Below are 63,442 nucleotides of genomic sequence, written 5' to 3' on the forward strand. Positions count from 1 at the left end.
AAAGTGTTCTACATAACCTTGCTGTTTGTAACTCTCTGATTAAGAGGCATACAAGCAATAGAAACACATTTGTTCTGCACACCACAAGGTTCCATTAGTGAGCTTTGGTTGCTCTCAGATACCTCAGACGATGTCTGGTTTGATGCCGCAGGCATCAGAGAACTGCATCTGATTTCTGTGACCAAAGGGTGTGGGAAAATTACAACACAGTCAATTAAACTAAACCTTGCTCTGTAACCTGAGCATAACTTTGCTTCTTGGAGCATGGCAAGGCAATTTAATTTTCTAGAACCTGGATTTGCTGAAGCTGCTTTCAACTTTCTTCCTCTTATAATTTAGCTTCTGCTCATCTGTTTTGGAGTATGTATATCGGATTGCATTAATATTGACCCTATAAATGAACCAAAAGTAAAACTTTCCATGTAAAAATAAAGAAATAAATATCAAGGATTTCGACTCCTACAATGAAATGCTATTGAGGAAATTTTAGGATATTAGGAAAAGCCCTGAACACCTGGAATTCTGTCAGGTCCTTAGGTTGCTAATATAACTCAAGCACAACAAAATAAGAGAGTTTACTTCTAAGGTTTCGGACAGCAGTTGCCACATGTTTTTGAAAAGTGTACTGTGCATTTAATTATGGCCCTGTTCCCTTTCATGTGTGATCAGGTCACACTCTCAGCCCTCCATCCCAACAAAAAGTCTATTGTTAATCTCCATGGACATGCCCACTATACAGGCCACACTTTCTTCTCCTTTCATGGCATTCATTCTACATCTCTAGCTTCCTATGCTGCCTAGAAAATCAGGTATGTAGATATTCTGCCTCGGTGGCCCAAAACCCTGTGAACCAGAGAAGTCGGTTTCTTTTTGTGAGGTTAAATTTCACTGGATTTTTGTGCCATGAGGGGAGAGCCTGTTACTGACTAGAGAACCTGAAGTAAATGTGCTCAGCAGAAGGTAATTTCTTTATTGAGCAGGTTTTGGCCAAAGCCTTCCCTGAAGCCCTAAGACACACTCCTATAAAAATAAACTGAACCCCCAGAAACATATTTTGATATTTCTTCATCCATGTTCGAGTCACAACCATCACACAGTCTCCTTTGGAGGATTATGGAAATACTGTTCTAAAGCCCCAGCTGGTCAAGGTACTTGTCAGGGATGTGAAAAAGATGAGAACTTGGACACAGGATTCCTCCATCACAGGGAGAGCTTGGAGCTGTCAATCACATCTGGGAGGAGAAGGTTTCGTAGAAGAAATAGCAGAGGGTTTAGAGCAAAATAGAAAACTAAAGTTGAAAGTTGGACACTTTGCATAAAGAATGGAAAAAATTCTCACATTACTGCACTAACCTTCTTGCAGAAGGCAGGCTGCATGCTTTCAGGTGCCAAATTTCTACCACTACATCTTTTTCTCCACCATGGAGATCATCTCTGGCCCCAGTCCAGGACTGAGACAACGCTCCAGTTTATTGCAAAGATGAGTAAAAGTTGATTTTTTGTTTTTTGTTTTTTAATGGAGAAAATGCAGAGGAGACATAACACCATGAGGCTGCAGTTTGAACTATAGAGGACACAAACCAAAAGGCAGCATCTCTCTTCAAAAATTGCTGAAACTCAGACTAAGATTTTAAAGGTATGTCAATTATCCAGCTTATATATACGTCCAAATTACATTAACCTTAGGCCACAGGCAAATATATTGCAAACAGCAACTGGTATTAAGAAAACAAAACCATTCCAAAGGAAGATTTAAAAACATCAATAAAACAGGCTTCTGATCTGAGAAATGCCTTAACCTCAAAGAAATGCTTCTGAGGCAATTCTTATGAATGATAAGCAATTTCATGGGCACCATTTAAAGATAAAAATATAGTGGTGTAGTGTGAAAATGACAAGAGCACTTAAAAGCCCTATTACCTAAGAAAAGAAGAACAAAAATTAGAATTTTCCACAGGTTACAGCAAGAACAGCTTAAGCCAAATACAATGTATTTTTGTACAGAAAAGAGCTAATGTTTCACTTTGATGGCTAGAATGAGGTAGCTGCATTTATTAGAAGAAAGAGTCATGGAAGGAAGGAACTTCAGTGTTCAGGGCCAAGAAGCAGCTTCATCCTGTGTATGTAATAAAAGACACTTCATGGTTAAGTTATTTACTTCTCAGACATTCTGAGTTAATGGTTACTTTGAAGGTCACTATTATGAATGTGAAAAATTACTTAAAATTATAACTTTAAATGATGCAGAACTAAGTTAAATGGTCAAGCATCTCAGTTCAGCATGGACATTGGCACAAAATAAAACCCTGGATCGAAACAAGAATGTTTTCCTTAAGTCACTTAATGTCAAAGAAGCATTTCTGATTCTATCACACCTCCTGTATTAAGAGCAAGGCATTTTGACAAGTATCTTTGACCAGGTAAAGTGCTCGTATAAATGTTTCAAGGCAATCAGTAGGGTGTGAAGTCTGGGATTATGCAGAGTCATCGGCTCAGAAGGACTTAGTGCTGGTTTCAAGTTTCATAGATACTGATGCATTACTTAGCGCCCCACTTCCTGATACTAGGAATGTCAAGTTCAGTCGTATGACAAGAAAACCTGTAGTCTTTCTAACTTAAAGGGATAAGTCTGCAATTTCACCAAGTACACCTAGAAGTTTCCAAAACTAAACTGAGCCGAGCATGTATCTTCTAAGCCAGACCCATGTTGGCTGGAACCTCAACCCTAATATTTGAATGTTTGCCTCTTCAAGCTAATTCTTGTAATTTAGTTTCTTTTTGCAGTTACAGAGTACATGGTTTTCCTTTTGCATCTAGCAGGACAAGATGACTGTTGCAGCGATCCACTCTTCCGACCGGTAGGGAGCCAAGTTCTCTTTTTTCTCCCATGCGGTTAACACAAGAGCACAGGCCAATGACACTGAATTTCTCTCCAAAAGACCAGCTGAGAGCCAGCATGGCCGGCTCCAACCCACATGTACCAAATCAATCTGGACTTGTTCTGACTTCTGAAGAGCCTTGTGGGATTAGCTCCATCATGTTCTCTCAGGTCTGAGGTTATGGTCCCTCAAAGCCAGATTTGGACAAATTAAGTGCTGCTTCATTTGATCTCTATAGAGGCTAAGCTAATAAACCTAACTAGATCTGACCTGCTTTGCATAGAGTCTGACTGCAGGTTTGCATCCAGTTTTTCAGTCAGGGGTTTAACAGCTGCAAGGGAGAGCTGAGTCTCCTGATTCTAAAACCTCTTGGGTACTCAGCACCTCCTCTCTCAGACACTGTTTCTGAGGCCTTTAAAGAACAGGGCAATGTCCCATTTATTTTATTCTTCTAGTTTTAAAACCTGTATTAATGCTGTACTTGTTACTTGGTCAGCCAAATGAGACTGTGACTAGTATAAATCAATGGCTCAGAAGCCTGGGGTTTAATACTTCATATAAATTCTGGCACCACTCAATTTCCTCAACAGCATGTTCTCAGAGTTGACTGAAATTCCAGGGTGTAAAGAAATGTTTCCACATGTTAATAGGATACGGGAAATGCCAGCTCTGCCTCTGCAAAGTTTCTTTAACCAGATGTATAATTTTTCTCATTAGTAAACTGAAGAGGTATGCATTTTCTGTTACAGATGCAAATGTAACATTTGTATGGATCAGTAAATAATTTTCCACTGCAATGTAAACAGGCTTGACAGTTTGAATCTGCCATGAATTTCAGTGATAATTATGCAAATGCCATACAATACCAAAGGAAAGCAATTTCTTATATATTCATGTGGAAATATTTATATTATAATTATTACAGCAAGAGTCAAAGTGTACCGACTATAAATATTTATGACAGCTCTATTCTGCATGAGCAGTAAGTAAAAACTAACTGCTGTCCTTCATAGTTTTGGCCAAAATAATTCCTACAAATCGTCCTCATTAATCTACCTCCAGAGGTATGGTTGTGTACTCTATCCACAAGAGCTCCAACAGCTGAGTACGTACTTCCATGTTGACTGCCAGAATATGTCACTACCACCATGCAGGGTTGCTTGGAGACATACTTGCTCACATAATCTGAAGAAAAAGGCATCATCTGTGGTAACAGCATCTTGATTTTTCTAGGCTTTTCAGAGTTACCAGGAAAATTCTTCTCTCATCTGTATGGCTGCAGATGAACAAGATTTATTGTCTTCAAGGGAATTTCATATTTAAAGGCCAATTCACTATGGAGGGTGATGAACTCACAATGCAAGTGTTAAAAATGTAACAGTTCTGTTTTTGTCGTAGTAGACCTTTTAGATGGTCACATCTTACATGACCACCAGGTGTAGATTAGCATTGGTCACATTAACCATTTCTGCCTCTGCACTTCTTGGAAACCCAGTGTCAGACCATTTTCAACCAATGATATGTGGGGATACACTGGGGAACTCTGCTCAGCTGCTTGTGACAAGGAACCCTTTTTTGAGGAAGGCCTGTCTCCAAGTAGTAAAGTATTCCCCGTGTCATAGTAAGAAATCAAGCACATGAGCAGTCATCTTCACTATCCTGAGAAGGTGCTCTGAGGTAGCTATGAACCTCTTTCTTCTAAAATAAACAAACTGTGTCATCATTATTAGTAAGAATGAGAAGAATTATGGATCCTGCCCCCAGACTGAAGGCTAAGAGAACTCATTAAGAATCCACCAAAGTTAGCTGGCCTGCAACTAACACTTACTGAAGTTTTCTGGTTAGGAGTGTATTATAAAAGACCTGTTTGTAAATTTATTGCAAAGAATGGAATGTTTTGATAATTATTCAAACCTTTGAATCAAAGCCTCATTAGACTTCAATAAAATCTACTGGTTTATGGGACAGAGGTTAAGAGATATAATAAGGAAAAGATCTCACCAAGATAATATTCATTGGAATCACAGAAAAAGATAAAATAAGGTAAAAAAGGAGGGATGAAGTTAAAACAGAACCTTCATCCCAGTTTCTGGAAACTTTACAGAGCCTCACAGATAAAACACCTTTTGTTGTCCAGATCACAGTATCACAGTATGCTGGAGATTAGAAGGGACCTCAAGAGATCATCTAGTCCAATCCCCCTGCCGGAGCAGGAACACCTAGATAAGGTTACACAGGAATGTGTCCAGGCGGGTTTTGAATGTCTCCAGAGAAGGAGACTCCACAACCTCCCTGCACAGCCTGTTCCAGTGTTCCGTCACCCTCACTGAGAAGAAGTTTCTTCTCAAGTTTAAGTGGAACCTCTTGTGTTCCAGTTTGTACCCATTACCCCTTGTCCTATCATTGTTTGCCACTGAGTAGAGCCTGGCTCCATCCTCATGACACTCCCCCTTTGTATATTTATAGACACTAATAAGGTTACCCCTCAGTCTCCTCTTCTCTAAACTATAGAGACCCAGCTCCCTCAGTCTTTCCTCATAAGGGAGATGCTCCACTCCCTTAATCATCTTCGTTGCCCTGCGCTGGACTCTCTCCAGCAGCTCCCTGTCCTTCTTGAACTGAGGGGCCCAGAACTGGACACAATATTCCAGATGGGGTCTCACCAGGGCAGAGTAGAGGGGAAGGAGGACCTCTCTCGACCTACTAACCACCCCTCTTCTAATACACCCCAGGATGCCATTGGCCTTCTTGGCCACAAGGGCACAGTGTTGGCTCATGGTCATCCTGTCGTCCACTAGGACCCCCAGGTCCCTCTCCCCTACACTGCTCTCTAACAGGTCGTTTCCCAACCTATACTGGAACCTGGGATTGTTCCTGCCCAGATGCAGGACTCTACACTTTCCCTTGTTATATTTCATCAAGTTATTCCCTGCCCAAATCTCCAGCCTGTCCAGGTCTCGCTGGATGGCAGCACAGCCTTCTGGCGTGTCAGCCACTCCTCCCAGCTTAGTGTCATCAGCAAACTTGCTGATAGTACACTCAATTCCCTCATCTAAATCGTTGATGAATATATTAAATAATACTGGTCCCAGTACTGACCCTTGAAGCACTCCACTAGTTACAGGCCTCCAACTAGACTCCGCCCCATAGACTACAACTCTCTGGCTTCCCTCCTTCAGCCAGTTCGCAGTCCACCTCACTACCTGATCATCCAGTCCACACTTCCTCAATTTAGCTGTGAGGATGCTGTGGGAGACTGTGTCAAATGCTTTGCTGAAGTCAAGGTAGACCACATCCACCGCTCTGCCATCATCCATCCACCATGTTATTTCCTCATAAAAGGCTAAGAGATCGGTCAAGCATGATTTCCCCTTGGTGAAGCCATGTTGACTGCCCCTCATAACCCTCTTATCCTTGATATGCCTTAAGATGGCACCAAGGATAAGGTGTTCCATCACTTTCCAGGGATGGAGGTGAGGCTGACCGGTCTATAGTTACCCAGGTCCTCCTCCTTGCCCTTTTTGAAGACTGGAGTGACATTTGCTTTCCTCCAGTCCTCAGGCACCTCTCCCGTTTCCCAAGACTTGGTAAAGATGATGGAGATTGGTCTAGCAACGACTTCCGCCAGTTCCCTCAGCACCTGCGGGTGCATCCCATCTGGACCCATGGATTTATGGATGTTCAGATTGCTCAACTGGTCTCTAACCCATTCCTCACGGACTAAGGCAAACCGCTCCGTTGACCTGACTTCATCTGAGGTCTCAGGGGTACAGGGCTCTTCAGGACTGCCTGCAGCAGAGTAGACAGAGACAAAGAAGGCATTCAGTAACTCTGCCATCTCTGTATCTTCTGTCACCAGGGCACCCATCCCATTCATCAGTGGGCCTACATTGCCTCTGGTGTTAGTTTTATCTGCCATGTATTTGAAAAAGCTCTTTTTGCTGTCCTTGACCCTTCTCGCCAGGTTTAATTCTAAGGAGGCCTTAGTCATCCTAGCTGCCTTCCTACATCCTCTAGCAGCAGCCTTATATTCCTCCCAAGTGGCCAGCCCCTCCTTCCATGACCTGTAAACTCTCCTCTTCCACTTGAGCATACCCAGCAATTCCCTATTTAGCCACGCAGGTCTCCTGGCCCTCTTCCTTGACTTCCTACGTGTCAGGATGCTCCGATCTTGAGCTCGGAAAAAGCAATCCTTGAATGCCAACCAACTATCTTGGGCCCCTTTACCTTCAAGCAGCCTTGCCCATGGGATTTCCCCTAGCAATTGCTTGAAAAGGCCAAAGTTTGCCCTGCTAAAGCCCAGGGTTGCAATCCTACTTGCTATTCTACTGGTCCTACCACACAAGATCCTGAATTCCACCATCTCGTGGTCGCTGCAACCAAGGCAGCCCTCAACCCTTGCTGCTTCAACCAGATCCTCCTTGTTAGTGAGGATGAGATCCAGCAGCGCTCCTCTCCTGGTCGGCTCATCCACCATTTGCAGGAGGAAGTTATCATCCATACACTGGAGGAACCTCCTGGACTGTGGCTGGGTTGCCGAGTGGTCCTTCCAGCAAACATCAGGGAAGTTAAAATCCCCCATGACGACCACGGCCTGTGACTGTGAGGCCGCTCTCAGCTGCCTGTAGAAGGCCTCGTCAACTTCCTCACCCTGATCTGGTGGTCTGTAACAGACACCCACAACAGTATCACCCCTGCCAGCCTGCCCCTTAATTCTCACCCACAGACTCTCAACTCGCTCGTCACCTGTCCCTGGGCAGAACTCGGTGCATTGTAGTTGCTCCCGTACATAAAGAACAACCCCACCACCCCTCCTGGCTGGCCTGTCTTTCCTGAAGAGGACATAGCCCTCCATGACTATATTCCAGTCATGCGAGCTGTCCCACCACGTCTCTGTAATTGCCACCAGATCATAGTCTCCTGACTTAACACAGGTTTCCAACTCCTCCTGCTTATTTCCCATGCTGTGTGCATCAGTGTACAGACATTCCAGGGAGCGAGCTGAGCACACCGATTTCACCCTAGGATTGTAGGAGGCCTCCCAGTCTTCATCAGTTCTGGAGTGCTGCCCCACTGGGGCAAGCCCAGCTACAACCCCATCCCCCTTCAAATCTAGTTTAAAGCTCTCCAAATGAGCCCTGCTAATTCGTGCCCCAGCATCCTTTTGCCTCTGTGAGATAAACCTTGCCCACTTGTCATTGTCCAGACTGGTGCCCCATAAAACCAGCTTTTATCAAAGAATCCAAAGCCCTGCCTGCAGCACCAGTCTCGAAGCCAATCGTTTATGTACTGAATCTTCCCATTCCTTCCCACATCATCAGTGGAAGATGGAAGGAGTGAGGAGAAGATCACTCGAGCCCCAGACTCTTCCACCATCCGCCCCAAGGCCCTGTAGTCTTTCTTCATCCCCCTCAGACTGCGGGAAGCAGCTTCCCCCTCACCTGTCTGGAAGATCAGCAGCGGGTAGTAGTCTGTCGGGTGCACCAGGTTGGGGAGCGCCCTGGTGATATCCCTGATTCCTGCTCCAGGCAGACTACACACTTCCCTATGATGAGGGTCAACTCTGCATATCGGGCCCTCTGTTCCTCTCAGAAGGGAATCCCCTACTACAATGACCCTTCTTTCTTTCTTATCAGAGGCAGTCTTGAGGTGCAAAGTTGACCCCCTTTTCCTATGTGGCCTTGTGGGCTGGCCTTGCCCCACATTCTCACCTACCTCTCCTTCAAGATCCAGGGCCTCGAACCTATTACGGAGGGACACCTGGGGAAGCAGGGCAGGAAGGGGGGAGGGTTTCCCACAACGCCGAACCGGAACTCGCTTCCAACCCTCATCGTCTTTTTGGTCCCCTACCTCTGCGCAACAGCTGCAGGGCAAGGGCTGTCTCCGGCCATCCCCCTCTGTGTGAGAAGGCAGGGGGTCCTTCCCCTTTTGGGGGGTATCTCCCTGGAACCGTTCCGACTGGCACGCCAGGGAGTTACTCCACCAGTCGATCTCCCTTTCACACTCCCTGATGGTCCTCAGCGTCTCAACCTCCTCCTTAAGTTTTGCCACCAGATCCTTGTTTGTTTCAGTTTTGTGATGAGATGTTAAGGTAATATTAGATATTGCTTCCTAGTGTCTTTTTCCACATACATGACAAGAACAAAATTCCTTACAATGTATCCAAATTTAAGACTAGTGATATTAGGAAAAGAACTAAGTCTTTAAATGGTGTTTAAGTTCCTCTTTGTAAGATGACTTTGCAAATTTCAGACACACAACTCCCCCAGTTGAAGTAGCTTTAGTACTTTTGATACAGACCTCTCAGAACAAGGATTTCTTGACTCTCTTAAATCCAATGTGATTGTTGTCACTGAATTTTTGTCCATATCTGAAAAAAGATGTTGTGCAGCTAGTTGTTGGCTTCTCTTAAATGTGTAAAGGACCTGGTTCTTTCCTAGTAAGGCCACAGTGCTACTTGTTTCAATGAGATCCCCCTGAGTCCATTACTTCTGGAGTGCCTACAGAACACATGGAAGCTGCACAGCCATTGATAACCCTTTTGAAGATAAGAATGTTTTTCACTGAGGTCCCTAGAAGAGCAAACAAGAATATTTACCTGTACTTGTTCTCTGACCCTTTCACATTGCTATGAACAGGATTCCAGCTTTTTATATTAACTCACTATTGACAATAAGAAGCCTTGCCTCTATACCAGGCCATTAGCACAAGGAAATGGCTGTATACCATGAGTGATGTGCAAGCCCTTAGACTGCAAAATCAGAGATCAAGAAATGGATTGACAAGGAAATAGACCCTTGCCTCAGAATACTTCCTGCGATCCTCCTTTTATCTAAATTGGTCTTCACCAGGTAAAGTTAAAGTTTGTCACACGAAGCAAAGAGTAAAAAACTATCGCATAGATGGTACAATCTTTACTGTATTAATCCTGTTAATGATTATCTCCCTGCCAACTGGTGTCAGCAGTACAGAACAGATAACATCTCTGATTTCTGATCTGATCTCACCATTCCCTCTATAGTCCTTAGTGTTGCAACAGTAGAGGCTATTCCTGAGCTGAACTTATGTTAAAGTTTTTATGGCTGCCTTCAAGGTTTGTAGGACTAAACTGTATTAGCAATAACACTGATCTTTAGCACAAGCATATCTAAGGAGCAGAACATACTCTGACTACACGAAACATTATTGCATCTTTTAAACCTAGATTACATCTCTTTAAAGTATGAAAAGAGTATATGGAATTTTCTGATATCAGTCTGCACTGTATGAATAATACTTGGTTTACCCAGTACAGAAAATTCAGTTCGATGCACTGAGTATATATCTTACTTTGGAACATGCAGGAAATCATAGAATCATAGAATAGTTAGGGTTGGAAAGGACCTTAAGATCATCTAGTTCCAACCCCCCTGCCATGGGCAGGGACACCTCACACTAAACCATATCACCCAAGGCCTCGTCCAACCTGGTCTTGAACACTGCCAGGGATGGAGCATTCACAACCTCCTTGGGCAACCCATTCCAGTGCCTCACCACCCTAACAGGAAAGAATTCCCTTTTTATATTCAATCTAAGCTTCCTCTGTTTAAGTTTTAACCCATTACCCCTTGTCCTGTCACTACAGTCCCTAATGAAGAGTCCCTCCCCAGCATCCCTATAGGCCCCCTTCAGATACTGGAAGGCTGCTATGAGGTCTCCATGCAGCCTTCTCTTCTCCAGGCTGAACAGCCCCAACTTTCTCAGCCTGTTTTCATACAGGAGGTGCTCCAGTCCCCTGATCATCCTCGTGGCCCTTCTCTGGACTTGTTCCAACAGTTCCATGTCCTTTTTATGTTGAGGACACCAGAACTGCACACAATACTCCAAGTGAGGTCTCCCAAGAGCAGAGTAGAGGGGCAGGATCACCGCCTTCTACCTGCTGGTCACACTCCTTTTGATGCAGCCCAGGATACGGTTGGCTTTCTGGTCTGCAAGCGCACAATGCCTGCTCATGTTCATTTTTGCATCTGCAAATATCTCTGTATTTAATGTGCTGTAAAAGTGTCTAAAGAATCTAACATAAGCATCTGAGTTTTAGCATGGAAACTGTGCAAATTCAAACCTCTGCCTCCAGAAGATTTTCTTGCTACCCTTGCATTTAGATTCAGAGTTAACATGTCCCTCAGCTAGTCAACACCTTAGGAAAAGGGAGAGTGTTCAAGAGGAACATAAAATGCAGACAGAAGGAATGGGGTGCTCTGGTCTCTTGAAGGAGCACCCCTTTCACCTTTTGAAAAGGAGCACATTCTAGTTAGTCCACAGCAGTACGAACAATCAGGAACTGTCAGCTTTGTTGGCAGGAAGCAAATAGCCTCTGTACCTCTCCAGGGTTCACCTCTGCTTGGAGATCTTCTTCCTTCTTGGGCAGCAACCTGCACAGGCAAGGCGTCCGCCCCAACCTCATATAAGCCACACAAGCAAATGCTACCCCGAGCTCAGATTACTAGCTGCAGCATATGAAACCATGTCATCCCACCATAGCAAAATCCTTCTCCAGCTAAATTAGAGCTGACATTCTGCATTTTGGCAAAGCTTTCCTTCTTTTTCATAAAAAAAACAAAAAAACAAAAAAAACACAAAAACACAAATCCTCATCAAATATATTGTTCAAGATCTCTTGGCATTGTTAGAAAAATTGAATCTTGCCCTGACTCCCCTGCCCTAGCACACACTAGCCATTTCAATACTTAACAAGAATCAAAAGCTTCAAATCAGGGACAGACTACATTAACAGACTTTTGTGGTCCTGACCAGCTCCAGCTGGGACCCACACCCCTACTTATTGGAGCCCTATCTAGGATCAGGTTGGGCTTTTATCCCCTTTTTTAAGCACTGCCAGTCAGTGGTTTAGGACTCTCACCCTCACTTTCCAACTAGACCTCTTTCATCACTGTAGACACCCACATGGTGAACTGGTGCTTCATCAGAATTTACTAGCATGCTTTCAAGCTTTGAGCCCAGAATTTCATGGCAAGGCAAGCTGTACTACTTGCCATGTAATCAGATATGAAAAACCTGAAAGCTCCTAAAGAATGTGTTTTACCATTTTACTCTATGTCATTCATCAACTGCCACTATAGATAGTATTTTAGCCCTGTGCATGGGCAAAGGCTTCTAAGCATCTTCACTAAACATCTTCTATAAGTGCTCCCTCCTGAAAGTTCTTTAAAAGAAACATTAATATTGCCTTCTGGATAACACCAACAAACACAGTCATGGCATAATGGAGTTGAGAAGAACAACTTCAGATGAGGTAAGAAAGAAACCGATGTACCTCCCATCGCTTTGGAAAAATTACTGCAAAATTTGGAAAGATTCAGCAAAGCATGAACAGAGACTTTATCGTCATACTCTAGAAAATACAGCATTTCTCTTGGATGGCACCAGAATTAGCATGAAGGATCTGAACATGTAAACTTCCAAATGCCCGTGTATTGTCTTGCAAATGAATCCAGTGTATGTTAGGACTTCAAGCATTTTAATGGAGTAGGTTCCTTTTTCATTCCGGAGAAGTAACTTACATCTACTGGGGGCAAGCAATGGTGCAGTTTAAGTTACATTGTAATGAAATGTTGGAGTCTGGCTCTAAAAACATCTAAGTTGTAAAAACGATAGTAGCACAGTTCAAAGAAAGTACATTTTAGAACCAGGGTGATCAAGTGCACTTGAAGCATTAGCAATATTAAACATCTAACTTCACAATGGCATGGCAGGGAAACATTATTCTGCTGTTTACTTGAGTAGAGGGACGTCACATAGATGCAGTAAGAGCCTGTCCTTTTAGCCTGTTGGTTTCTTTCTGGCAAAAGCTATCACTGAAGGATGCAGCTAAAACATGGGAGTTAACCATCACGTGAGGGTAATCTCCAGAACAAAACAGCATTTGAAACTCAGAGCCTTTATCATACAACTTTGAGGTTATTTAGCTGAAGTTCTTTCTGTGGTAATAAACATTCGTATCAGTTTATGGTTTATGCTTGTTCCACTTTCCATATGTGAGGACACTAATGCTATTTCTGTGTAATTTGCAACTGTTAAAGCCACTCCTGATGACAGAATAAAGTCCAATTGCATGCAATAAGATAGAACCATTTCTAGCATTTCAAAACATACTGGTGAATCCTGAGTAAACTATTAACCTGTTAAACTAGGAGACTAATTGCACTACTATAGTACAGGAATTCCTCTGAAAATGAATGCTCAGTTTTCATTTAAGCAACATGCTTCTCTTAGAGCCAACAGCTGTGGCTGCCTAAACTCAAAATACTGGAAATCTATCAGTAGAAGTTTAAAACAGAACAGTACCGTGACACCATTTGCATAACCAGGCAAACCTGAATAAATATGATTCAGGTTCCCTCACTGCCACCTTCATACAGCTGCAGAAAGTAATCTGGTTTGTACTTCTGGGTATTGAAGAGAAAAGGAAAGTTAAATCCAGGTGTTTTCAGGGCAGCACGCATAGGAGAGAGCACAGCCCAGCTCTTCCACTCTAGCCTGAGTAGCCGGCCAACAAGAGTGGATTATCTTCGCAGAGACATTAGTGTGAAGAAAGAGAAACACTACTAAATCGGGAGGAAACAATGTTATTCTCCACACCTGTTCTTCATTGGTATGTGAGTGAAACATCTGTTCCTATTTATAAATGAGTAACGAAATTGCCACAGAGTGAGATAATGGCAGTCTGTCCTCATCAGAATAGCAAAAGTATCTTTTCAAGATACGCAGCTCAGGAAAACAGCATGGGTTTCCACTTGCTGGAACAGGAAAGTAAATCACAAACTGATACAAACATCCCTCAAAGCCATATTTCCATCTCTGCTGGGTCACTTGGCTCATAGCTTTTGTAACTTGGTTATCTGAAGTATAGAAATAGTCACACAGCTTTGGGAACAGGCATAAACACAGGTCTGGTCTTGACTGCTCTTACGTTGGTGGGAGACGAACATTAAAAGCCTGTGCATATAATGTTAGCACAAGAGAATTGAATCTGAAGTGCCACACATCTGTCATTGAGTCACACAAGTGCCAAAAATAAACCAACCAAAACCAACTGGGTTGCCTCATAAACTGCCCCTCCAGGGAAATATTTTTACATATAATCATCCTCTACAGCAGATATACAGAAATCTCACCCAGTCATCACCTCAGAAAGCGAATTCCTTTAGTCAACACCTCCTTTGACCACTTTCTCCCCAGCTCTTTTGTTCAGAACAGTTAAGGCCATTCCCTCTGCTCTGCTGGTCATTGCCTGGCTTCACCACTTGCTTTCTGGGTGAGGCTGTAAATCCTAGCAGATCAAGGGATTTGGAACTGTATTTAAGAGACTAGTTCATGCTGTTCCCAGGGGGGAGGTGGCTTTAGTGATTTGCTGCATAAAAGCACTTTGTTTGCCTTGTTACAATTTCTGACACTCCTAAATCTGTGAATGTATGCTGGTAAACACCTGAGGAACTGAATTTTAGAATTTTCCCTCATCAGAAGGCATTAATGGGTGAGGGTTTTTACTGACCCCCATGGAGGAATACAAAGGCTTTGAGGTGACACGGTATTTAGGGTTGCAGAAATTAAACAGAGGCTGTAGAAATGATGGTCTGTCTGAACTGAACTAGTTGCCAACAACTTGGTAAGCAGACAGTATCGACAGACAGTACCTCTTGTTGGGACACAGTATTACACTTGGCTACTAATAATGACTGTGATTCAGGCTGAATATGGGGTCAGCACCACTCAGGAGGATCGCTCTAATCCTTGCTGCACTGGGTCTTCTGTCCTGGGTGAGGCTGTGGAATTAGTGCTGAATTTTATTTCCTGACAGAGCCAGATAGCAGAGTCCTCATCTGAGCCCTGCACTGAGTCATCAGGTAAAAGGCACTAAGAGTCCATATAGAGAACTCGCTTGGACACTGCTACTGGTCACGTGTGTGACCTAAAGCAATGTATCAACTCCCTGTCTGTAGGAATTTTTCAGTATATTTCAGGAGACAAAAAGTCCTAAGTCTTCCTGTACCACAAGGAAGGTCTGGCACAACGTGAGCACAGACACACAGCTCAATGTGGTGATGGCAATAATCCAAATGATCACACAAGCATAACCAGAACTCATCTTTTTTAAAATGAGGCTGTATATCTGTCTGCAAATCTAGATATAGCCAAGGGTATAACACTGGTTTTGATAGAATGGTAGGAACACAGAGCTGAAGCATATAATACATACAAGCTTTCAGGATAACCTTGGAAAACAAGTGCTGACTTTTGTTTTTCTACATATCTTCTTTTTTTTTTGCTTTTTCCTTCACAAAAATATTAAACTAGATTACAATTTTGGCAATTCTTTTTTTAATATTTATTTCATTATTCTGAAGATTAAGCGTAAGATTGGATGGTTACATTCACTAGGAAGCACTTGAAAAACTGGGCCACTTGTTTAAATGCTTCATGTGAAGCTGGGAGTCTCAGTTGAGTGTGTGCCAAAATATTGCAACAGGACAATAGGGAACAGCTTGTGCAGCATGTTAAACTGTAGTGAGTCTGCCTGAAAGCAAGGGTATGAACTCTGCTTTCCCTGCATCGCTAAATCTGCAGATACCACTTAGAGGAAAATAGGAATTAAGAAAACCAAAGGGCAAAGCAGAAGGAGCCTTTCTATTTCTCTATCTGGAGCATTAAAGGGTTTTTACCTACTATTGTTAAAACAACACCCTTAAATGTCACACAGTCAGAAGCATTCCTTTGTAATCTAGGCAAAATATCCCCAAATATCAGCAATTCAGGTATCTGCCCGGGTATGGGATAATGGACAATTAAAATAGTAATCAGGAAGAACTGGGGGATGGAAATAGGTATCCTTTTATGTTAACAACTTTGTAGTTGACTACAAAGACAATATTGTTTTAAGCCTCTCTGTAACTTGTGATTAGCTTTAGCACCTTTTCCCATTTTTCCCCAACAACTTGATTAGCAGACAGTATGGACAGACTGAAGATTTTAACATCTCTGTCAATAATAGAGGTATTACAGACCAAACAACATGGAAGGGAGTGGCATAGCTTTTGTCAAAAAAACAGGCTGACCCTCCAGCTGGAATAGACAGACTCAGCTCTTGTACAAACAAGCCCTTATGTCATCATCAACTTGGTGCACAGATTTTTATTTAAAAAAATAAAATTATTAAAGTTCTGTCTCTGAGAGAGCTCTTTTGTTGCCGTGTATTGTTGTAGTAGTGTATCTTTCTCAAAAAAAGAAAAAGTTATTTCCATTATAAAAAAATCACATGGAACTTTAAGGTGTGAGGACTTCAGTAGATTGCACCTTGCTTCATTTGTTACCCTAAGCATATGCTTCAGAAACAGCTTCCTTTTCTTGGCAAAATAAAGTATGATCATTGTAAAACTGCGCTGAACAGTTTGTCCTTTGACTTTCTAATCTTTAGACTGACACACAAGCATTGAAGAACACTGTTGATTGCACCATAGATATGAGTACTGATAACTCAGCTGGCAATTGCTTTGTCCTAGAGTCCAGTAAGTATTCTTCTCTACTGAGTATATATCTTAATGGAGTTATTTAATTTGAAGAACTTTAAATAAAGTCCTGTATCATCATGAGAAGCAAGCCAACAGAATGAAAGCCTGTCATGTAATGTGAATTACATGTAATACGAATTGCGTATGTTGGATTACAAATAATCAAGATGAATAGTAAATACCTATTTGCCTACATGGCTATACCAATATACTTGTCCTACGACTTCATTTCATTCTCCCTTTCCATTTCTTAGTGCCCTACTTTTTTCTCATGTCACATGACAGTAGACGCACTCTCTGGGCAAGGACAAAGCCTCTCCTCCATCTAAAAGCATTAGACTGCTCTTGAATGTAAGTATATAAATAGAAAAAAGTTCTGTGAGGAAGAAGCATCTGATACCCTATGTCTAAATGCTCCCCTCAGACATAGTAATAAATGTAGGCCTTCCCTGCCCTACTTCTTGATCTCTGTCTTTAGTGAATGGAAACATTATTACTGACCTCAGAAGGAACCAGAAATAGCCCAAAAACAGCATACACAAGTAGTAGTACGTTTTTCTAAAAGAATTAGGACAGAGGCTGAAAAGTTGTCTTTTATGTCCATTTTCCTTTATTAGGTTTGTTGGTATTTTCATGGCTTCTATTACCAGAAGTGATCAGAAGGAAGTTTGTTTTAGCAAAGAAAGATTCCTGCTAAAGTCTATCACTGGGCTTTGAGGGAAAAAAAAATGTGAATTAAAGTGAGAAGGGGAAAAAAGCTCTATGGGAAATATCTGCCTGTACCAATATCCCATTCTGTAGCTTGTCCTGTAAAACACTAGTACTCAAAGTTCTTCCCTTCTGGGGGAAGGGGTGAGGCAGAAGGGAGGAAGTTAGATCTATAATTGTCAACTTTCTTTCATCCCCCAATCTCTTGATTAATTCTCAAATGCCTTAATATAACTACAATCCTGTTTACAAAGGGGAAAAAAAGGATTTTTTTTCTTTTTTTAATGTAATAGTAAATGAAATATTTTTTTGCCACGGCAACTGGTTTATCAGCTTTATCACTCTGGCCAAGAAAATGGCTTGGAAGTAACCTAAATACATGCTGACAGACAATTCCCCTGAGATTACATCTCCAACTGGGCAAAAATGCTTAACTGTCATCTCCTCTTCCATTAACTTGGTTTCATTTATGAAATTAAATTATTAAGTTCTTTAGTGCTGGAAATCATGCAAGCAATTATTTTCATGTGACTGGGCATGATTTCTGAGGCATCTTAAGTAGGAAAAGACTACATGAATTTACATAGCAGAACAGGTCAGAAACCTCAGTCCACTGTTCTGCTTCTCGGTGGCTTGCATTAGATGCTTCATGAATAGCATCTATGGCCACTCACTATGAATGCCACTATGAAAGAAATATATGTGAGAGAAACTTGAAAGGTTTTCCTCTAGCCTGTGTCAAATTTACTACCTCTTAAAGCTCTATGAGTTTCCTTAGTATTATATTATGGCATAGGTAAATAGCTTAATCTAAGCTACCCATTATGTTTGCACTGTTATCATGTCGCTCTTTTTTTCAGATTCTCAAGCACTTTGCTATTGACTGTTATGGTATTGCTGTCAGTGCACACCATTGTAATAGAGCAAGATTCAGGGTCTCAATCTCTCTTGGTGATTAAAAGGATGATTGATCCTTCCATTCTGTTTGTTGTGCCAGTTAGTTTGATGCCTTCTTTTATTCCCACTATAGATTTTTTCAGTAAAATGAGAAACCAACAATTTACTGTAAGTGAAAACATGCCTTCAACTGAAAATACTGTTTTCCAGAGTAATGTTCAATGAAGCTAGATTCATACTTGGATTTAGTACTATTGCTGTACACTGAGCAGAAATCATTACTGGGCTGACTAATGCTTTGTTTTCATTTATTCATTCTGTGAACCTACCCTGCTTCTGAAGGGAAAAGCAGTACAAATAAGCCTGCCCTGAAGGTTAACAGTTTCAGGTTGGGGCCAGTCAAGGTAAAAAGGAAATTTTACACTTCTCCATCAAAATGCTTTTCTTCTTATGCCCTGCTATCTAGACATAGAAATGGACCAATATAACTGCACCAAATGACACAACAGTGCCCAAGGGCAGAGGTGACACCTCAGGGAATTGCAAATTAGACAGATTAAAGGCTGTTGGATGGCAAGTGGAGGGAGGAGGCTTTCTAGGGTATTGTCACTCACTCTGAAAAAAAAAGTGAAGAGAGTGGAAAGTAACTTTTTCATTCTAAGAGGATAAAATGCCTTCAGAAGCTCATCAAGGAATTTCCCACTGAGTTTCTAAATTGCAGTATTTGTTTTCCGGTAGGCCTGCTGGTGGCCCAGCCTATCTAGAGGTTTCCCTGTAAAAGCTTGTTGCTCTTCTCACTTTTGCTTAGGAAGTTGATAAGTAAAATGTATGTTGAGTGAATTTGAAAAAATGTCCGTATAAGATAAATTGTATTTTGTCCATACAGTAGAACCCTCCTCAGGCATGTTTTTAAAGACAAGAATGAAATTTCACATTGGAAGCTCTGCTCTTTGAAGTGCAGAGCAATAAACTGTAATTATTTTAATGACCAGTGTTGACAAGAATTATGGTACTAAGATGTAAAAACAATAAAGTATGTCAGAATTGGAAAGTTGGAACTGTATTCCCAGGATCCAGACTATTCTGGTTTTGTATTAGAGATTAATGATTAAAAACTAATTCATTAGATATTAATGATTAAAAGCAAGCACATCTTGGTAGCAATGAAATGGAAGATTAAATGATGATGTGACGTGACATGATATGATATGATATATGACATGATATATCAAAGCAAACGAATACAGTTTGAATTGCTTTGCTTACACAAATAGTATAAGATGACATTCACATTTCAAGGCAAAGAATCTATGTTCTGGAATTTAACAGGAAAAAAAGGAAAGGAACAAAATAAAGTCTCTACTAAAGGTAACTCCCAGTAGTTTGTTGCAAAGAGGCTTTCAGGTAATTCCCTTCAGCCTTGACCCTAGCAATAAAATAGCACTGACCTGCTGGGAAACACTGCAGAAACTCAAAATAGGTGGTGGGACTGCACTGCACTTCCGTCCAGCATGTTATACATGAACCTCTTCAGTCTGCAGCAGGAAATAATGCAGTCCTCCTAAGGCACTGCAGCCAACAGTACCACACAGCTGGGGCCAGATTTCAAAGATCTAAACGAGGAACCAGTTATGACTGAAGAAATCCTGACTGTCATTCTCAAATCACTTTAAAACATTCGCACTTCCAAATAACACAACCCAAAAGGACTTGGTTTGTAGTTAAAAACTGTCATAAAAAAGATTGAGTGTGGCACAAGTACCACTGCAAGCTAGTAATTACTCAGACTTGTGAATTCTAGGGGGTTAATTATTACTAGAGGGTGTTCAAAGCCAAAGATGGAGACACAATTGGTCATAACAGATATAAGAAAACAGTGGACAAGGGAATTATTTCTGACACAGTTCATTTGTGATCTGGGGGAAGAGCACAACCAGCTTCACATTTCTCAAATTAATGTCCTAAACATTTTTTTTTTTTTTTTTTTTTTGCTGGAAGGCCACAGGGAGAAGTGAAGTGCAGCTCTGCCAGAAAGCAGTCACTGCAGCAGATTGCTTCATGCCTTCTCTTTTTGCAATGACAAATCTAATGAGGAGTGTTTAGCATAAAGAGGGCCAAATTCCTCCTGATGGAGGCAGAGAGGCTCCATTTATTATCCCTTAATCTTGCAGCAGGGGCAGCTGAGGGAACAGAAGAAAATTAGAGGTCCTTAGACTCTTGCTGCCCTTACGTTGCCTTAACGTCCCTTTAAACAGGGAGCCAAAGACTTCCTTGGCATAGGTTCAGTAAGTGTTTCGAGTTATTTCAAGGACGGACTTGGCTTGGATTTTCATTTGTGAGTTGCAGTGAAAGGTTGTTTTTTTTCTTCTTTTTTAATATACTTCATCCATTTCCACATCTTTGATGCTTTCCAGAGCAGCTCTTTTTCTCATTGTCATCTTCAATAAGGATTTCCTAGGACTGTGTGACTCTTTCCTGAATGCCTACAGCAGGTTTCTGCTAGTGCTGATCCTGGCTGTCACTTGCAAAAATTTTATTCCATTTTCCAAACTTAAAATTGGATATTGTATTGAAAATGAATGGTTGTCAATCTGGACATAAAAATTAAAACTCATTTATATTCCTGGTAGTTGTCTGAAAAGATCACTGGACATTTCTTCTAGGGTGTGTACATGTCCCCACCAGCAATTTCATGACAGAGCAGAGTGACTTCATACCCACATTAGGTAGCTAAATCGGCTACCTAAAAAAGCTAGTGTGATAATTATGGTGCAGACTGAGAACTAAACCCTAACTTCAGATGAAATTGCTTCAATTACAAATCAACACCAAACGATAGCAGATGTTAGCATTGCCCAGGTGACTGATAAGATTATTAAAATATCTTTTCATTTTTCCAGAAATTAAACTAAAGCAATTTAAACTTGTCCAAGCTTGGCTAGCTCTTGCCTGCAGTCATACTTGCAGTTTATGCTGGAGCAGCTTGGTGTGAGCTTTCTTCCACTTTCCATATGGGGATTCATTACCTTATGCCTGTGAGGTGAGAGGGTAGACAAAGTATCTATCTAGCTCCTCTGGGAAAGCAGACTTTGTTCCTTGCCCCTCTCTACCTGGAGACAGCAGAGCAGGGAAAGCATTGGCATTGTCTTTGGGAGCTCTGCCCTCCTTTATTGCTGCTGTGTAGAGGAATTAATAGTTTGAGCCCTGTCTTATCCTTGAACATGTATATTAGGTCAATGCAGCTAGGCAGCTTCTTAGCGTTGCTATCTGACCCCAGCGGTGTCAGCTGGGAACAAAACATATTTCTGATATGAGAGGGATAACTTTGCTCATAACTACCACTATCAGAAATATATTATACCTATTTTTGGCTTCAACTAGGCTTGAACCTTATAAAGAGAAGTTCAATGCTTGAGCTTGGGCATAACTGCACTTCCGCTCTTGATTGGCAGGAGAAACCTATTGGAGATTATTATCTCTGCTGCTTGTTCAGCTAATTTGTTTGTCACTTGTCATTAGCTTGTAATGGGTTTTACTGCTAGTGTTGTTTTAAGGCTTAGGATAAGAAACACATATATTTTTGCTGGTTAGGACCAGCTCATCATTTCTAGCTCTTACTGAAGGAGATACTTGTTACCAGTGAAGAAATCTGCAAGTCTCATCATAATTACAGTAAATAACCTGCTCTGCAGTCTATAAACTAAAACAGCATTTTTAATTTTCAGATTAAAAATGTAGCAGAAAAGCTTATGGCTGAGAATGAAAATGGGACAGATGTAGAAAACATGCCTGAAATTAAGACACACTATCTTGTCACTTATGGTCTGCTCTGGTTTAAAATGTCTTATTTCAAATCTATTCCTGCTTTTTTCCATGTCCTGTCCAATCAGAACAAGAGAAAAGCTGAAATGGTTTTAAATGTTAAGTCCATGATCTTCAATGCTGGCTCTGTTGCTAGAAGTTAAATTCTTACCCAATCCATTAAAGGGCACTTATTTCCCATGTCATATCTAGTTTTGATCATAGCAAAAAAATGAGAAACAATAAAAACAGACATAATATGAAACAGATTTTTTGCTTTCTGCTTAATTTTTTTTCATTGTTTTTTCACTTTTGAAAATGTCTGTGTAAGATTGATGCTCTGCAAGAAAAAGACCTTATATTTTTCTCAGTTCCTGTTGGAAAATCTTGCTTTTAAAACAAGATGCTATTCAAATAGTAGTGTGCTGTAAGAGTGCTGATGCTGACTGGGTGGCTAAAGTTCCCCATGGCTGGTGACATTTCAGAGTGAGACTTATAAAGCTTGTGAGCAGATCCATCTCTAAACAGACTGGATAAGTCTATCCTAGAAAAGCTCCTTCCCCGATTCAATGCATCTCACTCAGAGCATATGTTGACTGATTCTAGGGCTTAAGTCAACCCATCCAGGTGAAAATTCATCCATCTCAAAAAAAAAAACAAAACCCAAAAAACAAAGAGGCAGTTGTCAGAGATTTGTAACTGATTTGAAGAGTGATGTTAACCTGTCTCCTAATAACTAAAACAGGAGGCTTGAAGCCAAACTGATATGCCTGATTAAAAATCTGCTCAAGTGGGCTCCATAAGTGGAGAAAAAGGGTTAAGAGATCCAGGGACTGAGGTTTCTATTCTACACCATTTTCCTTTAGTTCAGCATCAGATAAGGTCAAGACTACTGCTTTACACAGTTTCACACTGCATTAACAACATTTTGCTTCCAGGCTTAGCAAGGCCTTACTTACAGTAAGTTTCACCAAGCAGAATCAGGCTTTATTCAATTAATTTGTTTTGATGGAGCACCACATTGTGATGACATGCAGTAAATACTAAATTAGATCTTTAGTACATAAATCACATAACTGCCTATTTACAAGTGTCCCTCACAGCAAGAGTTCACAGTCTGCACTGTAATTGTGCAGCCCAACAAAGCAATGCAATCCCAGGCTACCAGATTGCATGCACGTTATGTGCAATCTCCCAAGAACTGGCCCTATGAGAAGGGAAGAGGAATTTAAGATGTTTTAAAGTTTGAAGTCAGTGATCAAAATTTATTGCTCCTCTGTGCATTCTTTAGGCCATGACTCCCTTGAATTACTCTGTAAAGGTAAATGAGCCTAGAAAAGAGGGAAAACATTTGAAAAGGCCTTGAAAGATGTATGTGATTTTTGCTGGGTTTTTGAGCCTTCGGAGATGTCATTTCCCAAACTATAGGGTGAAAGTTCAAGAAAATCTTTGCTAGTAAGAAGAAAAAGTAAAAAAAAGTCAAACCTTGAAAATCTAAACAATACACAGCAGGGGGAAAAGAAGGAAGAGGTAGTGGCAAAGGTTGAGGGTTCGGAGCACTTACACCTCTATGCGCAAAACTTTTCTGAAAGCTGCTGACAGAGCTTTGGCATCTGATCATCCCCTGACTGCTGATTAACATAGCAGTGTTTTATATTTAACTCAGGCCAGAGCAGGAGGGGCTGGGGGTGGGGTTGCACTGCTTATAAGGGGAGCACGGCAGGAACAATGTTCTTCTGTGTCAGTTCCCTCCATCTCCCAGCCCAGCTGCACTCCTTTTGATCATTCACATTTCCTCCAAATGCATGTTGTCATTAATTAATCGAGTGTCTCATGGAAAGCGAGGTGGGGGAGATGGGCAGACAACAGCTATAGCTACACCATTAAAATACAAACCAAGTCTGCTGAGTTTACTGAATGCGAGTGCTGAAGTGACTAATAAGCTTTTTTACAGTTAATGTTTTCCTCTGAGGACAGACCCAGGACCAGAGATGGAGGGCATGCATTTTGAGGATGAGAAGACCAAGAGGTACTGCATGAAGACAAAGCATGTGGCTATCATCTGTGGCGTCGTGGTCATTGTAGGTCTTGCCGTGGGGCTTGGCGTGGGATTGAGCAGACCTAAATCTCAACAACATTCAGGGGAAACAGATCAGCCAACAAACCCTCCTCCCTCAGCGGACTTGAGTCCCTGTCCTTCTAGAAATGATGAGACTGGTGACTGGACCAATTTTAGACTGCCCACTTATGTCAAGCCTATCCACTATGATCTGGAAATGAAGCCTGAAATGGAGACAGACACTTACACTGGGACAGTCAGTATTTCCATTGCTTTGGAAAAATCTACCAGCTACCTGTGGCTCCACCTGCGAGAGACCAAGATTACAGAAATGCCAACACTCCAGAAATCTTCAGGACAGCAAATTGCTGTGAATGACTGCTTTGGTTACGAGCCACAAGAATACATAGTGATGAAGGCAGAAACAGAGCTCTCTGTCACTGATGAAAGTGATCCCTATATACTCACCCTGAAGTTTCAAGGCTGGCTGAATGGTTCCCTGGTTGGGTTTTATAGGACCACCTACACTGAGAACGGACTTATCAAGTAAAGCAGTTTTTCTTTTATTTATTACACTTTCTTCCCTACTTCTTCAGGCGTGCTCTATTCCTATTTCAGCTTCTCAGTCTTGTCTCTCACCAATTTGCTGACATTTCTGGGCTGTTCTTTAGTTTTCTCATTCCCCAAAGGAAAATGCTGTATTCAAAACCCTTTGGCTGCTGACAAGTGAGTGTGGGCTGGAGAGATGAGGGGTTTGTTATTATTATTCTGAAAAACTTTTTCAAACTCTACTGGTCCCAGGTTACCTTTGAGCTTTACAAATGGTTCTGTCAAGGAGCTGGAGGGATTGAGGCCTGTTTTTATAAAGAGCATACAGCTCTCTCCTGTCACTCCCCAACATAACAGGTTTAGTGCAAAATGTTCTTGTGATAGTTTTCCTGACATCATGCCTCCTTAATGTTGTAAGCCTGAGGAATATCCAGACTTCCCTGTCCCCTCTTCAGCTGCTTTAAATTATGGGTAGGAAAGTCCAAATGATTAAGGTTATCTTTGACTTGGATTTTTTTTTTTGTTCTCCATCTCTTCCTTTTTAATGTATCAATAGTTATTGAAAGATTACAAAGCCTCTGCCAGTCCATTTAACCCCTTCCACTTCCTAGGTTTGCACTATTTTCAGGTGGAAGTTTGAAAAAGCCACTGCCTACTGCTCAGAGACATTTCTTTGCAGTTAACATATGGAGAGAACACTCATTTTTTTCAATATTTACATTTCTGAAGTGACTCATTCCAGCCTTTATGTCTAGAAGGTAAACTTGGATAGAGTTTTCCAAGTCCCTGTAGCAGAACATGGAGACAAACACTGGTGTGTTTTCACTTGTTTGCTCCCCTGGGATAATGTTGTCATGAGTGAGAGTCTCATCAGCTCCAATTCAGCTGCTGGCAGGCAATGCCAGGAGTAGCAGCAGTGACAGGCACCAGGAGCAGAAAATCCAAGAAGCAGAGGAAAAAAGAAAACATTAATTGCTCATACTTACTTAAACGTATTTATCTGATCTGGGAAGAAGCCATGTAAAGAACAGCTTGGACCTCAAAAAGCTCTTTCCCTATTGTTTTTCTCCAAATACCACCTTTGTATTGCTCTGACTCAGAAGGTGCTTTGGTTTTATGGTTTGAGTATCTGACATGCCTGCAGAATTTTAAAGTGTAACCTGTTAGCATCTTTCTAAGTTGAGGTGTGTTACTTCCTTTGTATTAGTGAGGGATACCTAGATATTAAGTGAATTGCTCCAGGTCTGTCACAACACCGGAACAGCAGAGCCAGAATGAAGGTCTCCGGAGTCACATAGCAGAATAGGTGAGTGACCATCTTTCAGATCCAGACAGTATAGGAAGACAACGACCAAGCATCTGATGTTAGGAAGAAAAGAGAACTGCATAAGCTAAAGAAAGCATAAAATGTGAGCTCACTTCAAGAGGGTTCCTACTTCTTGATTTGAATGCTGAAAGCTACAATTGCAAGGGTGATCTTAGCCAGCAGTCTGACACACTCAATACAAAAAGGAACTTGAGTGTGTGTGTGTGTTTGTTTGTTAAGCTTGAGAAGGGCTTTAGTAAGAATGAGTGAATGGTAATTTCTGTAATGCTTTCCATGTGGTTATGTTTGGGCAGAAGCAATGTACATGATAGTAATAAGTACAGCTTTGAAATGAAAGCAACCACCGGCCAAGTTGCTGCTATGCAAATTGGGGTAGGTGATAGGATGGGGTGAAGAAGGATGGCAAGAGAAGGATTTTATTACCTATTGAAACTGCATTTTCCCCTGGCTTTCTGCTTAAAAAACAGTGCTGACTAGAATTATCTTTTTTTACTTCAGCTTTGCCTGAGGCAGACATCAACCCTGGAAAATTTCAACCCAAATAGTTCCCTTTTTGTCATGTTATAAGTAAATACAGATCAAATTGGGTAATAGCAAAAGTCAAGCAAGTCTATTAATAGTGGATGCTAGAGAGAAGGGCGCTGAGGTGAAAATGAGAGCCAACATGTAATTAACTTACTCCCCCTCCCTTCCAGGCAGTGTTAAAAGCAGTGGGACTTTTTGAACAAATTTATAATACTGGAAAGTCAGATCCCAGGGCTGAGCTGCTCCCCAGCTGTCTATCTGTGAAGGTAAAGGTTTGCCAAAGCATTGATATAATGCCTTTTTTTACAAACTGGGCATGTGTCCAGGCTCTGCTTTTGCTGAGATTCAAATGTCCCATCACATGTCACGGAAAACAGGTAGACATGCAATGAACACACCTGCAAGTCTGGTATCCTTGTGAGGCTTAGGGAGAAGAATGCCTCATTTGGGAATCCTGTTCAAACAGATCACACAATCCCCATGAGGACAAAGGTGGTTTTGGACATGCTCAGAAGTGGATTTTGAGATACCTTGGGAACACGATTATTTAAATTGATGTGCACATGTGGGTAGGGATCAGGAAAAGTATAAAATTCGAGAATGCAGATTTTATATTACACCTACTTAGATCCTCCTGTGGGTGCCCAATTCCAGCTGTAAGAACTGAAGTCCTTTTGTAAAGCTGCTACTCTGCGCATATCATCATTTCACCTTTGATGAAAGGGGAACAACAGTTCTTCCCTACTTTGCATGATGCAGTGAGCATAAATATGTTATTCTCAAATATTTTACAGAAAGGAACACAACAGCAGTGCTTACTTGGTGTAATGGGTTCTTTTAACTCTCAAGGAATGTAATAAAACCCCTTTTAATTTTGTTAATATTGCAGATAATACAAAAATGTCACAACAGTTTTTTTTTTTATTTTGCATTACTGTTAATGACAAGGTGTGGCTTCTCTGTTATAGGAATTCCCCCTGTCCTCCATAAGAGGAAAACCAGAGGCTTATAAAATATACTTAGCTGGGCACATGTCTAACAGAGCGACTTGAATTTAGGGTTTGATTGATTAGGGAAAGGCAGAACACTCTTTAGCATACAGAACTAGCACTTCCAGATTTCTTCAAGGAGGAAATTTTCTCAGAAGCAGCAGTGAATCTGAATTTTAGGAAAGACTAGGAGAAAAATGCCTTAATTATCCCAAGGGGAGGAGTCTTTGCACAACCCTTTCTGCTTTGGAAATAATAAAGGAGGGGGGGTGGTGGAAACTCATCATGGTTCTAAATGCAGCACTGTTTTATTTTGGGAACAACAGCTGGATGTAGTCTCAGCCAGATCTTCATTCCTTATTACTATGATATTTACAACTGTCACCTCCAGTTCACATTTAAAGGTCTGGATATCAACAGCAAGTAGAAGGACAAAAGCCACCAAGCAATGAAGAAAATCTTATCCAAAACCTACATTATACAGTGTGAAAGGAAATGGCATTTTATGTTTCTAGTGCCACTTCTATGCATGATGTTGCCTGGACTTATCATCTATCCCGTAGTGCTAAGGTTTTGCACTGCTGATGCACAAATCAGCAAACGTGGAGGCTGTATGCCTCTACAAATATATGAGGATAGATGGATTATCACCTTATAAATCAACAGAGATATCACAGTCTTATCAATCTGAAGGAACAAGATATAAATGTGTCAAAACATAGAGACAATTTTTTAAGCAACAGCTGTGAAGCATTGCCCTGGGGACTTGAAGTTAACTGAATTGTGAAATGGCTTTCAAATCCTGCAGAAAGTAGAGGGTGACATAAAGAAAAAAAAAAATTACCAAGCAAAAAAAGAAACTGTTGAGCCTGAAGTTACGTTAAGGTGAACGTTCATTATGCTTTCTGCCCATGAACCTTTGAGTTACTATTCCTATGAACATGAATAGAAAGAACCCAGACATATTACCTCCATCAGGCTTGTAAATGACCCTTGTTGCTACAAGTTCCTAAAGACCAGTTTAGAATTTAACTGTCACAGGGAAATGCCAAGGGCAACAGAAACATCGAAAAAATTGTTTGTCAAGTGAGCTTGTAGGATTGCTGCAGATCAGTAATTTACGATGTGCACTTTTAATTACTTTTTGGAAAGAAAAACTACCTTAATATTGTTAGAGCAGCTGTAGAAGTGCTGTCAGAAAATGCTCAACATTCCAGATTAATTGAAGAAGCATCTGTGATCCCTTTCACCATCAATCACTGGAAAATACGCTCTGCTACTGTATGTGGGAGCCTGATGTCACCGTGAGAAGTAATCATATTATATGAACGTTCTTAAATTTCACCTTATTTTTTATGTGACCCTTATTGTCTAGCTCCTCCAGTTGCTTTTGAATAGCTGAGACGACATTCTAAACCGCCCCCCCCCCAACGCAGCTAGCATAGCATCAGTTACATACTATGATGTTCAGCTGAAATTAACATGCTTCCTCCAGCAGTTTCATCAATGGAATCAGGGAAGCACCAGCAGAAAACTGTAATTGGTAACTGCAGAAAAAAGAAACACACAAATAGGATGAGATTTTAGGGGCACTTATGCAATTCCAAAGTGTCTTCTCAGGAGATGTTCAGGACTCCAATCTGAACATCTGCTCTAGTGGGTGAAAGACTTAAGTCACATGGAGTGACTAAAGTAAACATCCCTATACCATGACATTAATTTTCTTTCAGATTATAACATCAATAGATTATTTTTAGACACATAAATCAATGGGAAAGCTCATGAGGAAGGTGAGCAAAATTTTTACCATCCGTGAGTGGTCATTCCTAACATTGCCTGGCTCCTAAAAATTTTTTGTGATAAACAACCTAGAGAATGTTGATGACAGACTTTGGGGTATACATGTTACACATGCCTCTACGATGCCAGCTTCTGCATTTCTGATGTTCCCTGCTTTTATGAATGGACAAGTAAACACAAATATTTGTAGTTGACTTTAGTATATGAAATTGCTAAAATTGTGCTTAGAAATTGCAGATAGGATTTAAAAGGTACGTAATGAAGGCTTGCCAATGTGTTGTTTGTTTAAGGAGCATTGCAGCTACAGATCATGAACCAACAGATGCACGGAAATCTTTTCCTTGCTTTGATGAGCCCAACAAAAAGGCGACTTACAACATATCTATCATCCATCAAGACACATACCAAGCACTATCAAACATGCCAGTACAGGTATGTATTTCCCAGCTCTGCTGCCTAAGTGGAATGGTTCTTATTATAAAGGCACTGGAAAGGTAACATGGATTGCAAGGTCCTTGCATATTCACAGATTCTAGTATCCAGACACTGTAAAGTGAATGGTTAATAAATATTCCATAAAACAGGACTGGATGGTTAGTTAGGAATCCCAGTGGTCCACAAGCACACAATATGGCAACACAGAGCCAAATCCAAAGCAGAAATAAAACATCTCTTCTGTCTTCTGCTAGCTGGCCCTCTGTTCAGATATTCTAGATAAGCATCCCTCACTAACTATAAATAGGTAGTGGCAGGTTCTTCAGTCAAACCAGGTGGACTCTGAGAAGAAATGCTCTGGAAGACAGCTGCTTCCCGGATGGGAATTCCAAAATATTCACTGAAACAATATAACAATCCAAAGCGAGGGTCTGCTGATCATAATCTGACGGTAAAGGATCCTTCTAGCAAGAAAGTCCAGGATTATTTTTAATAATACAGAAATTAAAATCCCATCTTTCAGATCATGGGTGTGGACATTTGTCAGTACACCATGAATGTAATTTCCTAACTAATCTATTTCTGGACCTGGTGGTTCAAATTCCAAGTTTTTAATGAAATTCAATGGCATCAATTATTTACCTCTGGGCCTTCTGGAAGAAGATTGAATGGCTTTCATCTGAGAGAGTTTCTAATGAATAGCTTAACTGAACGTGTAGTCCAATGTATAATTTCTAATAAATATGTTCTGAAGTGGGAAATAAAGTGCCAAGAAAAAAAAAAAAATAAATAATAGAAGAAATAAATAAAGAGCTTCCAGCCTCCAGGCTGTTGACATTTGCATCTTCCAAATCATTCCTTCATCCAGAAAACAAAGGGTTGCTTTAATGTGTACTGCTTTATTTAAAGAGTCCCCCAAACCTTAATTATCCCTTAGCAATGCAGCTGACAGAACTATTACCAATCTGCTACAGCTACCTCCCAGACCCTTTGCAAACTTAAAGTTCTGACGTATTGTTATTAAAAATCTTTCTATGATAGAACATCAGGCACTTTGATGAACAACAAATGAGAGTATTTGCTGTACCTTTCCTTGCAGACCTCAGATAAGTGAGAGTACTGGCAAGGAAAGTGCGGGGATGAGGCTAGATGTTGTGGAGATTTAGTCAGTTTTGAGATTTACTTTACATCTTTACATGCGCACTTTGCCTCTAATATGGACATACAAAAATGAGCTTTCAAATTCAAAGGGCTAGCTACCACTTGTTGATTAATCCTCTAAAATCCAAGTACAAGCAGGGAAATGTATATTATACTGGGTTGATACTCAGGTTTGACTAACAGATGATAGCAGGGTGTTTTTTCATATGGTGTGCTCATGAGGTCAGTAGCTCTGTTCTTAGCAGTGAAAGCTTGTTGGGAAATCTTTTAAATGGGTGGAAATATAACTGTTTGTAAATGCACACACGCTGTGGGTGACACATCCCACAGCAGTCTTGGTGGTGTGGAGCTTTATAATTAGCACTGCAAAATCAACTCAGCAAATTCAGAAACTCGTATATTTCATTTGCATTTTTCACTGGAGTTAAATTTTATTTTCTTAGTGCAGTTCTGACTTTGGTGAAAGAACAAAATAGAGTCAAAATGAGTCAAGTAATGTAAAAGTAGACTGTGAATATCTCATCTCTGTGAAAAAAACAAATTTGTGAAAAGGGTTGGTATTTTTTTTGCTCATGGAATCATGCTCATATTACCTCTAACATTCATTATCTGTGCTTTATTTACATTGTATTTATAGCAATCACATCTCTTGAAGTATTGTATCTAGTAGAAGGTTAGTATGTTTTATATGTTGTTTGCTTTTATCCTGTTTAAGTTAGTCATCCAGTCAGAACCACAAAAAAATTACAAGACCTGCAACAGCAGATAATGAACAGCAGAAGTAAATATTTAGAGGCTGAATCACATAGAACAGGTTGCAGGTTTGGTCACAGAGTTCAGTTGAGAGTTAAGGACATTTGGGAAAATCAGGAATGGTATTTAAAATGTAAGAGCTATGATCAGCACTAAACCTTATATACAGTTAAACAATCCACCAACTAGCAGTGTTAATTTGTATCTGAACGAGTTCAGAATATATTCATTAGACTTATTTTTATCTTAAGTAGCATCTCTGCAACCCCTGCTTCCTACATGATGCATGTATTTAAGAGAGGAGAGAATCCAGCCTCTTCTCTAACCTGTCCAAAGTGATGTTGTTTTATACAACTGTTTCAAAAACAAAACACACTAGCATACACTGGAAAAGTGCTGGCAAAATGCCTGTGCATCTGAATGATTTCAAATCCTTGATAAAAATTAGAACCAGGTAAAGTTTTTTAGTGCAGAAAAACAAAGTCCTATTTTGTGTATTGCAGTATTGCAGAAAAAAAAGAAAAAACATTTTATCTGTTCTCATGCTATCAGCACTGGGATGCCAGAAGAGATGAATCTGGAGAGGTGATTTATGAGTCCTATGTAGTTTCAGCCTTTAAAGACGTATTGTACCCTATTCTGCATGTGTTTGCAATTCCAAAAATCAAATTAATTATTTTTCCATTTCTGCAGCAAACTGTACAGCTGGGCAATAACTGGAATCGGACAACTTTTGAAAAATCAGTTCCCATGAGCACATACTTGGTATGCTTTGCGGTGCATCAGTTTCAGTGGATAGAAAAAACATCTGCTAGTGGAAAACCTGTAAGTCCTGTTGCCTCCTGAACATGGTTCAGATGACAGATGTACTGGGATTTGCATTTAAAAAAAAAAACACCAAACATCTCTTTTTATGATACAAACAGGAACGTTTTTTCTCCTTTCCTACATCTGTGTTATGCAGCCTGTTTTATTAGGTTAGGTGTTCACAGTGGTCCTTCTGACTTTGACTACATACAGTGTTTTGCAGTCCTTCCCTGTCTTCCATCTTAGTGAGATTCCAGTCAGTACCTCCCATACAGGTGCATGGGTGAGGAAAGAGCACTATTTCTCCAGCATCCTCCCTGATCATGAGTATGAGGGAATGCACAAGTTCAGGGGTACAAGACATTCATGGCCATAGATACAAATATTTTACAGTTTTCTGTGGATTAAAAGGTGTGAAGCTATGCATTTGATGTCTTCCTATTTCCTGTCATGGAGACATAGGACTACAATGCTATGTACCATTATGTATTGGCTTTAATATTCTTTACTTTACAAGTGTCTAAAGGTAGCTGCCCAGTGTAGGTTCTTTACAAACAAGTATTGAAGCAGCAATAAATAAGCAGTGCCAGGGCCTGCCTGCACAGCTGGATATTTGGTAGGGGTCCTAATGAAGTGAATATATTTGAATCTGAATCCATTAAATCAAAATATCACCTTTATTTAGATGCAACATGCAGTAATATCCAGTTCTCACTTGAACTGAAATCTCCTGAAGGTGCAGGTGATGAGGCTTAAGGAGATCACAAGACATTACATTGAATCACATCCTGAAAGCCTAAATACAATTTGCTTCGCAACATAAACTTCTCATTTGGCCTACACCTAGTCTGAGATGCTCAAACTAGTGTTAACTAATTATTGGTTTCCATTTTATGTTAATCTGGGGCAGATGATGATCTCAGGACTGTATGCTCTTGCTGCTTCCCTGTTCTTTTCCCTTAGGGATGTAATACATGGTCTTGCAGTTCAGCTGAGCTGGCAGTGCTTTCCTCCTCTTCTGGAGGCAAGTGACACTGATGGACAAGTAATCTAGAGCAAAGCCCGAGCCAAACCACTGTTCCCCTAGCAAGGAAGCTCTTCCTGAGTTTCTCTATCTGAAAAAGCTCAACAAATCCTTCCCTACTTAAGGCTCTCTACTGATGTGAAAATCTGCCTTATATAAATCTCCAAAGTGCTGATCCAGTTCTTAGCAAAGACTTCCTGGCACAGCACTGTGCTGAGGCCTCCCTCCTCTACACCCTCGCTAGCATCATGTGTTATGTTTATATTATTTCTTGACAAATAGCGAAGGCTAAATTACACTTAGCCAAGCAAACAGAGCCTGGTTTGAGATAGCAACGCAATATTCTTAGATCCTTGGTTTTGGCTTACTAATTTGTAAAACAGGAAAATGTTTTAGGCCACCCAGTCACACAACTTTGTTAACCAGATGCTCTTAAGCGTGGCTGCTCCATTCACTATCAGAGACAGGACTTTGATTATTTGGCCTTGATAGATATTCTCTACAGTTAAGTTCAGAATCAGAATTTGTGCAGATTTGTACAATATAATATGGTGGGGGAAGCATGTAAAACTCTATTTCCTAGGTGCAAAAGTTAGCATTCTCTGCTTATCCATGCCATGCTCTAGACTATGGCTATGGTCAATATTTACTTTTTTTTCCCTACAAGCAAAACAGTAAAGCCACAATGTTCCTGACTGGTTGTAACTTTTCTAAATAAAAGGGAGTGTTCCACTGAAACGTGGTAATTAAAGCTGTGTGTGTAGAAGCAGCAGCGTTCATGTCAGTACAGAGCTTGCCTGAAGAAACATCTTCTAATTCAGACCTTGGTTACTACATATTTTATTAATGCTATTCACTAAATAATGTCTGAGGGCTTGCCTGCACTCGAGTTGCCCACACTTGGGTTTTTAAGTGAGGTTAAAATCATAACCATTTCCTTTCTCTTACCATGGACTTTAGCTTTACCAATATAAAGTATATGTGTAAGAATGTTCTTAATTAAGGGAACCATTTAACCTCCATAACTAAAAATTACCTTTTCTCCAGGAAAAAACAGGCTACCTTTGGAGTTTCTTAATCAGATATTTAGAAAGTCCTTCTCCTGACCAAAGTGTTCCTTTCCAAAAACTTTGAAGCCCAGCTGAGCAATGAGGTATTTAGATTCACAGACTGCTGAAAAGAACATTCCACAGTTTGCTGTATAAATTGCTAGCTATAAATCCCTCATCCAACAGAAAGAATCCATGTGATCCATATATTGCTTTCATAAACAACAGCAACAGCATACAGCTCACGTGGCACAGTAAATTATTTAAAAACTCTGCCATTCTGTCTTAAAGATATTAATGGAATCAGTGGTAGGAAATGAGCTTACAGCTGGAAACAATGTTTCTGAGCTGATTACCTGTCAGGTACCAAATGTCTGGTTTGGAAAATCACAGAGGAGATTATACAAATGAAACCCAAAGTCACTTCTAGTGCATGCTGAAGGTTTTGGAAACCATTAACATGGATCAGCTAGGGGACCAAAGACTGCTAAATTGGGTGAAGAGCTTACTGAAGTGGAAATTGCAAACTGTAATTGCAAACTGACCCTGAGGGAAATCCCTGGGCTTGGAATGAATTCCCGATTGAATTTCATAAGCTTTTTTTGGTTTTGTTTTTTTCATTCCGACTTTATTTCTGACCACTTACCCATCCTCCCCTCTCACTGGAGAGAGTGTAATTTCATGGTATCGAAATCAATGTGCTGTCAAGCTCTAAGAGGGCTTCTAGAGTAGGCCAGCTCCTTTGCTCCATTTGGACTCTAAACTCCTGGCTGTAAGACAGCACTGAGGAGTAAACAAGCCAGACCAGCACAGGCAGAAGAATGTGGCCCATTCATAAGAGTCACGGAGCCTGCAAAATTAGATGGGTCCATTTTCCTAAAGCCAGAAACTTCACTCCAAATAAATACCTCTTACTTCCCACACTGAAGATTGTGGAGGACAGTAAAGAGAACACCTTATAGCTCCTGCCAGTGGACACTCCAGTGCTATGGCTCTGCCCTGGGGCAGAGACCTCTGTGAGATTTGGGATAAAGAGATTGAGGGAAAGACCCCCAAAAGGCTCCATAAATTCTGAAGTTGAACTTTGTCTTCATGATGTGGAGGTAACATCCCACAAAGCTTTTTCAAGCTGTAGGCTTCCTCATCCTTATGGGTGCCATAAGGGCTCTAGTCCTCCAGGGCATGAGATTTCCTGCTGCTTGACAGTAATAACTAAAGCAGTACAGGCACCAAGCCACAGAGATGGAAAGGGCAGCACTCAACACACTAATTTTTGTGTTCAGGAAAAAAAGAATGTTCAGATATGCAAAAGGAGCAGAGAAATGGTCACTCGTCACACACAGAGCTACCAAACAGGCCAGTTGTCCTGGATCTGCCTGATTGGAGGAGAGCCAGAGAGTTAATTTTTGTCTGGTATTTCCAGAAGTGCAGCAGCCCAGGAGGCACCCTAACTGTGACCGGGTGGCTGTATGGCCTGAGGTCCCAGGCAACCAGCCACTCAACCTGCATGGGTCAGCATGCCCAGGAAGACTTACAGATCTGGTAAACACACTAACTTCAAAGGGTCTGAGATCTTCAAGCATAAAAGGACAAGAGGAAATTGTGATGACAGTAGGTAGAAAAGGTAGAGAGAAATTGAAGAAAATAAGGTGATATGGGCTTCTGACAGATTTCAGTATAGCTGTGCTCCTAAAGATCAATCTGATGGGATCATTCCAGACCAATGAACTGCTCAGAACAAGTGGATTCCCTTCAATTGTGCTTACTCAGGCTTCCATCTTGAGAAAACTAGACCTTGGGGAAGGAGGGGCTAATATGCAACAAGGCATTGCTCCAAGATTGGCCTCTGTGAGCTTCTGAACACGGGTTTTGCCATTTCACAATTTAAGCATACTCTGGCGTGCACAGATTATGTTGACTTGGTCTCCCTTACATGCAATATTTGAAAAAGTTTATGGAATCAATGTGTTATGGAACAGAATTCATTATTCAGGCCAGTCTCTTAGGAAAATCTGCAGTGTTATAGGTATGTATGTTAAATGACTTTTCAATGCTTGCCACCTTCTAACTTCTTTTAACTGAAGACTTGTCACTCTGTATTTTACAGCTGAGAGTTTATGCCCAGCCACTGCAAATACACACAGCAGAATATGCAGCAAATGTAACAAAAACTGTATTCGACTTCTTTGAAGAGTACTTTAATGTGAGCTATTCTCTTCCAAAACTAGGTGATTATTATTACTTACTTTTTTCCATTTTATTAACTCACTGTAACAGTTATGTTTCTCCTTAAGGTTTTTCTGCTTTGGTGGAAAATAGCACAAAAGCATTTAGTTGCTAGATGCTGCTATGATGTCAGGATGTTTTAAAACCATACCATGTGGTTCAAGATGTTCTTAAATGTCATGAGGGTTGGTCTCAGTAACCGTTTTGTTACCAGTTCTCACAGTTCAGTTTGCTGAACTGAAGCACCAGTCCCCGCGTGTCTTGTCAAGCATCTTGTGGAAAATCAAGGAAGCATTGGTGTCATCAGCAAAGGAATATCATGAGCTAAAGTAGAGCCAGAAGAAGTCTGAGAAAAATATGTACCACTTCCATGAGAACTTCTGGACAGAAGTCTGCAGTGAGATAAGTGAGGATGCAAACTGCCAGAGAGAATGTCATACTATTTATTAACCTTAGTGCAAAGTGGGTGTGTATCCACTTCTTAGAATGAGCGTGGTCCAGCATATAACTTTTGTTTCTACTGCTGGGCTAAATAAAGACCCAAAGCTAAACAACAGTGGGCACACAATCAAATTTTGCCCATGGTTACAAAACAAGCAAAGAAAAAGTTGTGTAGTTGGGTGTCCTCTAGCTCGGCTGTTTGGATTCTGGATCTGATTTGTGCAGTTTGAACTAATAAAGTAGAGAACGTAATCAGGGTTTTGGAAATGCCCCCTCCTGAGACCTCCAAAGGGGTAATTCAGTTAGGTTCATGAACTTAAAAGGATGTAAAAATATTAACTATAAACAAGCCAATGTAATGGGGAAAAAAAACCAAACAAACAACTTCGAAGGCTATGCAAACCTTCTACTGGCTGTTCATATATGTACACGTATGGCTAACCTCTGTTACTTTAACAACAGATTTTTTACATCCTCCTTTCAAAAAACATCATCTGAGTTTACTGTAAATATTTGTTTGCATAACAACTGAATTAGGGAAACCAGTTCTTTCATACACCCAGTAATAACTGAGACTATATCTTACCTATGCTTCATATTCAAACTTTCTTCAGAGTATGGATAAGGGCCTGTCTCCACTACAGGGTGGACTGGTAATCCCAGGTCAGCAGTATCAGAGGGTAGATGCTCTTGCAGATTTTATACTGTTCCTCTCAGAATGTCTATTTGTTGGATAACAGATCTTTACTTATTATGTTGTTCTCTCTGTATAAGAAGACATCAAGATCAACCCTGATGAATCAAATATGTTTATGCATAATGATTTGTTTAAATACTATGTTTCATGTTGATTTATGGCTTTTGGCATTGACATTCTTTTTGTAATTCTCATTTAGACTGTCGGTGAACCCCTTGGCAGACTATCAGCTTTGATTCTGTAATCAAATTGTTTAAATTAAAATAAGAAATTCTTATCTTCTGTTAGGGTGGGGTGAGGTTGTTTGCTCTATTGAGTTTTAAATCCACCTGCACTTTTTCAGTAACCCCAAATAATGTGGTCATTATTTGCAGAAGAAAATGCCAGGCCAACTGAACTCACAGTTCTAATTTAAACCTGTATTGACCCCCACAAATTGCCAGGAATAGAAGCAGATGTTGTTCACGACATGGGGGATTTACTTCAGTTAACATGTCAATAAATAGTTTTAATACAACAGTGTGACAAACAACAGCGTGCCTCATTATGCTGTGGATAGTTTCAGGTTTATGGCCTACAACACATCCCCAGACAATACTATTAATTTCTAGAGCCAAAATTAAATAATGTATGATATGCATGATCTCAGGAGGTGGCATACCATCACCTCACAAGACAGATCCCCAGTAGTGCAATTGCTGCTATCTCTATTAATCTCAGTGGAGCCTTGCTATCAGCTGCTCTAGGCCAGTTCCCAGCTTCTTAAACATAGGTTAGAGACTGCAGTCCACAGTAGTAAGCCAGAACCACAGATGGTAAGCAAAACAGGCTGTGAATACACAGTAAGAGGCCCAGCTAAGTGGCATAAAGGATACAGTGGTAATCATGTTCTCTTTCTTTCAATGTAGATAAAATAGCTATTCCAGATTTCGGGACAGGTGCTATGGAGAACTGGGGGCTGATCACATACAGAGAAACAAACCTGCTGTATGATCCCAATGAGTCAGCCACTTCCAACAAACAGAGAGTAGCTGCTGTGATAGCCCATGAGCTTGTTCATCAGGTATATTTTTATGATTCACTTTTACCATGCTTCAAAAGGGTACTCCCAACGTTTTAATCTTGCAAATACTGTTCTTAACTCCATCTCAGGATCTTCCATGTGTGCTCACAATTTGATTGCAAAATTTCATGTTAAAACAGTTCCCCGTTAGAGCTTTACCTACTGCCTTTGAATTCTTCTCTGGAAGGTAGATGCTCAGGTCCAGACAGTGAGCCAGTTTATGAAAATGTCTCTGAAATGTCTTTTAGGAACTAATTTGCATGTGCAGATGTCTCTTTCAAGCAAACAAATAGGGACAAGTATACACTGTAGGGGCTGCCTGAAAACATATCCTTACAAGCACAAATCATCAAATCAAGAGGAAGAAACTAAAATTTTTCATTGGCTCGTGAATCATTAGCAATCTCCCCAGTAATATGCAATTTTATAATACAAGGCATGTTTTAACACAAGGCGAAGCCTGAATTCCTACTTAAACCCCAGTATTATGGTAATTTTCATCTTGCAATAGGAAGAAAAGTGAACAAATTAATGTTATATACGGAGATGTGAGACACTAAAATGTACATTTACCATTTAGCTAACACTAAACATAAACAATGTTTATAATTGTAGTGGTTTGGAAATATTGTGACCATGGATTGGTGGGATGACTTGTGGTTAAACGAAGGATTTGCCAGTTATTTCGAGTTCCTGGGAGTAAATGCCGCAGAACCAGATTGGCAAATGGTAATTATTTCTGTCTTGTGGAGGGTTGGCAGGGCTGAGGGAGGCATTTTGGAAAGGAGTAAAAATTAGACAAGGATGATGAAGACTTAAAGTATGTTTTTAGAAAACTAACATAGTGCAATGCAACATAAAGGTATTTTAAGCTTCTCTACCTACCTATGTTATAGTCTGAGACTAGTCAAACAAAACTTTGTAAAGTATTGGTCTGCATGGAAAAGTCATTCTTTTTAACAAAGTAGGTCAATTGTTTGGTTATTATTATGGCAAGTAATACTTGGTGGATCCTGGACAGAACTTTAGCAATTTTGCAGGGTTGTTGGAAGGTCTAACACTGGAAGATGGAGTTTCTCATTTATTTAGTTCGGCTGTAGTGTCTTTTCATGAGACTTGTCTAAGGGCTGGGAACCCGGGCCTGCCTTCACAGTTTGGGCTATTTGTTAAGGAAAATATCAGCTCCCCCATTCAGCTGCTGCCAGCATTTAAAGTGTCATTTCAAATGCCCCAGCTCAGACAATCTGTAGTACACACACTGCAAAAAAAGGTAGTGATAGAGAATGGCCCACAGCTCTGGCTGGACAGCAAAACAAACTCCAGTCACTTTAAGGGGGTTGCAGACAAAAGGGTAGCTGTAAGTATGCATTATACTCTGAGGAATGATAACAGCATGTGAATAAAGGGAGGCTTGCTCTCTCCTTCCTCCCCTCCCAAACAGATGCAATGGCACATAGCATGCAATATTTCCCTCAGCTTTACAAGTGTAATGAGTTTCTGGCTACCAGAAAATATATAACATATGCCAGTGAAAGGAAGGAGGGTAGGTTTGCAGAGGTTGACCCTGTTGTCAAAATCTACCCACCCCTTCACCTAGTGACTTTAGAAGCAGGCAATGTTTATTTGGTGCTTTCCCAGCTTTCCTCCCTGCTCCCCATAAATATCTCTTCTCATCCACGTTATGTGAGGCTGAGAATAAAATCATTCCTGGGTCACTTCTTTTACACTTTGGAGTAGAGGATCTGTTGTGGTAACTACATTTAAAAAAAAAAGAAGTAATTAATGAGCCTAAAATTTGAAATAGTTCATTTAAGATCTAAAGCCATTTCAGTGTTAGCATCCTAGTGAGTAGAAGAGGAAAACTAAATAGAGAATTAGTCTTTTTCAGTCAATATTGATTAGGAAGTAAGGGGATTTTGACTGCCGGCAACTTCATTGTTTAAAAAATTAATAATTAATAATTTATCATTTATCATTTATAATTAATAATAAAAATTAATAATTCTTTTAAAAAAAACAAAAACCTTGGGATGGGGAATCTGCATCCTTCCTCCCTCCTTCTCTTCCTCTTGAGCTCCATTTTTGCAAGAGGAACCCATAATGTGTTGCAGATATTGTCACATTTCTGAAATTGGTAATGCAATTCCATTTTTTGCCTAGTGTGTGGGGTTTTGTGTTATGATACACATGGGAAAGCAGGATTTTCAAAAGGCAATTTATCTTAGTTAAGGAAAAAATTTACCCCTCCCCGCTCAGACATAAAGCAGATGTTTGCAAGTCCTTCTTTAGGGGAAATAAAATTTCATTCCATTTTCCTACTGCCTCTCCCTAGAGAAGCTGCAGTTCAAGCTACTTATTTTGTGAAGTTAGTCATATACTCCTGCGTTTGTTTCTATCCTAACACCTTCTCTTTCTCAGCTTGAACAGGTTTTAATTGATGATGTGCTTCCTGTAATGATGGATGACTCTTTGCAGTCTTCCCATCCAATTGTGGTGGATGTGTCATCTACAGCTGAAATCACGTCTGTGTTTGATGGGATATCCTACAGTAAGGTAGGGTATCCTCCTGTTGTGACTTTAGATGAAAAAAAAATGGGGCTTGGAAGAGGAGATTATAAACTCAGGAGAGCTTATATTAATAGCTCCCAACCCACTTGGTCTGTGTCCGTGTGGATATTTTTCCTATGACATTTCTGACTGTTGTCAGTGGTGATTCAATCAAAAGCAACTGTGAGAGAAGCAGCGCAGCCAGAACCTCAGTCAGCCACTGTGCTCCAAACCTGCACACAGACATGCAGGGATATCACAGCGTCAGCTGATTCTGCCACTGGAGATTTTGGTTTTAAAATTATCCAAAAATATATACTAAGCACATCCTTCTCCCACCACCTCATGTGATGATGCAGCCCAGTTATGTCAAGCCTCATAATCTAATAATGCAAGGGTTGGAACTTGATGATCTTAAGGTCCTTTCCAGCCCTAACTATTCTATGATTCTATGATGCAAGAGCAGATGTCTAGGTGTCCACTATCTCACTTTCCCATCTCACCTTTGAGGCAGTATAACCAAGCAGTGACAACAGGAAAGTAACTTTCTGTCTCATACTGCTCACAGTATCCCAGCCACTCTAGAAGCCTTACCAAAGATGAACTATACCAGCCTCTACTGACATTGGCCCTAGCCTGGGAGACAAATTAGCTCCACGTTTCACTAACAGTTGTAGAGTTCAGGACTGACTGCAGATGGTAGTGAACACCACATTAGGTATTTGACAAGCTTTATGCTCATCCTGGGGCTGTCGCTGTCAGTGGTGGTGGGGACCTGTGGCCATAAAGGCTCTCTCAGGAGCCAGCTGGAACTGACTGGAAGAATACACTGGATTTTTCTGAGCAGCAAGGTATTAGGATGTTGGTACAATCCAGCTGTTGCTGTGACCAGGGCACACAGAAGGCTCCTTGCACCCACAGCCTCTAGTAGTACTAGCTGGGTGGGACACCAGCCAGGAGCTCAGCGCTTATAGAAAACTGCTTTGAGGTCCAGAGCATTAGAGAGGCTGGCTGCCATGCTGAGGATCACCACTTTGATGTGATCAGCTAAGATCCAGACTAGGATTCTGAAGCCAACTTGTCTCCCTCCATATCAGATATAGCCAAAGCCATTTTGTCCTTAGACAACCTCAGACATGGAACAAAGCACGTGTCCCCCAGACTCCCTATCTATCTGGTATCTAACGAGGGAGTCCCTTGACTCAAGAGCACTGACAACACTTGCTTCTAGTTATTCTGACAACACTTGCTTCTAGTTATTCTTTTTCAGTGCATTGAAAGACAAGTCTGAAGAAGAACAGGAGAAAACACCCCTGTCCCTCTTCCCTCTCACCCCCATATATGCCAACAAAATGAGGAAGGAGCTGGGACTCTCTCTCCTCAACCAGCAAACTCCCATGTTACTTCTGAGCCTCATACACCATGTTTGTGTTGACAGCTTCTTGTATGACTCAGTCAGTGTTTCCTATCTGATGCCATAACAAGTTTCCACTAAACACACAAAATCCACCATTATTAAATACTGCTTGTTGCTTTCCCACTAAGCTCCCATTATTGGCTAAACACAAAGGATGTATTGCATTGACTTTAGCTTTAGCTGTGCTAGTCCGTAGCTGTAGATATTACTTTTATTAGCTAGACTTGTTCCATCCATTTCCATCACTTTTCTGTTTTCAATTGTTAAATCCTCTATCCAACAATACAACCAGTATTTATTGCATCATAAATGCCTCACAGTCAAATTATAAACTCTGTGAAAACCTGCATTGTGTAACACTGTTCTTAAATCAAACTAACAAAAAGTCAAGAAACATACAGAGCTAAATCAAATACTCTGGACCAAAATGTATTTTAATGGTGATCTAAGCAAGAGACATACTTTTGCATGGTCTGAACAAACAATGGAGAAAAAAACCCTAGCTTTTACTCATCTCTTTGTGCCTAGATAATTGCTACATGAACTCATTTTTTTCTTTTTTAAATGAAAACACTTGAGGACTCATGCATTGTATGGGAACAGTCTGCTTGGGATATAATTTGGCTTGGGATATAATTTGGCTTGAATGAGAAAGTCTTCGTGTAGGTTTAGCTCAAATTTCTGTTGGTATTTACATATAAATGCGTGACAAAAAAATTAACTTGTTTCTTTTTGGCTTTATTTTGGCTTCTCTTTTGCATTTTTCTTATGAAAACAATCTCCTCACAGTAATATTCATCACTAAACAAATAAAGCATGTTTTGGAATGCTCTCTGCTAGTTTTACCAGAGCAATTATAGGGCTTATACAATCCTAAAACTCTAATGAATTGCCTAAGGGTCTGGGGAGTCATTGCAGTATATTCTGTAAGCAAACATTTAACTGTTGTATGATCAGTAGTGCATTATGTGCCTAGCAAAGCTCTACTAAAGTTGAGTCGGTGACTACACAATTAATGCATATAAATTTGTTTAATATGCTCTTAAAAAGTAATTGTGTCTCACCTCTTTTCCAGTTTAATCCTCTTTCTTAGTTTAAAAGATTCTGTTAAAGTAACAATGAGATTTTTTTGTCTTTGGACTTCAAACGTTGACTACCTTTTCAGAAAAACAGATGCTTAAATTTAAGTTCTGCTAGAAATTTGCTCTTAGATCCCCACACTTTTGGAACCTCCCAGCTAAAGAAGTTTAGGATTAAATGTTCCATATTTCTGCCATATACAATCTTGTCATATACTTGGCAATTGTTACAGCTCTTTAGGAGAAGTTATGTGGGTGTTGATAAAAGACTCCCCCCCCACATCCCCATCAGACAAGGTCAGCCATTCAAATCAAGGTCACTTCTCTGAACCTCCCCAAATAGTTGAAAGAAAGGAAAATTATTAAACCAGTTATAGGAGCATCTGAGCTATTCTCAAATGCACTTCACCATAGACTACAGAGGAATAACAAAACCAGGCGGAAGAGACTGAAAAACAGCAGCAGAAGATGCAAGGGGCTAACTAGACACTGCAATTTAAAGCAAAAGAAATCTTCACTGTTCCCAAATGCATGCATAAATGAGTATTTCTACTCTCACTTTTAATATAAATGGGAGGGGATGGTCTATGAGAGGTGATATCAGGTATGTGGCTGATAGACAAATTTGAGCAACTGAGCTACTCTAGTGCATACATGTGGCCTTACATGTATTATTAGAGTAATCATAAACAGCTTTTATGATGGATATCTGTTCTAAATTTTACTGAATAATTTTTGAACATATTTCATGGCAAGCACGCTAAATTACTGTATCGGAAAAGAGTCATCTGCTAACCACCTTGACTTTGCAACAACAGTCTGGAAAGCAGTTTGGGGCATATCTCTTCCAACACTCCCTCTGCCATATATTGTGCAATCAAGTTGTTATTCTCAAACACCTAAATAGAGGAGACAGGATTTACTGAGAATTCAGATAACATTCTTGTTTTCAAGGGACAACTGGATTTTTAAACTGTTCATGGCATTAGGCTCTCTGCAGCCCTTTGATTTAGTTGGGAAAATGAAAATATGATAATCCTAAAATCATATTTGCATTTTAGATTGGGTTTGCACTGCTTTTGTTTTTCATCATTTTGTGCCCCACTTTGTTCCATGTGACTCTTCTGCTTCTCTCGCCTATCTTCCCTTTGTTTCTTTATTCTTTCAAGGTCCTAGTTGTTGTTTTTCTGTGAAGCCCAAGTAAGTAGGTTCTCTGATCCAATTTCTACCGTGCTTCAGAGGCCAAAGCTCTTATACAAGTCCTCAGAAATTCTCATCATGAATGTTGAGATGACTTCTGCAACATGGAAAGGCCCAGACTTGCAGCATTTTTTGAGTTTCCTACCTGCTGGGTGTTCAACTGAAGTCACTTCCTCTATCAGGCTGTGCTGCTGGACAGCGCTAGTTCCCAGCTGCTCTCACCCCTGTCTTCTTCATAGAGAAGCAGGGGGCCCTGCTCACACAAACCAGTAGAGTGGCAAGACAGTAATCCCCAGCAGCAGGGTTCAGGAGCCCTTCTGCTAACACAGCTGGATGTGGAAATGCATGTCTGATCACAGTTAAAGACCCATTCTTACATCCAGAATTAAGTTCCTGCAGACAAGCATGCCACGCTATGATGGAATCTGAAAAAACACTTCTTTTCTCAGATGGATGGTTTCTATTTCTGCCTTATAAAATATTCATTCACATGTTGCTTTTAAGATTAATGGAAATTCAGTGTTAAAGTTGTGTAGAATGACCTTCTACACAGAATGACCTTCAGAATGACCTGTAGAATGACCTAACCCTCTCCCTTTGTCCTCAGGGTGCATCAATCCTCAGAATGCTTCAAGACTTAATGACACCAGACCTCTTCCAGAAAGGCTGTCAGGTAAAGGTGGCACCAAAACACGCCAGAAATACAGCCCACCCTCATGTGACAGTAGCAAAATCATTATTAAAAAAATTAAGATCAGAGATCCTGCTATTAGTAACAAAAGTATTTAATGCATTTCAGTACTGAGTGGACAACATCAAGGGGAAGAAGTTCCATTCTTCCATACAAGAAGGAATGTGAACTTCATTAAGATTTGCTAGCCTGCCAGTGAGGACAAAAATTCATGACTGCTTTTAGTGGAGAAACGTCCTCCACCCCACTGTTTTCCTGTTGTCAGCTTTACCATCTGCAGCTTCATATCACCACGGTCCTCCAACCCACCCAAGCCTGCGATGCAGGGGCACTTTCACAGGCATAAGCTCATCGGTGCCCTATTGCAGGGGCACCCAGACCTAGAAATTTACCAAGGTAAAAGGGGAGATATTGTACATTTCATAGTCCTTTCTTGTGGAAGAGAAAGGATGATGTTACAATATTATGCAAAGAAAAAATTGGAGAAAGGAGCCCTCCCAAAAAGAGGAAGATTATCTGCCTTTTACACTGAACTGACATCTGTCATCTTTGAAGTGTTATAGCACAGGCTACCACATTTGTTCTTACCTCCCTCCCTCCTGGAGAGCACACTTGTAGGATGCTACAAGACGGTTGTATTTTCCTTTATTTTTCCTTTCATATATTCAATCAGGATAGTTCCACAAGATGTGAAAATACAGCCACCTTGTTCACAAGAGATTAACTCTTCCCCTCCACACAGACCCTTCAAGATCATTAAAATAGGTAGTGGTAGCTAACAGTGAAACAAGTAGCACCATCTACTGACTAAACATCACCAGGATCCAGATAACGGCAGAAAAACGCTTGCGAAGCAGCCAGGTAAGACACAGAACAGGAAGAGTGTTTAGGAGGTGCAAACACTTGCCTGAATACCATTATTCCTTGTAACAATCATTTTTATCACAGTTTAGAGGTGAATAGACTTTCCTCTTTCACTGAGTCCACAGCTAGTGAAACCTCCTGAAACAGCTTCCTCCTTCTGAACAACCTCAGACAGAAATTTGCAACAGGGTATGCTGATGTCCATTCAAACAAAATATAAATAACTCTTCAAATACAAATTAGCTTTGTACTAACAAGTCATACTGGAAAATGATGACTTTCAGCATTACAGGATGCATTGGAAAACAAAGGAACTTCATCAGCTGAATATTGATCCGTTCAACCTCCAGCTCCCAATACTACAAATCATGCTCTCTGTACTCTCTATATCTCTATACAAATGAATATATGTACTGTTTTCATAGGCAAAGAAAGACCTGGTAGTATTTTCACAGTCTTCTATTTATTTCTAGATATATTTGAAAAAACACCATTTCCAGAATGCCAAGACAGATCAATTTTGGGAAGCTCTGGAAGAGGTATGTTTTGCAACAACCCAAACCCTTACTAATAAACGTTTCATATCTCACCCATTGATTTCCCAACATTTTTATATTTTGTAGCTTTTCTACTAATGAGAGACCACAAGCTAGGCAGCCTTGCAGTATATCCCAACACATCTTAACATCTAGCAAATATATTATTTCCTCAACTTTTTTTTATAAGACTGTGGGAGTGGAATAAGAAACAAGAAAGGACACCTTGCTAATTAACAGCCTGCTACTGAAAAATTTCCCCCACAACTCAAACTCACTTCATGGGTGAAAACACTCCTCATCCACCACACATATGCACCTCAATACTCTCCATTATCTCCAACTAGATTCAGCTGTTCGAAAGCTCTCAACATTATCCATTCCCAAGTAAGTTTGCTGCTTATCTCTGTTTCTAGCTTCTGAGTCACAGAATCATAGAATAGCACTGGAGAAGTCCTTACAGAACATTCAGTTCCAACCCTCTGTCATGGGCAGGGACACCTTCCACCAGACCAGGTTGCCCCAAGCCCCATCCAACCTGGCCTTGAGCCCTGCCAGGGATGGGGCAGGCACAGCTTCTCTGGACAACTTGTGCCCGTGCTTCACCACCCTCATAGTGGTGGAATTTCTTCCTGATGTCTAATCTAAATCTACCTTCTTTCCCTTCTGAGCTGAGTCATTCTCTATCCCATAATTTTCTAATTTTTCCTTAAAGCTTGCCTGTCTCTTTCCATCTATTTCATTACCCCCAAAAGCCCACATGCATACTGCCAGGTTTCTCCCCAATGATACCACCTTTTCTTCCACCACTATGGACATTCACACAGACCAACTTGTGTCTTCTTTCAAGTTTTCCTCTTTTCCTTGGGCCAGACTTCTTCCTGCTCTCTGTCTGGCACTCTGCATCTTGACACCATCTACTTATCTGAAGAAGGAAACTGTGACCTTTAGCTCCCTTCCCTCACAGATGGCACCCTGGGCAGGCAGTGGCAGCTTTCTGCAGAACCAGTCTCTAGGATAGAAGTTCACAGTCCACAGAATGGATCACATTTTACATTAGTGCAGCTGCTAATGTTTATTACTGGCTTCACACTCATAAGTGCACTTATACTGCAAGGGGACTTCTGGCTTTGAAAAATCTATGTACTTTCTGTCCTGATCAGTTGTTTTCTCAGAAAAAAATGGAATAATCTTAGAACATACAAGGGGCCTCAAAGTTTCCTCAGTATTTCTTGTCCATGTTACTAGCTAGTCTCCTGCCCACATACTTCTGATTTTCTTAGTCTGTGTTCAAGTTTCCAGCTCATTTCTTCTGTCAATGACAGGCACCACAAAAGGATTTAATATTTTTTGTAGTGAACATACTCTTTCCTCTTCCCCTTTCTGCTCTTCTTTCTCTCAGTATCAGAGATATTTTCTTTTTTCCACTTTGGACTGAATTTCCTTTTTCACAGCAACCTTCTCCCATCATTCATAGGCAAGTGACATACCTGTGAAAGAAGTCATGGACACATGGACTAGGCAGATGGGCTACCCTGTTTTGGAGATGGGAACTAATTCAGTATTCACACAAAAACGTTTTCTCTTGGATCCCAATGCAGATGCTTCTTACCCTCCTTCTGATCTTGGGTAAGTTCCTGCTGTAAATGTCTACCCAAAACAGGCAGAAATACTGTACAGATGCTTTCTTCAACTGAAATACACACAGTCAGTGTTATACTCATTCTGGCTAAACTTACTCTCAGCATTTGTTTTTTAAAAGAAACCAGCAGAAATTAGACACAAATATTTTAAATTTAGGACATCACCAGCCCTTTGCTTCAGGGTTTCTTTCTCAAACACAGCAGAGTAGACTTGGACAGAGTCTTCCAGAAAATTTATTTCCACACATAGATAACTCAGATGATTGCAAGCCATCTGTTGAACCACTGCAAAATATAATCTGACAGACTAAGGAAAACTGAGACAAAATTGTCTCTGCCCAGAAACCAAACACCATGACCCAGGTATTTTGCACCATGAGAGTTTATTCCTTCTCCTATGTGATATAGGATCTGTAACACATTAGAGGGTCTTCACACACCATACAGGGTCTTCTTTATACATCTTAAAAACATGAGTTATTGTGAAATAGCTAGTCATATATAAATGTTACTAATCCTCCTCAAGAGCTATTTTTTCTTATTTAACTCAGGACAGTATAGCATAATTTTACTCATCTAAAAGATAGTTATTTAGTCAAAGTTAGCCACCTTGGACTCTTATGTGGCAGTCAGACAGCTGCAGACATTCACCTACTGTATTCAAGGTAGGAGGGATTCTTTATAGGAGCATATTTGTCAATTAACAGATGACTAGCCTGAAAGGAGACGAACCCTATTCGCAGGTTGGTGGACCTGCACAGAAAACTGTCTTGGCTGCACCATGGCATCAACCAGCTGAATGAATGTTCAGAGCTGGCATTGTGTATATTCTTAGCCAGGCCTAATTTTGAGGCATTACAATTTTGCTAACATTTCAGTGAAAAAGATTCAAATTAACTCTTATTAGGAAGTTTTCATTCCTTGAACTGTCCCAGTCAACTAAACCAGTAAAACTTGCCTGTATGAACCAGAACTAAATCTACCCAAATGCAATTTTGCATTAGCTTATACTAGTTATTGTAGTACAAAGAGCAAGAACAAGGAGAAACAGTTGTGGAGCTTAATTTCATTGTGATTCAAAAGAAAAAACTTGAGCAATGACAAGTCCCATGGTATTGGCAGTTTTGGATAGGTAGCAAAAGAGCTGGGATGAGATAATTACCTGTGTATTTGGAATGTTGTATTTCTCCCAATATAAGCAGAAAAGCTTGCAGGGTTTTGAAGCAACTCTAGCTGCAAACTACAGCACTGTGCCATCTGAAGGCTGGTTCTACACACTATTCAGGAAAAAAAAACCTGTTTGTGTTAAATATTTTGACTTATTGCACTATGCTCTCAGGTAGCATACTCAGGAATCATGCTTTGGCTTGACTTCAGGACTTACAGTACACTGCCATTTGTCATTTCTTGAATAGAAATCCCAGTGTTGTGCCTACCTTAACCTGTCAAGAAGCTGAACTGTTCACTACTTCTGCTATTCCCAAAGTGAAAGGGGAATTTGTTTTTGAATATGTAAGCTTTATAAATTACTTAGAAACAAAATGCAGTAATATGTATTATAATGTTGATATTATCTATCTTAAGACAGACTTACTCCCTTGCCTGAAAGTCAATCCACTGAAAATCAATACTTCCTCCTTCCACCCTCACAGATGAGGAGACTCCTGAAGAGATCCTACCCCAGATGGGAATGGCCTAATTAATTTCCAGGTTCAGGGTTTTGATTTAAGCAGTGAAAACTCCAGGCCTTGAAAAAACTCCTGAATCCTGCAAGGATAGTCTCCTGAGCTGTCTGTTTGTTTCAAATTTGTTTGGCTTGAAAGAGTCCTCTCCTGAATGCTGGCACTTAAAAGAAATGGAAATTCAAAAACTAGTTCTGGGATGGACTGTAATATGCTAACATGGAACAGCAGCTGACTTCTCAAAATGGCTTAACAATTTTAGCAGCCCTATGCAGGTGGCTGTGCAGGTATGCTCATGGCGTGCTCTGCCATCCTGCTTCCCTGACTACCTGGTCACAGTCTTGATCAGGCTGTGCTGAGGCTCCCTTTCATCCAGTGCCTCACTTTTGGAAGAATTAGGATTATCTTGGAGAAGGAAAACAGTCTGGAAAAGGCAAGAGGTCCTACTGACTGTATTGCAGTGGTTGCTTAAGCTCATTCAGCTTTCTCATCTGTAAAAAAAAGGTTTAATAATACCTAACCACTTATTTCAAGTCAGCATTGAAAAGATTAACTGGTGCCTGCATAAAGCCCTACATCAACTATCCACATAGAGTCATCTTTTACTGAATTAATAGCTTTGTACCCTGCTAGATTATTATCAGACATAACATGAAGATACTGCTTAACAGGATTTCATGTTCCAAAGCTGTGGTAATAAACTACAAAGTATAGCACAATGGAAATTCATTCATTTAATCTCTCTCTGATTATGGGTAATTATTATCCTCTCCAGCATACAGAGTCATCAAGAGGTGAAGATTGTATTCAGAAGGACAGGGCCCCAGCAGTTCCATTGATTTTTAAAAAACGCAAACCCAACCAGATAAGTTGTGCAGCTTTCAGCCTTAACTTTAGGCACGTAATTTGCACAGTACCATATTAACTTGTCTAAAACATCAGCATCAGACAGTGGACAAAATCTTACCCCATCCCTTTCTCAGTTAACCAGATAATTTTGAAAACTATTGATAAATACAAAGTATTAAGACAAGATACCGTTACTCCCATCTCAGACACTTCATACTTTTTATTTTCCTTTCAGGGAATGTAACTGCTCCAATCATACCACACCAATATGTGACATTTTGTTGCCTGAATAGAGTATCATAGCACAGAAACCTTTTTACAACACAAACAACAGCTATTGGTAAAAAAGCTATGTTTTGTTACTAGGGATATTTGGTAAATGTATGTGTACATAAGCACACAGTTGGCTTCATAAAACAAGATTTAAGCATTAAAACAAATTAAAAAGATATACTGGAATTTTATTTTTAGCATTTGCTTTCAAATGTCATTCGATTCTCTTTCCCTTGAAATAATTTCAGTTACAAATGGAATATACCAGTGAAATGGAGACTTGGAAGTTCAACAAACTATACTTTCTACAACCTATCAGATTCTGCAGGTAAACTTACCTTTCTCTTTTAAGAGTAATGAATGAATAAAGCTTTTTAATGTCTTTAACAAGAAAGAAAATACAGAATTAACTTTCATGCTTTACAGTTTTCAGATCCAAGAACCAACACAGACCTTTGTTGGGCTAAAGTTAGTAGTTACATCTGCAATGATTATTTCCCCTATACACATGTCAATTTAGGCTTAATTCAGTAAAGTGCTTAAGCATATGTTTAAATCCAGCCCTATTCAAGAAAGCATCTAAGCATATTCTTAATTATGATGTACTAAAACCAGTAGGAATTTGATATGCCCATTTTCAAGCCTAAGAAAAGAGGTGATGTAGCAGGCTGGTGAACGCACCTGTGGCATGGTAAACCAGCAATCTGAGTTCAGTTAAAGAAAAAGAGCTACGTATGCTTTAAACATAAACATTTTCTAATGCTGATTTAAGGAATGAGAAAATACCTACATGGGTATTTTTGATGATTGTTGATGCAGTCAAATTTGAAGTTATAATTCTAGTGGCCAAAAGGGGGAAAAAATGGAGGGAGGGGAGTTTTTAAATTTCATCACATTAGAATTTCAGAAATATCACAATCAGCTCTTCTCTTCATGTACCCTTAAAAAGTTAGTTGACATAAACTGAAAAATTAAATTAGTTGAGGATAAAATGTGAGAACTTTAAAACTAACAGTAAACATGCGGGTGAAAAAACCTTTAGAAATATTTGCAAGAACTGCTTCTTTGCAACACTTTACTTTTTACAATGACACCAGTTTTCACCACTCTCCCTAGTCACAGTGATCTCCATTTTAAATTTAACAAACTAGCTTTCCCAAGTAATTACCATAATTCACTATTCTAAGACAAGTGCTGGCACTCATCAAAGTCTACAATAACTCATCTTTACTCACAGCCATTAAAAAAAATAAAGTGAAGGTTTGCATCTCATTTCAATATTCATCAAAACCAAATATTACTTTTGGAGATACAGAATCTCCAGTGAGTTCTGTGTCATGTAAGATGCACAAACTGATCACTGTTTGTTTTGCAGGAATTGCAATACCATCACCTCCCAATTCTTTTGTGAATATTAATCCAGACCACATTGGATTCTATCGGGTGAATTATAATAGTCATAACTGGGCCAGTTTAAGCACTCTTCTGGCCAGCAACCACAAAGTGAGTGTAATAACATTAACCTACCCAGTGGGTCTCTTATAGAGGCCTTTTGAAGCTGTTTTTTTCTGAAAATAATGTATATATTTTGACCACTCTTTTTTCACACAGAACTTTTCAGCTGCTGACCGTGCAGGGATTTTGGATGATGTCTTTTCTTTGGCAAGGTAAACTGATTTCCTGCAGAGATTTCAACACAGACTCTTCACTTTACATTGACTATCAATTGGAAGTAACTCAGGTGGTTGAAAGAAAGTTTCAGAATTTGTTACATCACAATTGTTTATTGGCTTGTGTTGTCTTCAAGATGGGCAAATTCAAGTATGCATTGTCAACTTGCAATATCAACACAGCCAAGGGAAATGCTACCCTTCTCTTCAGTGGAAGAAAAAAGAAAGAGGGCTTTAATTGCACAGATCTTAGGGGTGTTTTTTGCCATGTAAGTAACAAGAACAGATGCAGTCCAGAAGATGTTCAGAAAATCAGAAGCACTTCTACAATGCATAGCATGGCATTAAGAAATTACCACCTCAGCTATCTTGTTTAGAAGTTTGCTTGGAAACTTCTAGCTCTTTTACCCAGCCATGCTGATACAGATAAACTTTAGATGACCTTCTGAGACAGCCTATAAGTCTGAATTGCCTCAGCCTTTCAGGATGTCTCCAGATCTAGCAATTCCTTTTTGTGTGACAGGAGCTGCCATAGTCAGTTGACAGTTACTCACTTCTGGGCACGCTGGCCTGCTGCACAGTGTGAGCAGCCTTCTCACAGCACTGATCAACAGTGATCCTCAGTGATCTCTTTGGAAAACACCTTCCAAGTTACATTCGAGATTATCTTACCCCTCCTAGAATTTATTTCAGACCTTCTAAAGGAAACAGTGTTCTAATATCTTTAAAGAAGCAAGTTATTCAAGTTCATTAAAATAACAGAAGTTATGTTTTCTCCTTCCACAGATCTGGACTAGTGAATTACTCTGTTCCTCTGGAGCTCACAAAATACCTAATAAATGAAACAGACTATTTACCATGGCATAGACTTATATCATCTGTAACTTATCTCACAAACATGCTTGGAGACGACACAAATCTCTACCCCCGGTTTCAGGTGATGAAGCGAAAAAAAACCCAAACATTTCTTCATGACAGCACTGGATCTGATAGCTCAAGACGTAACAACAATAATATTGAAGATTAAGTCATTTTCAATGTTGCTGAACAATCAGCATTTACTTTTTTTACTGTACTTGAAAAAAAAGTGCTGAGAACTGCTTAGTACTATTCTCTGAATTACTTGGATTCTCAAGTCAGGACTATGCACCTGGAGGAGAAAAATATGTTAGCTATTCTTATAATCCATCACCATAAGTCACAGTACAGACATTTGTTAGTGAAGGCTGCCCTGTATCCAATAAAGAAATGTGTACAGGGCAGCAAAATCTCTGACACCTGTCCTTAGCACGAAGGGTGGCTATATCTCATTGTGGCAGCGAGCAGGTTTGTTGGTTGACCTAACGTGCTGAACATGAGTTAATGGTCACTAAAATAAGCATGTCCTGAACTCAGTATTATCTTTGGAAAATAGTTGTGGCAGTGTGTCCTTGCTGTACCCCAACCTTCATTTGGGAGGACAGGCAAGGCTAGAGAGAAGCAGGTTGCCTTTGTCCTAGATGCAGATCAGAACTGCAGGCATTCAGAATTGCGGGCTGTAGTGATCTGGAAAGATAGTGTGTGTTTGTATTATTTTTTAATTAAGAGATGCTAGTTCTGGGAAAAAATGCAGGAGAATAAGCTATGAACACAAATATATTATTATTTAAAGAAATCTACACAAGTAACCAATCCCCTTTTTCTACCCCAGGAATATTTCCGCCACCTGGTAAAACCTGTTGTGGATCAACTGCACTGGAATGATGTTGGAGGTCATTTGGAGAGGTTAAACAAGATTTTTTTTCCCCTTCTCATGTTATTAAGGGTTTTATTCCTCATATTATTGATGGATTTTAAGAACACTGAGAAGTAGGAAAATCCCCCTCTCTCTCTCTTTTAAAGGCTCCTTCGTACGTCTGTTCTAGACTTTGCCTGCAGTATGGGTGACACAGAATCTTTGAACAATGCTTCTCAACTATTTGATCAATGGCTACAAGGACAAATGTGAGTGATCACAGGTTTTGTTGCTGGTGAAGAACACAGGATGTGACTTAGTCACAGAACTCAAGCAAGAAAGGGGGAAGAATATTCAGGTATTGTCTCTTTATTTTAGTATTCCTGCAAATCTCCGACTCCTAGTATACCGGTATGGGATGCAGAACTCAGGCAATGAGACATCGTGGAATTACATGTTTGAGAAATACCAAGAAACTACATTAGCTCAAGAAAAAGAAAAGCTGCTCTATGGCCTGGCATCAGTAAAGAACATCACCCTTTTGGACAGGTGATTTAAACACACCAAGATTTTTCTTCCCCTACAGAAACAGCTGGTCACTGTTTGCTTATTCCCCTCTCCTCTCTCCTGTGCTGTCAGTTTTTTCAGATTACAGCATGAGGAATGCAACACATTTTCAAGACCAGTTACCTAACACCTACCCTCCCTCCCCGCAAGATTGTACTGTAAGAGAAAAAAGCCTTGCTCCTTTAGTGGAAAGATATTGAATACGTGGTAGTTTCTTCACACATTCAACAGCTTTCAGCTTTTCAAGCAGTGCCTTCGTCCTGTATAATTTTAGCTGCCTAATAATAAAAATTAGTTGTCTATGTTTCCTTTGTAAGCAGTGAAAGGAGGCAGGACCTCCAGAGTACTGGTTATTCGAGAGGAGGAAAGGGACTTTATTGTTGCTTGGCTACACAAACAGGCTGGACTATTGACTGAACCAATCTTGTTTTCACTATTTTACTAAAGTACAGGAATAATAATGGTTTTCTCACTGTTTTTGAGAAACCTAGAGACATAAACCCTATTTATTTTCTAAAGAAATGCCTAACTGCTTAGATTTCTCTCAATACAATTATCTCTTGACCCAGTTTTCAACTTACATTTTAGATCGGTGTACTTCACCTTTAAAATACTGTAGGCAAAAATAATAACCCTGCCTGGAAATTGGATGTAGACTGTGGTGACAAATACTTGAGAAATATACACATTATTTCTCATCATCATCAATTAAGTCTACAAGTGTTAATTTACACTTGGTTTCTGTGCTCTTTCTGATTTTTATGAAATTTCCCTTAGGTATCTGAAATATATTTACAACACCAGCCTCATCAAAAGCCAAGATGCATTCACAGTCCTGAGATACATCTCATATAACACCTACGGGAAAACAATGACCTGGGACTGGATACGACTTAACTGGGAGTACTTAGTCGACAGGTATACTAATGAACTCACTGAAAACTTTGTCTACATCCATCTATCTATCTTGTTATATGCCATGCTTTTTCTATGTTTTCACTATACAGCTGTAATCAATGGCTCTTGAATAATGAAAACTGAGGGCATATTTAACATAATCCTATCCACCTGCTACAAAAAAAGTTCTTTGCTGTTAACTTGAAAACAGTTCATTCCCTAAATGATCACTACCCAAAAATGGTAATTGAAAAGTACAGAAAGGATATAGATATATGATTACTGGCTGGAAATCAGTCAGTCATGTCTCTGTTTTTTCTATTGGTATCATAACAAGAAGACTGTATAGATTTTTTTTAACTTCTGGTGGTAACAACGAGGAGCAGATGTGCAGACGAGCAGTGGCAGTAACAGGAAACCTTTTAACTTTGCTCCTCCCTATTTGAGTGACTTCTTTCTCCTTCCTTCTCCTTTCTAAGTGCTTGAAAAGGGCACAGAAGCAAAGCACACCTGCAAGCCTAGAGCTGTGAACTGAACAGCGTTTGTCAGCAATACACTTGATTTCCAGTATGAGACAAAAGTCACTAATTAAAAGGTTAAAAAATCCCCCAATAGAGATCACTCCATTAGTAAATCTATTTGAGAACAGCACAGATATTGTATAGAGGTATCAGTTTTCAAGTATTTTAAAAACAGCTGAAATCTGAGTGCATCTGTTTTATCATACCACAGTTAGAAATTTAAGCTTCAGATAATTACTTGTGCCTTTTTTTTTAAAATAGTTTTGCATAAAGCTCCATTTATTAAATTATTTTTCTAGATTCACTATCAATGACAGATACCTTGGTCGAATAGTGACTATCACCCAAACTTTCCACACTGAGCTCCAGCTTTGGCAGGTATGGTGACAGCACTTCTACCGGGTTTAAGTCAATATCTTTAACAATCTACTGTCCAGGGAACTTGAATTCTGTTCTCTAAATGTGTAAAGCAGAATGAGTTACCGCAAAACTATCCCAGTGCTACTAGAGTGAGCTTAAATATCTCTCCCTGCCAAAACTGCCCTCAACCAGATTGCTGCAAAAAGCCATTTGCCCAATGTTTGCTTCATGTCAATTATTTTTCTCTTTTCCAGATGGAAAATTTCTTTGAGAAATATCCTAATGCTGGGGCAGGAGAATCACCCAGGAGTCAGTCAATTGAACAGGTGAAGAACAACATTGAATGGCTAAAAGTAAACAAGGAGGAAATACAAATGTGGCTAGAAGAACAGCTAGGCCCTTAAAGTTTTACTCTGTTAAAAATACCAGGCACTCATTCTGGGCACTCAGATCATCAGAGATATTTAGCAATGTGGGTTTCTCACTTAGGTACCTTAGAGGACCAAGGCGTAATATTTTTTCTACAAACACTTGGGAGACCACTGCCAGAGCAACATTTCTGAAGTTGGTGAGCAGGAATAGCTTTATATTCTGAGAGGTGAATTTGCCTGAACAAACAAGACAAACATTTAAAGTTACTCAAGGCAGAAGTGATGGCAGAACTGGAGTACTCACTGATCAAGCTGGTCTCACTCCTTCCTCACACCACTCTGAAAGCTACTTCTTGGTTGACACAGAACCAACATAGTAAACTCAGGGATTCCTTTCCACATGAACCTCACAGGAGATTTCTCCTGAAGGAAAGGGTATTAAGCAGTAATTTTAACATTATCTGAAAATCATCTCCTATATTCATAGCTGTTAAAAAATCTCCATTTGGGATTTAGCTTTGCATTCTGATACTACAGAAAGGCCATTTAAGCTTCCCTCTCCATTGATTTTTGAAGTTTAACTGCTAGTGCATAAGGGATCAATATTATCAGCTTCTTTTTCAATATTACTAGTTGGGATTCTGTAGCTTGGAGGAGGGGTTGTCTTGGTTATTTTTGTCTTATTTCTAAATCTTCTGAAAAGAAGAGCTTGTGGCAGCCGTTACTGCAAACAAGACATATGGTACTTACTGTCTCTTATGTAAAAAATAAAATTTAAAACTCTACCTGGAAATCTCAGTCTGTTTCTAATAAAGTGCTAAATCTGCCTGGCATATAGAAAAGCAGCTGTTGCATAGCCCAGATGTGCTGTACATACACCTTCAGTGGCTTTTGAGAGGGAATCTATTATCTCCTCTGAGAAAACACTAAAAGAAATGTCAAATTCAAGTAGAGGGGCAGATGAGTCCCACTGCTGCAATTCAGCCTACTACAGAAGTATAGGCAGCAAATAAACAACTCTTGGTCCCAAGTCCTTCTGCCACTATGATGCTGGAGAAGGCAATGGGGCCACTGCCTGCCCTCCCAGGCTGAGAGATGGGATGTCTTGAAGCTACCAGGTTTCCATGCACTGTGTCCTGACACTGTACAAGAAGCAAACATGAGCATCAGCCCCATCATCCTTACCTTCTCCCAGGTCTTGTAGGGGAAAAGGCGCAGCAGAAGGGAGCCAGTCCTGCTCCAGATGCCCTGGGAGCAGGACCACCGAGCATCTCACAGCAGGTAGCCCTGGGAGAGATTAGGCACAGCTGTTGGGAAATTCTGCAGCTAGATGAGAGGACAGAAGCATGGAAAAGCACTTTCCTTCTTTCTGCAATGCTATTCAAAGAGAAAGCTAGAGACATTGAGGAGATGGCTCTAATGTACAGAATTCCCAGGGTACAGGCTCTGCCTGCCTCTGGACCTTGATACAGCACAGAGAAGCTTATAAAGTTCCAGATGGAAACACTTTACCCTGTTCTCCCAAGAGATTCAGGGCTGGAACTGTTTTGGACCTCTCCCTAGACACCCAAACAGCTGCAACAAGCCCAGACAAATCTGGTGACCAAGTCAGATGTTCTGTTTTGGGCTATATTTTGTATTTCTGCTGGAAACAGTTTTGATAATTCAGGGATGTTTTCCTTACAGTGAGCAGGCTGGGGATGCACAAAAAGTTGGGAGGGGACACATTTGGTACAGCTGACCCCAACTGACCCAAGAGATATTCCATACCATACAACATCATAAAAGCTGAGGGGAAAAGAAGGAAGAGGGGGGTGTCATTTGGAATTACAGGGTTTTGTCTTCCCATATAACCATTACATGTGATGTAGCCCTGCTTTCCTGGAGATGACTGAACACCTGCCTGCCAATGGGAAGTGGGAATAAATTCCTTGTTTTGTTTTGCTTGAGTGCATGGCTTTTCTTCCCCTGTTAAACTCAACCCATGAGTTTTCTCACTTTTACCCTTCCAGTTCTCTTCCCTATCCCACTAGGAGGGAGTGAGCTAGGGGCTGTGTGAGGCTTAGTTGCCAGATGGGGTTAAATTATGTCAAAGATACATGTCAAAGGAAAATGTCAGTCATTTGCCTCCTGCAAACAAACCATGACAGGATTTTGACTAACAGTGGTAACAACTTGCTACAAATACCAGCTGATCTTTAAGGTAAAGAGGTGGCAAGAGGCCAGGCAGTTTCTTTAAGTTTTCCTTCTGGCTCCAATTCACACAGAGAGGACAGTGAAAACCCCTCACCCAAACTCCCAGCAGCTCAACACATGGGGAGCAGACTGTCCTCAGGCAGCTGCCTGCTCAGTAGGACATATGCCAACTCACCCTTCACAATTTTACAGTTTTGATGAGTGAATTGAAGGAGCAGAAGCCAAAACCTCCTTTCTTGGTTTCAAGGTCACAAACTGGTTTGGGAGGATCACACTGCAGTACTATCAGCATGTTTTTAACACTGGGACTATCCAACAGGATGATCTGCTCAGAAAAAATTTCTGTGCTCTGCTGATGCTGTATGTTTTAATTGAAAGTTTTTAACTCCAGCTGGCCACGATGTGCAACAATGCAAAACTGATGTGAAGATGTTCAAGCAACAGCTCAGTCAGTTTCTCTTTCAGAAAAGATTTAATGAAATTTGGCAGAAAGAACTGATTTTCTAACTATTCATACACTTCTGTCACAATGTGCTGTAGAAAGAAGATGAGTACTATGGGAATGATACAAAATTAAGCAGTTACTTTAAGACATTTCTATCTTTTGTTACATGTAGCCCTTACTGCCACTGTGTGGGATCAGGCTAGCCAGCATTATCAGCTACAGTAGTAGGCTTTCATCAAGGCTTTCATCAAGGAAAATATAACAAGTAATGAAGATTTTCTAAGGTGCTGGAAAGCTATAGCAAAAACAGCTTTCATCCGAATCACACAGACATGCCACTGTTCAAGACAAAGCACATATTAGTAGCATTGTGTATCGCTGTAGTAGAAAAAATTTAAAAGGTCAATCAGAGAGAGACAACAGAAAAATACCACTAAGGCAAAGAGAAACCAAGAAGCCTAGGGCAAGCCTGAACAAATACTGAGCTCATGATCCTGAGTGAATGGAGAAGTGGATTTAAAGAGTAAAAGAAGCAATTGCTGCTTGCCATTTGATTCTCACTCTGTTCAGGGAGATGGGACCACGTGCAAGCTTTTGCGTCTGAGCCACACTGGATCAGAGAGACATTTGGCTGGTGCCTGGAACTTCTGTTATTACGGAAAGGTTAGCTGAACTTCTACACTGATTTTAAGTGGGTAGGTGAACATGGAAGTGTATTCAAAAGCCCTAGAAGGTAACTGCTTTTATGGTAGGTTAAATGTTCTGTCAATTTTAAATAATGTTCTCTAGATTATGTAGTGCTCTTGCTACCTTTAAACAGCTCATGGAGAATGTACAGTATGGCATGTGCCTCTTTCAGACTGTTTGTCCTAGATGGATAACAAATCTGGTACATGCTAAATCTTTCAGTCAGGAACTAGTGCATTTACAAATGGTCTGTGATAAGCTTAAGAATGCCAATTTGAAACTGAACCCAAAGAAATGTGAACTGTTTTAAAAAGAGATAATTTTCCCTCGGTCATTCGATCAGCAAGGAAGGAATTTCCACTGATAAAGCCAAGTGAGGGAGTGCAGACCCAGCTGGCCCCTTAGATCCACACAGCTTTTTGAGGCTCTGCTGCTCCTACTGTACCACAGAAAAAGCTATTGCATGCAGTGAGGTAGAGAAACACTTTGAGAAATCGAAGCGAGATGCGGTGGAGTTAAAGAGGGGCCAATTGTGACTGTTGCAGTGTTGCCTTACACTAGCTCTGTAAATCCTTCTCATATCAGCTACAGCTGTGCGTCCCATAGAGCCTGAGCCCATGGGCCCCAGGAGGCTGTAAGCCTGATAGGTATGAAAACGCTTTATCTTGATGATTCAGGTAAAGAAACAACTGAAAACATTGTATTACTGCACAGAACCAAAAAAAAATGAATAGCAGCAATGCAAATACTAAGGCATCTACAACTCCCCAAATGAGTCAGTTTCTAAAACAGCAGTTAAGATTGCTACAAAGTATGCAGACATAAAAAAAAAAAAAAAGAAAAAAACAAACCCCCACAAAAAATATACATATGGTATGTCTCACTGTCAAAAGAGAATATAATTAGAAAGTATTCCTCCAGTCTTCCCACAATGACCAGTGCCATTTCTTGGCTACCATCATTTTGGGTCACGGCATCTTCCAACAGCTTTTGGGACTCAAGGTAAAAGGGAAAAAGCTAGCTTGTAACAGGCACAGGAGAGACTACCTGAACAGGGTCAGAAGGATAGGACTTTCTCCTGTTGCTGTATTGTTATAGCAGTACCATACTGCCAGAATAAAACTTCATCTTGTGCTATATGTAACAAGTTATGAAAGTTAGTCAAACAAGGTTGTCTTTGCTTTCCTGAATATTTAGGCAGAAGCCAGCTGACCTGGAGGTATTCCAACTTCCCGTTCACACTTACGGCAGCTAAATGTATGCCTGTATTTGGAAAACTGGTACAAGAAAGATAAACCTACATGAGACTAAGGAAATGCTTTCCAGCTCACAGGTACTACAGTGGTTCATACAGCTGCCCAGATGAGCTTTCCAAGATGAGCTTCAGAAAACCAAACAAATTCTTTATAAAAGCATCAGAAATGCATTTGGTTCAGATAAGTCTGAGAGTTTTCTGACTTCCCAGTGTATATTTCTAAGAGTTGTGAGAGAAGAGCAAATCCTGAAAAATATGACCATGACATAGTATCTGAGAGACACTGTTCTTAAGCAGCACCCACTATTTGTTCCAGTAATCCCTCACCTGCAGAAAACTTTTCCATGTCAATCCTTGCTTCTTCATGAGTTGACATCCAGAAATTGCTACCAAATAGACATTTGCTTGCTGGTGTTTTAATGATGCTGAAACAATGTGTATGAATGGTCTCAAGAACCAGGAGGTCAGGGAAAAGAGATCCAGGCACAAGAGAGGACTGGAGCCTAACTCTTCAAAAGGAAGGCTTGTGACACAGGGTCATTGTTCTTAGTAAATAACAAAAGTTAATTTGAAATGGATGTTGCAGCTATATACGTGATATCCACTATGCAACCTTCACCCTAGCTTAGAATCATAGAATCATAGAATATTTAGGGTTGGAAAGGACCTTAAGATCATCTAGTTCCAACCCCCCTGCCATGGGCAGGGACACCTCACATTAAACCATGCCACCTAAGACTTTGTCCAGCCTGGCCTTGAGCACCACCAGGGACAGAGCATTCACAACCTCCCTGGGCAACCCATTCCAGTGCCTCACCACCCTAACGGTAAAGAACATCCTCCTTATATCCAATCTAAACTTCCCCTGTTTAAGTTTTAACCCATTACCCCTTGTCCTGTCACTACAGTCTCTAATGAATAGTCCATCCCCAGCATCCCTATAGGCCCCCTTCAAACATTGGAAGGCTGCTATGAGGTCTCCACACAGCCTTCTCTTCTCCAGGCTGAACAGCCCCAACTTTCTCAAGCCTATTTTCATACAGGAGCTGCTCCAGCTCCCTGATCACCCTCATGGCCCTCCTCTGGACTTGTTCCAACAGTTCCATGTCCTTTTGATGTTGAGGACACCAGAACTGCACACAATACTCCAAGTGAGGTCTCACGAGAGCAGAGTAGAGGGGCAAGATCACCTCCTTTGACCTGCAGGTCACGCTCCTTTTGAT

At 40.4% G+C, this 63,442-nt stretch overlaps 1 protein-coding gene across 1 annotated transcript; it reads left to right on the forward strand.

The window, feature by feature from the left end:
- The first annotated feature begins 23,573 nt into the window (after window positions 1-23,573).
- On the forward strand, window positions 23,574-59,580 carry ENPEP (glutamyl aminopeptidase). Its single transcript, XM_061478638.1, has 20 exons — window positions 23,574-24,455; window positions 29,390-29,531; window positions 32,142-32,273; window positions 36,436-36,556; window positions 38,601-38,755; window positions 39,371-39,484; window positions 41,174-41,308; window positions 45,606-45,671; window positions 47,027-47,092; window positions 48,567-48,718; window positions 51,785-51,864; window positions 52,912-53,039; window positions 53,148-53,203; window positions 53,993-54,143; window positions 54,897-54,970; window positions 55,088-55,189; window positions 55,299-55,469; window positions 56,265-56,405; window positions 57,205-57,283; window positions 57,520-59,580. Exons 1-20 carry the CDS (start codon window positions 23,842-23,844, stop codon window positions 57,667-57,669), a joined length of 2,829 nt encoding a protein of 942 aa, XP_061334622.1. The 5' UTR covers window positions 23,574-23,841; the 3' UTR covers window positions 57,670-59,580.
- The last annotated feature ends 3,862 nt before the right edge of the window (window positions 59,581-63,442 follow it).

The sequence above is a fragment of the Pezoporus flaviventris genome, unplaced genomic scaffold (genome assembly GCF_033815535.1).
Source record: "Pezoporus flaviventris isolate CSIRO_AGI_PZ_B2104156 unplaced genomic scaffold, CSIRO_AGI_Pfla_v1 ptg000002l, whole genome shotgun sequence".
Taxonomy (NCBI): domain Eukaryota; kingdom Metazoa; phylum Chordata; class Aves; order Psittaciformes; family Psittacidae; genus Pezoporus; species Pezoporus flaviventris.

Excerpts from the sequence above, each read along its gene's own strand:
- ENPEP (XM_061478638.1), top strand. The coding sequence starts at position 23,842 with ATGGAGGGCATGCATTTTGAGGATGAGAAGACCAAGAGGTACTGCATG. Across the intron at positions 47,093-48,566 it reads TTTGGGAAGCTCTGGAAGAG|GCAAGTGACATACCTGTGAA; the intron begins GTATGTTTTGCA and ends CATCATTCATAG. Across the intron at positions 51,865-52,911 it reads CAACCTATCAGATTCTGCAG|GAATTGCAATACCATCACCT; the intron begins GTAAACTTACCT and ends TTTGTTTTGCAG.